Source organism: Glycine max, chromosome 7 (assembly GCF_000004515.6).
Source record: "Glycine max cultivar Williams 82 chromosome 7, Glycine_max_v4.0, whole genome shotgun sequence".
Taxonomy (NCBI): domain Eukaryota; kingdom Viridiplantae; phylum Streptophyta; class Magnoliopsida; order Fabales; family Fabaceae; genus Glycine; species Glycine max.
Window position 1 is genome coordinate 9,789,849 of NC_038243.2, and position 72,089 is coordinate 9,861,937.

Below are 72,089 nucleotides of genomic sequence, written 5' to 3' on the forward strand. Positions count from 1 at the left end.
TTCTATCTTAATGCTCAATTTTTATGGATGTTCAAGTATATGATTATAAATTTTATCTATTTTTATTTGTAATAATTATGTAAATAATTTGTAATTTTTTTATGTAATTGATCATTTTTTCAAGTTTGTATTTATATTACAACTTAATATGGTATTACATATCAAAGATATACATTAAAATTTATTTTGGTTCTCCCAAAATTTTAGTTCAAGCTCCGGCTGATTATTGGGGTTGCTAACATACAAATGTGAAAGCATGAAACCACAGTTATATATTGTCCACTTGGCATGATAAGAGACATTTGTAAGTTGTAACTCTAGTTTAGCTAGACGTCCCTTTGCTTCGACCTTGATTTTTTGACTTCTCATTCATTAGCAAGGAAACGTTTTTGTTGCTCTTTCTTAATTTGGCACACAATTAAACAAGGTTTTAAACTAAACATCACTGTCCACCATTTAATAGTTAAATAGAAATATTATTAGTAACTCATTCAAGTACTTATACAGTCAAGAAAAAAGAAAAAAAAAGAAGTATATGATATAAATAATGCAATTAATTTAATGTGACATAATTAATAGATATATAATTTTATTTCTTAAACATGTAATTATGAGTATGAAAAATATGTGTTGAGATTCCACTAGAAATACTTTGATTAAAAAAATACAATGAAAAAGAGATAAATAACATAACTCTTTGATGTAAAATTAATTTTATTGGACGTAGCTGTTTATATCTAGAGCTATCGAAGTTTGAATTCAATCCGTTTCCTGTTTTGATTGTCAATGAAAATCATTTGATTGTTGACTACATATGAAATTTATACGCAATGGGATTTATCTAAAACTTTATACTTGAGTGATTAGCTTTACTCATCCTTTTACTTTATTTTATTTTATTTTTAATGAGCACTTGATTTTGGCATCAAATTGTCAATTAGATTATATTGCCTTAGTAGTGAAATAAAATATTTCAATTTTAATTTTCCAAAAGATGGCTTTCACTGATAAACATATTTTTTTCCTTTTGGGAAAAAAATGTGCATTCTGACTTCAGAATTAAAACGAGCAATGAAAAAACATTGCAACAGAACAACTAAATTAAGTATTACTAACATCAAACCCATGTGAAATGTACATTGCAAAAGGTACTGAACATCATGATTACATTTACAGCCTGCCATAGTGCAATACAGAGAAGGGGTTGGGATGGGGGGAAGCTGATAAAAAACTTCTTTTAAAATGAAGGCAATTCAAATCTTTTCTATAATTTATTCATATATACAAAAAGATCAAATAATCATATCTAAATATTATAACACAATTATAAACATATTTATATAACTTGATCCATTGTTGAATGATTAAATCTTGGCATCTTGGTTAAATATAATTCTTCCAAATTATTTTAATATACATTATATATTTTGAGAGTTGTAATAACAAATGTAGACTGTGAATCACTTAAACAAAAATAATAATAATTAGGATCAAATTTCTTGGAAATTTAAGGTATGTTTGGATTAGGTTTGAACCTATATATATATGCCGACCTTCAATTAAACATCATAAATCCAGTTATTCGTGTAATTTTTTTTTAGAAGGCGGCAACATCGTTATTGGATAAATCTGTCGATTAGTAACAAAATAGTGCACAAGGGATTCTTGAATTGCAGCTCTTACGAGTCTTACGAAATACTAAAATTTTAAAGACTAATTTCATTGGAGGTTTGACAAAGAGAGTGGGGTTTATGATGATATCAATGCATTAACAAATACAAATCAAATGAAATATAAGTTGAAATAGTATGAACATTATATTTAAAGTATTTTTTATTTCTCTAATTATTGGTACAATTTTAAATAATGTTAACTTATGCAACTTGACTTTTAACAATAAAAAATTGACAACCAAATTTTATATTCGAGAGTCAAATCCATATATCGCTGAGAAACAGAAACTATTGGTTTCGAGGTGGTTGAATTATTAAAGCGATTTGAATTTTTTTGGGATTCGAATTATTAAAGCGATTTCCAATTTCAACTAGAACAAAGATGAAACAATTGAAATCCCACTGCAAAATATCTTTACATTGGATTGCTTAAAGATTGATAAAAAAGTAATCGTGGAGAAAATATCTGAACGTGATCTTATAGTTGGGAATTGGACTGACCATAAATAAGTTTTGGGGGCACAGCTTAATCATAAGCTGTTATTTTTATGTGATCAACAACTGAGAAGTCTCTTTATATCTACAAACGACAAAGGAGGGGGGAAAAACGAAAGTACCTTAGCAGAACCACCATTACTTGTGCTAAACAAATTTGCTAATTGTGAAGTTTCCTAATGATTGCAAGAAATGACAAAGTTATATAGCTTTTGAGCGAATAAATAAAAAGGGTTAAGGGCTTTAAATCATTTTGTCTAATCTCAACTTAGGTGGAGAATTTTGCATTAGGACCTGTTCGACAGTGTTTTGCCAGCTAAGCATTTTCTGCTTTGATGAGTTATTCATGTTAGAGCTAGTGGTTCCATTTGTTTAGCTTGATTAACAAGACATTTATTGATGGAGATTTAAGACTCGTGTGTGCATTGGCCAATAAATTGTTCCAGATTATCTAATTATTGGTGCTATATTGTTAAATGCAGAGGGGTACTAGAATACTAACCAGTTTTGCGTGGAGAGGTTCAGATAAAGCTTATATTCAAGGAAAGCTAAATAGGACATGCCAAATCATTACTGACATAATAAGGAGTTGTGTACCGCACCTTGTAGACCCAAGGCCAACATATATGTGCCAGATTGTAAAGAAACCTGGGTTAGGCCAGAGTTATTAGGGCAATCCTGATTACTCTATCTGCATAATAGATTATATATTTTATTTTAGATTTTATTCAAGTATTGACCCAACCAAAATTTGTTTGACTATATTTAGTGTGTTTTGATTATGTTTGATTTTCCAAAATCATGATAAAATACTTTGAAATCATAAACTTTTTTTTAGTGTGTAATGACGATAATGAAGATCAAACCTCTACCTAAGTCTTCATGCATCTATCTCAAACCCTCTAAACCATTAGGCTGACTAGACATCACAAACAAACTTGTATTTGCATGTACCGTCCCGTCTACACCCAAACTTTGACGGATAATTCTTGCTTTAGTTAGACATGGGTACAAGTATGGATAATACCTGATTTTTTTAAACAGGAATGGGGATGGAGACATGTATGAATACATACCTACCCCCATACTTATTCCCATATTCAACACAAATAATTATTGAAATATTCTTATTCTATTCAATTTTTTTATAGCTTTGTTCATTTTTTAAAAATTTAATTTTAGTTTTGTTCAATTTTTAATTTTTTTAAAACTTGACTTCTTGAATAAATAATATATTTAGCTTTGTTCAATTTTTTTAAAATTTATTTCTTTATGTATTTTTTTTTTGCAAAAAAATATTTTCTTAATTATAGGACAAATACAAATATACCAATTATAGGACAAATACAAATATACCAGATACCCAATGGGAATAGGGATGAAAAAAAATTTCTATACCCATCAAAGGTAAGAATGGATACGGAAATGATTTTGAGAAAGCACCCATATGTCGGTTCCCATTGTCATGTCTAAGATCGATCCTGCTAGGTTAGTCAACATAATTTTAATTAAATATTTACATGTTTAATCTCATATTCAAAAATAAGTGAAAAATTGATTGAGTTAAAACAACTTAGGAAGCTTTTGCAATGAACAAAAACAAAATTATATTGAATTTTACTAATAACTTACTTTTAAACTAAACATTTCTAAATATAAATTACTTTTGATTCAAAATAAAATTTACAGACATTCCCCAAAACACACTAAACCATTAGTATGAATTCCCGAGAATACAAATTTCCTGAATCTTCATTGATATTTTAATAAAGCTAAAAACAGAACCAACAATGTTATATATATATATTGTCGTATGTTGCTAACGGGAACAAACAGATTAAAAACTTAACAACAAATTACCCCATCCAACTACAATTTAGAACCACGTTAACCAACCACATAAGCTTCGATCCTTTCTCTTCACTTTCTTAGTTTCTTTAATAAGTTTGGTAATGTTAAGGATTCACACGGCATGCCAACTTGAAGGGAAATTTTCAACGTAACTTCACTGCTTAATTAGAAGACATGACTATGTTTTAGCATAAGCCCCCAAAGATGGTTACAGGTTACAATTTAAGTCTCAACATAACGGGAGCAAAGAGCTGAATTCGATAACTTAACCGTGCCATGGTTACTACAGGATGGGGGCATAAAAGTTGAGTTCAACCACTAATCTTATTAGCTCAAACAGAATGTTTTAGGGGTGTAGTAGAACTAAAAATAAATAGGAGAGAATTTTGGAAGAAATTACTAACACATGCTTTGTATAACAGTGGTGTGGGTGTTTAGTGTAGTGGAACTCATTCTTACTCTACTCTCTCAATTGTGATCTCTCATAGATTAAAAAAAAGCTGAAACTAATTTTTTACCCACTTCCCACTAATACATCTTTCTACCAAGCACCAAGGCCTGAAAAATCAAAACCATTCCACTCCCCTTCCTATTTTTTATTTTCCTAACCAAGCATACCCTTATTTTATTTTTTTCCACTCTGTTCTATTAAAGGACCCGGATCTTTTCTGAAGTATCTAATGCTTAGACTTTGCTATAGAGGCAAAAATCCAAGTTATAATGAAAACAACAAAAAAGTAATCAGGGACAGGATTTTGGTGGCCAGATCTCCATAAGAATACTTTCGTATCCATGCTGATTGAGGCAAACCTTTCTTCAGACTGTCCTCCCCTGTACATCAGGAAATTGTTAAGAGTCTTATCTATAGTATTCGTGACGGATTTCTGCTAGGAAGTTGGAAGATTAGTTAGTTAAGAGTTTCAAGAATCTTCATTTGTCTAATTCTGAATGATGGTGTAGCTTTCTTATTGTGTTCAAGACAAATTAAAAAGTTCAATTTTTTACATTCATGTGAAATGATTCATGATAGTTTATATTCCATCAGAACTGGCACATAACTGAGCTATACCTTAAGAAGTTCTTGATTGATCCCCATAGAGAGCCAACATTTTTTATTCCCTTCCTTGAAGCGTCACCTTTTGGATCCCTTTTTATGAATTCATTGAATTTTCCTTTGGGTATCCCTGGAAAGCACAGTTGCAAAAAAATCCTGAATAATTTTTCTTGTTCATGCATGTTCAGCATAATTCTATCCTATTATACTTTTTAATTTCAAAAGTATGAGTAAAAGCCTAGAGGGAACTATTACCATTGTCATTAGAAGACAGTGAATCCCTTTTGCTAGATGCTCTTAGTGAAGCTAACTGCTCAACAAGTACACGTTCGGTGCCACTAGAACAAGCAGGGTTTGAGGATAAAAAAAATCACAAATATAAGAAACTTTAGATAAGTACAATTATACAAGTGACAAAAGTATTCATTTATGAGGAAGGCATCATGTGTACTGTAGACACTAAACTGTGAAGTAATATGTTCTGAAGACAATTATACTTTATTTACTTATCAATTAACTGTGAAGTCATAGAAAGGGCAATAAAGGTTCTGTCTTTTAATTGAAAAGCAAATAAAATATTTACTGAAAATTGCTGCTCTTCGGAACCACAATCAAAGTACAAAAACTCAGACTTTTAGTACATGCAAAACATTAAACAAAACAATCGATGATGAACTCTTTCTTTAGGGATATAAGAAAAGATGGTAAGAAAAATACAGACCTGATATCCTTGGGAATAAGAACATTCACAATGAAATAATGATCGCCTCGAACAGATGGTTTATTTATGTCTGGAACTCCCAAACATGACAACTTCACTGAATCTCCAGGTTGAATCCCTGAAGGAATTTGAAGATCCCGTAAACCTTCAACAGTGTCTACCTGAAGTCACCTCAGTTTGAAGTTAAAACAGCCTTCAAAGTTCAAAGACAGAAACCACAGGATATTCCTTAAAGCTATGAATGATTTAAGTACTGCACTATGCTTGAAAAGGTATTCAGAATGATTAAACTTGTATATCTGCTCTGCCATTAAGTACATAAAAAATGAATCAATTAATATTACCTCCAAATACAAAAGGCACAGGATATTCCTTAATTTATCAATGATTTATAAACTAAACTATGCTTGAAAAGATGTACAGAATGATTCAACTTGTATATTAGCACATCTGAAAAATGGATAAAAATTAATATTATGGCCTTCTCTCCAAACATAAAATATTATGTATATACTTTGCATATTGTCAATATTAATATCCAAATTGTCAATAGTTGGGTTTTTGACTTAACCAAGTTAAATTTAATAAGATTGAAAAATAAGGAAAGATCCCAAAAGATGATAAAATCCCTAAATAACAAACCAATGTGATTCTATGTTTTGCACACACAATGTTACTGTTTTTTATTGATGAGGGGAGAGGAGGTAACTGGTATGACCTTTTTAACTGACCCCAGTATTGCATCCGTGAAGTCAATGCTAATCTTTGAGTACAAATGAAGACCCTCTCTCCAAATTCCCTGCTTTTCATCTACATGCAGGACAACATAAAGATCCCCAGTAATTTGCCTGAAATAAAATGGGACAAATTAATAGTACTAAGATGAGTTGAATTCATAGTATTCTGACCATATTTCTGCTTCAGGTTGCAAATCAATAATAGACCTATGAAAACGATATCTGATTTATTTTTAAGTTATCTTGTGTCTCAGATTAAGTAATATCATTTTCTATTATTACACAGATAAACCGGAATAGTGTGGTAATCTGTCATCAATAAATAATCACAGTATTAAGTGCAGCTTGTTAATTTAGTATAAATTGATAATTAAGAATAAAGGAATGAAATGGGGCAGTTCCTCAACTGTGAATATGGTCTGAATATCTACTCATTTAATGTTGTCAAGTTGACCATCCAGAAGTAGAAACAGTCTCACATTTACTTATTTAATGAACGATAATGTGAAGAAGCTCTACTTCAGACTTTATTACAAGTTAAATTTTCCTTTTATCAAACTGACAAACCCAACTAGAATTCATCCCACAGTTCACAGTATAATCAGGTCAAAACATTGTTGGAAGCAAAAATATTCACTGGAATCCTGCTAGTGCTAACCTCTTTTTATCAAAATTTCCTTGTCCTTGAATTTGCATTGTGTCTCCATCATTGACTCCAGGAGGAATTTCTACTTCCATTGTTTGTTTAGATTGCACCTGACCACTGCCATCACACCTTCGACATTGATCGGTGATTATTTTGCCAAGGCCACCACACTTAGAGCAGGTAGAAACCTGAATATTACATTGATACAAATATTGTATTGTTATAGTGTCTCAGGTAGTTTAAAAATCATTGGCAATACCCACTGATTAAATCTATTTTTAAATTACCTGAGACATCATTCCAAAGGGTGTTCTCTGAGTTTTCATTTCTCCCCCTCTGCCACCACAATTTGTGCATTGTTTAATGCAATTCTTTGATTTAGCTCCTGTACCATCACACATATTACATGTCTGAAAACAGGAAACTTCGATCTCCCTCTGTCCTCCAAATATTGATTCTTCAAAGCTCAAATGAAGGTCATATCTGCACCACAGTGAAATAAAGCTTATGCCAAATTTTACAGACATATTTGTTGGAATCAAATGAAGGTCTTATTTGTTGGAATATAACAGACAGGGACATGCATAATGTCTTCCAGTAGCATAGACACACTCTGGCTATCTTCTTTCTTATAAGTGATTTCTACTTAAAGTATAACATGTAAGGATTCTGATAATTTGCTAAGTATTCATTTATCAATCAAGTCCTAAATTCATGATACACTAGACTAAACATCCAGAGTCTTCCAATGATAATTTGTTACTTATAGATGATTATGATAATCTCTATTCAAGAATTGAATTGTGCATAAATAAAATAAAAGAAACATTCTGAATTCTTACAGTAAAAAGTAGTCAACTAGTGAGCCTTTATCAATGATTGTGTTCAGAATTCTTACAGTAAAAAGTAGTAAACTTTGTAGATTATAGTGCTTTCTTGGAAATTTATTGTCCAGCAGATAACTTTTATCTGCCTGCTTTTTGGTGCTTGACCCATGGTCTTTTATAAGTATCATTCGAAAAGATTTGAGGGCTTCATTGTTCTAGTTCTTCTTTATCCTTTTTTTTTTATTTTGTTTCTGTAAAACACCTCATCCTTCTGCTTGCAGTTCTTTTATCCTGTTAGATAAAATTCTTCTAATTACACACAAGGGGGAATCCCTTTGGGCAGAAGGCTAAATAAGAACAAATAAAATTTTTAAAACTCTCACTCATAAAGGACGTATCCAATAATCACCCAGTAATCCTTTGGGAAGTATCCAGAAATTAGTCATAGTATTCAGAAGATCGTTACCGAATATCATGAACATGGTTTCTCTTGTTTCTAAAATTGAAGTTGAAGCTCCCTTCATCACCAACTCCAAATACTCCATCAGAACGACCAAAGAATGTATCGAATAAATCAAAAGGATCAACCTGATCAATTCAGAAGGCATTAACAGTAAAATAAAATAAGTAATGAGGTGGGAGAAGAAAAAAGGGACAAATGGTACTTCTGTAGAAATATATCATCATATAAAAAGAGTCACAAGTTCATATTGAGATTGCAAAACGTGGAAGACGTGAATATGCACATACCCCTGGAGCACCAGTCGACCCTCCATTATCTCCTTGTAGACCTGACTCACCAAAGCGATCATATAAAGATCTTTTCTCATCATCTGATAGGACCTATATGCATGCTTTGTTACCACATGAATAAAAAGGGCAAATACAAATATAGTACAAATGCAGTTATCATCCATGAAGTAATACAATTATCTCTAAATTTTACTAATCAAGTCTTGTATCCCAGACAAAAAAAGATAACAATGCCAATGTTCAGATCATAAACAAAGAGAATAGGACAGAAAATATATAAAAAATAATGCAAAAGAATGTAAAAGAAACCCCTTAATGTATCCAAAAATATGTCCTGCTGCCTGAACAAGTAGTAACAATGAAAAAATAAAAAGCATCATTCTAGGGAAGGAATTACCTCATATGCAGCACTTATTTCCTTGAACTTATCCTCAGCCCCAGGGCTTTTGTTCATATCTGGATGGTACTGATTCCAAAAGACAAAAAGAAAAAATGGTCACGAAACAATTCTTCTGATTAACTTATTTGGTAAAGGAACAATAATAATTTTGCGTGTAACATGCCCCCAAATTCAAGAGCCCTTTGGACTTTAAAGCAGGTATAATGCACAGGTTCACCCTAGCATGTGCTGACATTTAGCTTTTATGAAGAAACACGGACAATAAGGATTGAATTCTAAACCACATGGTCATAGAAGCTCTAATAACATGTCATGAACCAATAATCCCCAAAGCTTAAGCTGTTGGATAAAGGCACATAATGGTTTTATGAGAAATGCTTGCAACATACTTTCAAACACTGTTTTAAACACTCTTTATTACTGACTGAAATGATTGAAAATCACAAAATTTTGTAGGTATCACTTCTTATTCAATGAACCTACCTTACAATTTTGCAGTTTCAAATTAAACTTATCCAATATTAAAGTGTGTGCGAGAAGGATTGCATTAGAGAGTGTGATGCCGGCCTTCCTCATGGTTTTATATCTAACAAATACAGCCTTATATGAACGCACCAAATTGCTTATCATACATTTTCATACAACTACTCAAACATCTCAAATTAGAAATATTAATATCAATAGAACATCTGAACATGCTGGGTTATGATATGAACTTCCCATAAACCTAACAACCCATATTCCAATTACCCTAATTCACTCCATTTCCCCCAAAACCAAACACGACCCATTAAAATTGGCACGAAAACACAGGAGAAAGTTGGAACCTTTCGCGCCAGTTTACGATAGGAGGCCTTGATTTCTTGCAGCGTGGCATTGGGGCCAACGTTCAAGGTGGAATAGTAATCGGTCCCTGCTTTGGCTCTGACCACTGCAGCGCGCGAGCGATTTCTGGCGGTGGAAAACCTAAAAATTGGGTTATGGATTTTGCGCAGAAAATTGGAACCGAATGTGGCAGCAGAGAGGGTGGAAGAAGATGATGATGGTGCATTGATAAGTGTGGAAATGGCATAGTGAAGCGGTGGAGTAGTGTGAATCAGTGGCATGGGTTCAACAAACAATGAATTTGATTCAGAATGGAGGAGGGATATATTAACGATAGTTACTCACAAGAGGCTTTTAGAAGGGTTAGCGAGTTGAAGGTGAAGGTGATTAATTTATTCATATCAAGATGAAATCTGATCATCCAAATATAACCGTGAGAATAGGTCAAGTCAACCGGGTTGAATTTAGTTTACAATGAATTTTTTGAGGCTGACTTTAGACTATAGTCTATCAAATATCTTTATTTTTACTTGGTCTTGTCTTAGTTTGAGCTATAACCTATCAAAAATTTATTTTGACTCAGCCTGATCTTTTTAAAAGATTAGTCTTATAAAAGTTTTCTTCACATTAAATTAAATTTTTAATATTCTTAAAAGTACACATGACTCACACCTAAATTGTAATTAAAGTCTTACTTATTTTAGGAATAAAAGTTATGGAAAAGTAATGTGTAATCAAAGTCTTCTAATTTCAAAAAAAAAATTAATTGTACCAAAAAATAATATAAGTATATATATATATATATATATATATATATATATATAGGCCGGCCTATGTAAGACTTTTTAATAAGCCTAAGCCTGGTCTATTTAATTTAATATGCTTTTATAAAAGCTAGAGCCTAACCTTTTAATTAAATAGGTCAGTTCAGGCCAGATTTTATGTAGCCAGGTCGTAGGCCCCTGTAGGCCGGTCTGGCCTATTCCCACCCCTATCCATATAATAATGCCTTTTTTTATAAAATATTTGATGGAATCTTTATTTGTTATTTATTTATTTAAAAGAAAGGATGCTAGAGCCCAATTTTTCCGCTTAAAAAACTTTAGGTTATATCAATCGTTTTTTGAATTTTTGCATTTAATAGGATTTTATTAATAATTTAAAATGTTACTGATTAGATTTATATAAAAAAATTTAATTTTGGTAGGTGGATTATATTGATAATGTTTGAATATTTTAAAAAAAGTATATAAAAAACTTATTTTCAATAGTTGGATTTTTAAAATTAATTATGACCGATAATCATGTCATCTAATTTTGAATCAGGTGCTTTATATTGTTACGAGTAAATTTAGAATTTTCAATCTGAGCTTCAGGTTAAATTTATGCGGAAGTGATTGCTCATTTTTTATTTGATTTAGATATGGTTGAAGGGATATATTTGTTCATTTATGCGAAAGGAAAGTTAAGAGGGATCATTTTTCATTTCTAAGCATAAAATCAAGGAAGAAAAGCCTCACATAGACCAATTATCTAGTATAAAATGTTTGAATAGTTAAAAAATGACATATTTTTGAAGAAATCGTGTTCAATTCCAAGATGATGGAATGATAAATGGTTCTTATAATACTATTTTTTTTTATCCATTTGTTTATTCTTTATTGCATATTTATGTTGTCTCAATTACATTTACAGTTTTGGAATATATTTTTACCTTAGATGTCATCAGTGATGTCATGAAGAAATAGGTCTAATATTCTTATTACATTTTACATCTTCATGCTTAAAGCTTGTTTTCATGTTATTGACTCTCATATGATTCAAATTGATATTAAAAATGAAATTTAACATCGGTTTACGAACAAACTAATGTTAAGTATATTAATATTATATTTCAACATCGGTTTGGATTAAAATCAATGTAGAAAGTAAGTACCCTTGTAACATTAATTTTAACTAAAATCGATGTTGTGTAGCTTCATTTCACAACATTTTTTTTACTAAAACTCATGTAAATTGTGTTTTTTTTTAAATATTCATTATTGTTTACGATAGTCCCAACCTTTAAATTGTATAAAAAATTATGGATAATAGTTTTAATTCATTTAATATTATATGAAAATTTAAAATAATCATAAATAAATAAAATAAAATTCATTAATAAAGTCGCAACTTAAATAATACAAGAAAAATATTTACAGACAAAGCACACACTCAATGAACCTAAAAAAAAATCAAATATTGGTCATGATCCTCTAGAACTTATGCGTATCACCAAGCTAAGTTGTTTAAATTACATCATCAAACGGGTTTTGTGCATGATTATCAAGTTGTTTTTGAAAAACTTTGTAAATGTGTGAATGGGCTATCTACTAAGATGCTTTTGAATTGTTTTATATCTGGCTTATTGCTGGAGATTTGTAGGGAATTGGCTATCCTTCATCCATACTCTATTGCACAAGCTATTGGTATGACAAAACTGGTGGAAGACAAAATTAAAGATGTTAGGCCTAAACAATTTCGCTCTTCTAATATGAACCCTAACCCTATCACCAACCCTGTTGCTACCCTAACCCTAGTTACTATTGCATCTCCCTCTTCCACCGCCTTCCCACTTAAACATTTTTCTGCTACATGCATGCATGAACACAGGACACAAGGTTTGTGTTATTATTGCAATGAGAAATTCATCATTGGTCAGAAATGCACCTCAGGTTGTTTTCTTCTTTTAGTAGATGATGATGATGACGACACTACTACTACATTGTAAGAAACCAAAGTCACATTCCATCTATGCTTATAATGGAAGGCTAATCCTCTTTGTTGGGAAGTTCTACTGAATAATCTTGATGTAATATTCTCACTATTAATTTATTGTTATTATTTTGTGTTCATTGCTTCTATCTATGCTTATTTTACATGCTTGTGGCTTGATCACCCATTTGTATGTGTAGTTAGGATTTTTAGTATTGGAAAATGCTTTAAAATCTTAGAACTTGATCGAGCAAACTAGAAATCTGTATGTCTAGGAATGGAGTGGAGTGATCTAGTCCATTTTATACTGTAGGCTTAGTGCAACTATTTTAGAACAAGTTTGTTGAGGGATCAAGGAGAAAGTCTTAGGCTCATTCATGTGAGGAATCATGGTTTGAGTATTTTTTTTCAGTATAAGAACACTAGGATAACGTTAGATAGAGAGAAAAAATATTTTATATATCAAGAGAAATTCAGTAGGACGTTCCCCAACGCTTTTAACTTGATAGTTTCCACCTTTTATAGTTTTAGATATTCTATTTATGTTCAATTAGATTTTATAGTATATAACTCAACATTTGCCTTATTTTAATCCTTATAAGTGTTTACATGCTTAATGTACATGGTCCAGGTGAAATAAATTCCTTGGGGATACGATACTCGGTCTTACCGTTTTATACTACTTGTGTGAATTTGTACACTTGCCGACCGATCCCAACACATACTAAGAAACTTGCAAAATTTATACATTGTTTCTCTATATCTTTGAACTTTTATGACAGTAGATGTAAGTGAATAAAACTCAACTGGAAATTTAAAATCCATTCTTCTAACTACAAAGAAATGTAGGATCAACAACTCCAACAAGAAGCACCCAAACATCAAATACATTTAAAACCAAAACCAAAAATCAAATTAAAATCCAAAACCAAATTTCTCGTTGTCTTTATCCAATTCGTCACACCATAATCCCAATCCAATAATAAATTTCCTAAAAAAAGCAAAAGAGGAATTTCATTTGATGAACCTTTAAAAGACTTGATCAAGAGGGGATTCTGTCAAGCCTTATGAAAGTGGAAATTGAACGAATTGGTGTGTGCATGTAGAAATTGATCAATGATTATTGCTTACTACATTGGGGGTGTAATTAAAACCTTAGTAAAATTGGGAGAAAATAAAACCAGAAATTGAATTGAAGGTTGTAGCAAGAGTGATGATAGATTCGAAAGCACATAATATTCCTAGACCGAAAAAGAGCGTAAAGGTAAGTGTGTTATGGGCGGCTGAAATTGGGGGTTTTGTGTTTGTTTTCAAGAAGGGTGTAGCCCCTTTTTGAACTTGTCATGAATTTCCAATTTCATAACAGATCACCATGAGTGCACTGACAACAATGTCGACATCGGAGTCATTGCAAATGGAGTGCTGATTAGACAATAGGGATGTAAATGCAAACAATGATGACTTGCAAAAGGAGTTGGATTATGAAATACTTTGTTATCCTTTTTATGTTATGGTGGATTGTTTATGGCTAGTTTAGGGGTAGTCACCACGTGGTTAGATTGTATGAAATGAGAATGTAAATTATCTGGTGTAGGATTGGTTTTAACCGTTAATTGTGGACTATTTTGGCAATAAGTTGTTACATTCAATGATGTAATCACATTAAGTAATATTATTTAGAAACTTAATTGTCAGTAATCATTGGATGCTATAAAAAAAATATCTACAATTCTCCAAATTAACAAATTAGTTCATCAAAATTTTAGTGATAAATTAGTCTCTCTACGTCAACAACAGACAACAAAATTTAAGATGACAAATAACTCCAACGATGTCACATAGAATTAGCAGTTTGGGTTAACGGAAAAAAATTATGGTGGGATGGATTTCTATTTAAAAATTTAAGGACAAAATTTTATTTTTATCATCTTTCCAAGACTCAAGCATCAACACCTTACAAATTCAAAGATGAAATTGAGTATTTATCCAAATTTGAAATTTTGTTATCTTGATGCTTTGTATCTTTGAATGTATATCAAAACAATTATATGCACATTCCTCTCAATATATATAACTGATGTATTGCATATTAGAAATTGGAATGAAGGACATCTTTTGAAATCTCTATACTTCTCCTTAGTCTAGTCCTATCAATCAGTCATCACACCATGTGTAGCAAGAGCAATTGCATCAACAGCATCTGCTGCATATGTTCACCCTTATTTTTACGGTCATATCCTTCATGTTCTCCATCTTTTTAATCATGATCGATCCCATAGGTATCAAGTTCCATGTAATTGATGCCTCACCCACACAATTCAACAATTATCACTAGCAACAACACCTTGTATTACAACTTCAAGGCCAACATCACAACGAACCCCAACAACAAAGTCATAGTGCACTATGCGAAGATTGAAGCTATAGCTTCGTGCAAAGGTAGTGATTTTGGTTTAGTGAGCTTGGCACCCTTTGATCAGCAAGGCCACAATAAGAACACAACCTTCCCTCAAGTAGTGTTTGAATGGCACAGTGTTAGGAATTTTATAATTCCTAATTAATTAATATGGGTTATATATTATATTATAACATTTATATTAATTATTTACATTTAGATGGGTTAAATATAAAGTGATCTAATTCAATGAGCCCATTAGACTGCCAACAAAAAATTGATATGAGTTTAATGAGCAGAAACCAGTTTGGCCCATTAAGGGATAATGGAAATCCTAATAGGTTTAAAACCTAAGGCATGGTTATGGTCCCCAAGACAACAAACCAAGAAACAGTTTCTCCTCTCCCCATCTAAAGAGAAAACGAAGGTCCCACAAGGAAGAAGGTGATTTGGTTGAGGAAGGTCATTAAACAAATTGTTTGTGACTGCTGTAAGATTCCGATGCGTGTTGATCAAGCTCTATGGATCCCGGTATTCCTGAAAACCTCTTGATAATCTGGCGTAATGTGTTTTGATACTCATTTGGTATTTTATAAGGTCAATTAAAATTCCAACAAGTGGTATCAGAGTCACCATTACTGTTAGATTATTGGGATTTAAAGTTGTTTGATATGTATTATATTTGGATCGTTTTAGTTATACGAATCCTAGTTTTATTTTTGGGAGAAACTATTTCGATCAATAAAATTGTAAAACCCGCAAATTTATGTGTTATGGTCATAAAGTTTTTTTTCCAATTGAATAAAAAGCCTATGCATTTGATGTATGGGTTTGTACACAATTTTTGTTTGTGTTGCGTGTGCTTACATATTATTCTATTTGGGGTAAAGGTTCTACGTATCCAGCGTTGGTTTTCTTGAACAATATATATATTTCGTGAGCAAGAAAGTTTTTTTTTTTGTTTTATACATATAAGGTTTTCAAGAACTCTTTACATCGACTACAAAGCCATATAGACTTATATTTTTATATCAGGTCATTGTGCGTGATTTGTGAATCTATATGTATGTCATTATCATGATGTTTTGTACGTGGCACAATTTCATATATATATATATATATATATATATATATATATATATATATTGTTTATATGAATCAGTAATAAGACAATGGTCTTTTGTCTTATATGAATAATTTATGGTTTTTTTCCAATTGCTTTTTCTTCATGAATCGGTAATAGGCTGATAGTTTATGATATTCTTGTGTTTGGTATAAATTTGTGATAGTATTGTGGTATGTTCATTTCGGATGTGTAATTAGTTTACCATGACGTTGTTTTCAAATATTTACTGCTATCATAATTGGGTGCAAATTTAACCATTACGAATCCTTTCCATTTATTTGCATGTCTAGTAATTTTTATTAAATTGATTGGACCATTATGTTGCCAAAGTAACCTCTATTGTGTAAATTGATTTAATTAAATTGCATGGATGCTAGCATGAAATTATTTATGCGGATTGTGCTCGGCCCAAAGTGTAAATCACGAAGATTTTGATGATGTCAAGAAGAATTAAGAATTTGCTTGAGAAAGGGGGAGAATGTAAATCATGCAAGCTTTGATGGTGTTGAGAAGAAATCACATGTTTGTCATCATAAAAAAGGGGGAGAATGTGAATGTATGTATACATGATTTTGATGATGTCAAAAGAAGAATCAAACAAGGCTCATTTTGCTTCAAGATTGATACAAGATTGTTTCAACAAACAAAACCTTGATTCAAGATTTCTTCATGATCAAGCCTTGCCTCACAATGAAAGGTTTCAAGTCATTCAAGGCACATGTAATCGATTACCAATGGTTTGAAAGTGTGTAATCGATTACACATCATATGTAATCGATTACCAGAGACTCTGAATGTTGGGAATTCAAATTTTAAATGAAGGGTCACAATTGTTCAAGAAAAACAACTGTGTAATCGATTACACTAATTCTGTAATCGATTACCAGAGAGGATTTTCAAGGAATATAGCCAACAGTCACATCTTATCATTTGAATTTTGACTGGCCATCAAAGGCCTATATATAAATAGGTGACTTGGGACGAAATTAAAAAGAGAGTTTTGCTTGGCAAAAATGTCTTATCCTCTCAAAAGACAATGAGAGAGATTCCAAAAGAACTTCATTGTCAAATGCTCTCTCAAAAGAAATCCTTGGCCAAACACTTGCAAAATCTATAAGGATTCCTACATGATCTTTATTGTAATATTCTTCTCTTGAAGAGAGAATTCTTCTTCCATTCTTCTTACTCAATAAGATTAGTTAAGAGACTGTGAGTCTCTTGTTGTAAAGGATTCCTGAACACAAGGGATGGGTTGTCCCTGTGTGGTTCAAACTTTGTAATGGATTTTACAAAGATAGTGGAAATCTCAAGTGGGTTGCTTGAGTACTGGACGTAGGCACAGGTTATGGCCGAACCAGTATAAAACTGTGTTTGCATTCTCTCTTCCCTTATTTCATTTATGTTATTGCAATCAATTTTTCCTTTCATGTTTAAAGAAAATTATTAAATTGATTGTTGTTGCTTCTTCTGCATTCTAAGCCTATCCCTCTTAAGTTATTGAAGCCACAAGGTCCAACACAAAGGAAGACACAATTTTGCCCAACAATAACATACCTGCAATAATAAATATGTGACAATTATAAAGTTTTTTTTTTCATGAGAATAATAGTCATTCCAAAGAAAGACTATTATTTGACAGAACTTATTGTCAATATTTGATTATAGCGTTGAAACTACCAATTACAAATTAATTTCTCTATCCAAAGACTAGAATTAATGTTGTGTTGGGTATCTTGTGATGGATTTGTTATGAGAAATATTTGCATGTCTTGTTATATATACTTTATATGACGTGTTTGATTATTTGTGAACATATTATTAATTTTTGTTCTCTCTTTAGTTAATATTGTCAGTGCTGCAAATGTTACCGCCCAAGTGAATTTTATCCCAATGCTAAATAGGACAAATTTTAAGGTCTAGAGGGAAATCGTAGAAATTGTTCTTGGCTGTTTGGATTTGGACTTGGCATTGAGGACGAAATGAACCATTTCCACTCTAGAAACCTCTAATGAGGTAAAAATTGAGAAGTGGGATCGGTCCAACTGAATGTGCCTTATGATCATGAAGTGTTCTATTCTAGAGGTGTTTTGGGGCTTTATTTCTGAGGGTCAAAGTGCAAAGAAATTCCTTGAGGAAATTGAGCAATACTTTGCCAAAAATGAAAAGGCGAAAACAAGTAACCTTTTGGCTAAACTCATCTCCATGAAGTATAAAGGCAAAGGAAACATAAGGGACTACATTATTGAGATGTTCAATCTCGCATCAAAACTCAAGTCACTTAAGTTAGAGCTTGGTAAAGACCTACTCGTGCACTTGGTTTTGATCTCGCTTCCTGCTCACTTAAAAGGACAAATGGTCCCTCAATGAGCTTATATCTCACTGTGTGCAAGAGAAGGAGAGGCTGCAAAGAGATAGGACTAAAAGTGCTCACTTGACTTCGACCTCTCAGAGTAAGATGAGGAAGAAGACTAAGGGTGTTGGGGAAATGACTTCTTAGCAAAAGAAACAAAAAAAGGATGAGAAATTTACCTGTTACTTCTACAAGAAGTCAGGACACATGAAGAAAGAGTGCCCCAAGTATGTCGCGTGAAGAATTCAGAGACTTGTGCTGGATGAAATTCTTGACCCTTTGGATTTATCGGACTTTGAGGTCTGTGTGAATGCCTAAAGGGAAAACGAACAAACATAAGGAAATTAGGTGCCGAAAGAGCTAAAGACGTATTAGAACTAGTGCATACAAACATTTGTGGTCCTTTTCCTACAACTTCTTGGAATGGACAACAATATTTTATTACTTTCATAGATGACTACTCTAGATACGATTACCTATATTTGATACATGAGAAGTCTTAATCCCTAGAAGTTTTTTAAGACTTTCAAGGTTGAGGTTGAACTTCAACTTGGAAAGAAAATTAAGGCTATCAAATCTGATAGTGGTGGTGAGTACTATGGAAGATATGATGGATCAAGAGAACAACGTCTATGACCTTTTGCATTTTTCCTCAAAAAGTGTGGAATTGTTCCACAATACACTATGCCGGGCAAACCTAGCATGAATGGTGTAACAGAACAAAGAAACTGAACTCTTAAGGATATGGTGAGAAGTATGATTAGTCATTCTTCTTTGCCAGAGTCACTTTGGGGAAAAGCCTTTAAAGACCGTAGTTTACATCCTTAATAGGGTGCCAAGTAAAGCAGTTAACAAAACCCCTTATGAACTTTGAACTGGTAAAAGGCCAGGCATTAAGCATCTACACATTTGGGGTTGTCCGGATGAGGCACGACCTTATAGGCCACATGAGAGAAAGCTGAACTCAAGAACAATTAGCTGCTATTTTGTTGGTTATGTTGAACGCTCTCGGGGCTATAAATTTTACAATCCCACCTTAAGATTCTTTTTCGAGACGGGAAATGCAAGATTTCTTTAGGAAGTGGAGTTTGGGAAGGAAGAGAACATAATGAGTGTTGTCTTTGAGGAAAAACTTGTTATTTATAGTGATCAAGTCCTCGTACCTATTACTATTCAAAACACAACTCCAGTAATAGAAGACAATGTTCAAACTATTGACATTGTTCCAGAACAAGACAACAATGAAGTTCTCCCTCAAATACCTTTAGAGCAACCTCAACAACTTCAAGAAGTGTCATTAAGGAGATCCATTAAAGAGAGGAGAAGTGCAATCTCAGATGATTATATTATATTTCTCCAAGAACATGAGGATGTTGTTGGTTTAATAGAGGATGATCCAATCAACTTCTGTCAAGCTATGAGCAATTCTAACTCTAAAAAATGGATTGACGCCATGAAGGATAAGATGAAGTCTATGAAAGACAATGAAGTTTGGGATCTAGTCGAATTGCATGAAGGTGTGACACCTATTGGTTGTAAATGGGTATTTAAAACCAAGAAGGATTCAAAGGGTAATATCGAGAGAAATAAGGCTCGTCTAGTTCTAAAGGCTTTACTCAAAAGGAAGACATTGACTATAAAGAAACCTTTTCTCCAATATCTTCAAAGGATTATTTTAGAACTATAATGGCACTGGTGGCTCATTTTGACTTAGAGCTACATTAGATGGATGTCAAGACTACGTTTCTAAATGGTGACATTGAAGAAACGATTTATATGATGCAACTAGAAAAATTTGTGTTAGGTGACTCAATGTCTATGGTATGCAAACTAAGAAATCCATCTATGGTCTCAAATAGGCTTCCTGTCAATGGTATTACAAGTTCCATCAAGCCATTACCTCATATGGTTTCGAGGCAAATGTAGTTGATGATTGTGTATATCATAAGTTCAGTGGGAGTAAATACATATTCTTGGTATTATATGTCAATGATATAATGCTTGATAGCAGAGATATAGGCTTCTTACAGGAGATCAAGAGTTTTCTAACGAAAAATTTCGAATTGAAAGATCTTGGGCAAGATTCTTTTGTGTTAGGTATTAAGATACTACGAGATTGCTCTCAAGGTATCATAAGGTTGTCACAAGAGAGCTATATCGATAAATTACTTGATAGATTTGGCATGAAAGATAGTAAACCAAGATATACCCCAATAGCTAAAGGAGACAAATTCAGTCTCAAACAATGCCCCAATAATGACCTTGAAAGAACTGAAATGCAGAAGATTTCCTATGCGTCAGCAATAGGAAGTCTGATGTATGCTCAAGTTTGTACTCATCCCGACATAGCATTTGTCGTAGGAGTTCTAGGAAGATACTTGAGTAATCCTGGATTGTAGCATTGTAAGGCAGTGAAACATGTAATGCATTACTTGAAGAGAACAAAAGGCTACATGCTCACTTATCAGAAGTCTGACAATTTGGAGATAATTGGGTACTCAGACTCTGATTTTGCTGGATGTCAAGACAGCATACGCTCCACTTCTGGGTACATATATATGTCGGTCGAAGGAACTATCTCTTGGAAGTCTGCCAAACAGACTCTTGTAGCTTCTTCAACCATGGTTGTGGAGTTCATTGCTTGTTTTTAGGCATCTAATCACGAGATATGGCTGCGAAACTTTGTCACTAGTTTGAGTGTGGTCGATGGCATTAATACCATTGAAAATTTATCATGACAATAACTCTGCAGTTCTTTACTCCAACAACAATAAGAGAACAACCAAGTCAAAATTCATTGACATCAAGTTTCTGGTTGTGAAGGAAATAGTTCAGAATAGGCAAATTTTCATAGAATATATAGGGACTGATTCCATGCTAGCTGACCCACTTACTAAAGGTTTGGTATCTAGAGTTTTTCATGAGCACACTGCTCATATGGGTGTAGTTCCTAACAATATCTTAGTTTAGTGGGAGTCCCATTTATGTTTTATATCTTATGTTTTCCATATATTTGTATTGTTTGGATTTTCTGCAGAAATAAAGTTGATGTTTATCATTTTATTCTGAGCTTGTTTTGTGTGCAATATTTGTATTGCACTTTGGATTGATCTCTATAAAGAATAAAGTTCGGACTAGTAGGAAATAAATATGATTAAGATCACATTGTATGTAATTTTCATGCCGTTTATCCATATTTGATCTATCCATCGAGTATGAGTAATAGTGATGATCATTGTAGCTTAATCACACTGAATTGTGATGAAAACTACAGTGGTTTCCTATTGCTATATGAGATGGACCAGATTGGATAAAAGGAGTGTGAAAGTAAATAACATACAGTTGCGCGCCTAAAGAATTTTGTGATATAAATGTCTGAGGTTAATATGAAGCCCAAGTGAGAGATTGTTAGGTATTTTATAATTCTAATTAATTAATATGGACTACATATTATATTATAATATTTTTATTAGTTATTTACATTTAGATGAGTTCGATATAAAGTGATCTAATTCGATGAGTCCATCAAACTGCTAACAAAAATTGATATGAGCTTAATGAGCAGAAACCAGTTTGGCCCATTAGGGGATAATGAAAACTCTAATAGATTTAGAACCTAAGACATGGTTATGCTCCCCAAGACACCAAATCAAGAAACAGTTTCTCCTATAAGGAAGGTCTCATAAGGAAAAAGGTGATTTGGTTGAGGAAGATCATTAAACCAATTGTTTGTGACCGCTGTAAGATTCCGTTACATGTTGATCAAGTTCTATGAATTCAGGTATTCCTTAAAACCTCTTGATAATCTGACGTAATATATTTTAGTGTTCATTTAATATTTTATAAGTTCAATTAAAATTCCAACATGCAGTGTATGTGATTAGCCTCCAACCTGAACAAATTGCTGATAAAGAGGAGACAAGAGGTGGGATTTACAATGACTTGGCTGTGAGATTTGAACTTAAAGTCAGAGCCAAGTTTTATATGGAAATGACGGGCTTCATAGTACTCAATCTATGTTCTGTGTCCCCGCTTTAGGGTTCCTTTGATTTCTAATGGTAAAACAGTACCTCCTTTTAGTGTCACTAATGAATGTGAGGTTGTTAAGTAATGCTTGAGACTGCTGATGATGTGAAACCTCTAAACCCTATGAATATCTGAGTTGACAATGTTAGTTAATTTGTACACAATTTTAATTTCCATTATCTCATTTTGCATCATTGTGTAAAAATAATCGTGTGTAATATATATATATATATATATATATATATATATATATATATATATATATATATATATATTACTTTGATCGGTTTGCTTATTTTATGCATTATTTCAGTTCGTTATTCACTAGTCGTAGTCCCAAGCTATACACTGCAGTATGTGTTCAATCTTAATTAATTTCAAAAAGTAGATAGGATCAACTGAGCATGCATTGCACTTGGTAAATGAGACTTGGCACACACGCCGACTAGATCAAATTTGACATAGATTTTAACCTAAGTTGGAGTTAGGTTTTGACCACAAATAGCATCTTTGACCGTTGGAGGCAGGTTGGTATATATATATATGTTAAATACGTTTTATATTTTTAATACATTAAATTCACTTATCCTTTTTCAATTAGTGTTTTCTTTTTAAAATAATAAAAAAAATATTGTAAGAAGATATAGCAATATATTCTTATTAAAAATTCTTTATATCTTAACCAATTAGACCTTGCTTCATTTTATATGTATGGTTTTTCTTTCATCTCGTCTATATAATTTGGGAAAAACAAAACTTAGAAGAATGGATGCAAATTGCACAATCGTAAACCAATTCATCTCATTTAAATCCAAACAATAAAAAAAAAATACCTTTTTCTCTTAATTTCTTTTAATACTATCAATTCAAACAAAAAGTTATAAATGAGGTAACAAACAACAAGCATTTTAAAAATACGTAACTAAATTGAGACACATCTTGTATCTATAAATTGAGGCACATCTTGTGCTTTAATTGTTTATTAGTAAAATACTTTTTGCCTATAAAAAAATCATAGAAACTAACATCATTAAACCTAATTTTAATTTTGGCAACTTCTAATCGTGTTCCTCAATTTCTATAGTTGTTTTTTTTTTTCAATAACACTTTCTCTATTTTTTCAATGTACCCAAAAAGAAAACAATGTTGTACCGAAAAAATTTCTAATTTTTCAAATTCCTGAGATCATTTTCAGGATTTAGTATAAATAATCTTTTTAATTAAGTCCATCGAATGTTGGGCATCAAAATTTGAAGAACAAACCTAATTCTCGGGAATGGATCCAAAAAGCTATTATATATATATATATATATATATAATAGGCCACAATGTCGGTTTGAAAATTATTGAGGGATATTTTTTATAGCCACATGGATCATAGATAGCCATGAAGACTTCATATTAAAAAAAATAAAAAATAAAAACTATGGTACCCATGTTTTAATAGACAACCCAACCTTACCCCTTGTTTGGTAGGGAAGAAAGGAGGAGGTTAGGAATGATGGAAATTATTTGGAATGTTTGGAGCAATTGAATTAAAATGAAAATTATTTTTAAGTAGTGAAGTCCATTATATATACTATTTCTCAAAAAAAAAATCTCATTAAAATGATTCTTAGACACTTAAAATGTATAAGTACCTTGAGAGAAATAGTTAGGAAGAGAGGAAAATAAGTGACCCATAAGATTGTTGATATAATGTGATAAAAAATTAATTAATTTTCATTTTTAGTTTTTTTGAGTTTTTAACTATTTTTTTAAATAATTTTATTAAACATAGTGGGTTAATCGGACTAACTTGCAAAATATAATGCAACCCATATACCTAATTTTTACATATCTGTATTTTAATTAATTGATTTCTATATTTAATACTTTTTATGTCTTATATATTTTAAATAACAACCTGTTGGTAAATATTTGTATTTTAATTTAAAATTTATAAATATATATTAATTATATTAATTCTATTTTATAAAATAAAATATTTATTTTAGATTTTTTTAAGATTTTATTTTAATGAGTCAACTAGTTTATTACGTTTGGTGCGACAACTGTAGGTTGGTTTTTCAACGATCAGAGAGGAGCACAATCAAATTTTTTTTACTAGTGTAGTGAGGACGTTTTCTATCTAAAGATAACGTTTGCGTGCTTCAACCCAGACTAAATATTTTTTTTCCCTAATTTATTTTTTCCTTGTTCTTATTGTATGATATAGTGTATTGTTGATTTATGTGGTGTCAATTCAAATTATTTTGCTAATGTTACTTTGTTATTTAATTCCAAGACTGTGCATCTTCTTCTTATTTATTTCTTTCATTTTTAATTTATTTTTCTAACAATCTTAGAGAGAAAAATTTATCTATTTTTTTTCTAGCATAGTCTTTTCTGCAGTAGCATTTTATTTTACCAAAATATCTGTCATGAATATAATTGACTCCCCTTTATAGTAAGTCTGAAAAATTATTGGATAAAGACACAATGTATTATGCTTTATTAAAAATGTTTCATTATATTATTTCATCTCCTTAAATTTTAAATTAGTGATAGATTGTTGAAAAATATTTTCTTATAATTTGAAATTTAAAATATATTTTCTTTATAAATGATGGTTTTGAAGAGAAAATGCTTTTAGAATTAGTTTATGTGAAAAACTAAAAGCATACTTCTAATTTCATTCCTATATGTTAGAAAACTATCTTTTACTTGGTCAGATTCTCCTTTGAACGCTACATGTCTTTAAAATTAGGATGTTTGTTGTTTGTTTTTTTTTAGTTATTGTTATTGTTGCAAGTATCTTGTTGTTACATGTTAGTGACTGGTTGCCTCTATGTATGTATCTTCTTGTTATAATAATAATAAACATGTGAGAATATAACACACAAAGCAATAAAATGAACACTTAGTGAAAGTTTATATTTTGTATGTCATTTTCTTGATATGGTATCTTATAATTTAAAAAAAAAAATTATGAGCTATGGAGAAAAAGAGAACCAAATTTGAAATATCTTAAAGTGTGAGGGTGTCTAGTAAAGGTTAACATCTCTGTTAATAAGAAAAGGAAAATTGAAAAAAAAATGTTAATTGTATTTTGTTGGATATTTTTTTACATAATACTACTTATAGATTTTTAGTTGTTAATTCAAAAGTGACTGAAATTTCTAATGTTACTATTATGTAATCTAGAGATATCACTTTCTTTGAAAATCTTTTTCCTTAAAAAATAAATCATTAAATCTTTATATGGTTTGAAACAAGCTCCTAAGCAATGACACAAAAGTTTGATTAAGTTATTCTTTTATATGATTTTCAAATTAATGATAGTGATAAATGTGTGTAAGTGAAACAATTTGATGATAATTGATGTGTCATTTTATGTTTGTATCTAGATGATATATTGATATTTGGTAGTAATATGCATTTCATAAATGATGTGAAGTCCTTATTGTTTAGAAACTTTGACATAAAACACCTTGATCAAGTAGATGTGATTTTGAGAATTAAGCTTATAAAGAAAAATGATGGCATGACTTTTACCCAATCTTATTATGCTGAAAAATTATTGAAGAAGTTTAATTATTTTGATGCGAAACATGCTTTTACTCCTTGACTCATCCATCAAGTTAAAGAAAAATTTGAGTAAAGAAATTTCTTCACATAAATATTCTCAAAGTATCGGTTCTTTATTGCATTTGACAAACTTCTCTAGGCCTGTCTGATATTGCATATGCAGTTGGTAGATTGGAAAGTAATTGAAGGATTTAGTGATACAAAATTGAAGTTCTGATTATGATGAAATAAAATTGACAAGTGGTTATGTCTTTGCTTTAGCTGGTTGTGCAATATTATGAAAATCTATTAGACAAATTATTATTTCACATGAAAACAAAAATTATTGCTTTAAATACTGGTACTAGTGAGGCTAAATTTCTTAAAAATGTATTATGTGATTAGTCATTGTTGAATAAGCGTATACCTCCAATTCCAATGTATTGTGATAGTCAAACTGTTATATCTAAAGTGACTAGCAAAATTTTAATGAAAAAAGAAGACACTTAAGAGTGAGACATAAGTCTATAAGAAATTTGATTTCTCATGGTGTCATTTCTCTTAACTTTGTCAGGTCAAAAAATAATATTATGGATCCGCTTACAAAAGGGTTGACGCGTCAACAAGTACTTGAGTCGTAGAGGAAAATGAGACTAAAGCTCATTATTTAGTTACAACAATGGACATCATCTCCATGTGATCGATGATCCCATGGATGAAATTCAACGGGTAACAACGAAATTGTTTGTTGACTAAAGTACACCAAAATGAAATTTGGCGGAGCTGATCCGTTTCTCATTCCTATGACAAGGTGTATTATAAATTGTGGCAATATTAAGGTTGAGGTATTTATATGTGTATTTTTGGTATAAAAAAATACCTCTTAATGAATCCGATGATAATTATTGTAGGGGAGGGGGTCATAACCCACTCTTTGAGGATTCACCTAGTGAGTGTGGTGGTGGGGCTGCCACTGTGAGATATGAGCTAATCTCTAAGTGACACTCACGAAACAAGATACAAGCGCAAGGTCGTGTAACGCGCTATCACTGATTAGAACCTAATTGAACGCCAATATTGTAGGGGTTATGTACTAAAGTTCGGTTAAAGAATATGTAATTCAAGACAATTAAGTCACTACATTTTTCTCGGGTGGAAGTTCATAAACACTAGGTATAAGGCTCAAACCCGAAAGGTTCCTTATACTGAAATACAATATCACATGCTCTTTCTCTTATGTTTCTATACAAATTATCTTTTAGAAAATATATTTTAAAATTTTAAATTATGTGGGGGAATGCTGGTAAATATTTTTGTTTTAATTTAAGATTTATAAATATATATTAATTATATTAATTCTATTTTATAAAATAAAATATTTATTTTAGATTTTCTTAAGATTTTGTTTTAATGAGTCAACTAGTTTGTTACATTTATTGTGACAACCGTATGTTGATTTCCAACGGTCATATTTTATTTTTGCATAAATACAATCTAGTTTGATTCTCCTAAAAAAAAAATTCTCTTCATTTTCCTATAAAAAACTTATTTTTTGAGAGCAAGAGAGTTGATGTTCAGAAGGTTTGGAGATCATTTCACTGCACACGATCGGAACCAACAGGTTGTCGTATTTTGGGAGAGAAGCGCAATCAAATTTTCCTACTGCAGTGGGAGCGTTTTCTCTCTAAGGATAATGTTTGCGCGCTCCAACCCAGGTTAAATATTTTTTCCCTAATTTATTTTTTCCTTGTTTTTATTGCATGATATAGTGTATTGTTGATTTATATAGTGTCAATTCAAATTATTTTACTACTATTATTTTGTTATTTAATTCAAGATTGTACATCATCTTCTTATTTATTTCTTTCATTTTTATTTTATTTTTTTAACACAACCTAGTCAACCCAACTTAAAAATGTAACATCATTATGTTTATATTTACATAAAGAAAAATGATTTATTTTTTACTGTGTAATTTTTTTTTAATTAATAATAAGTCGCCAACAATAAGTAAAATTAATCTATGGTTCAGATAATTAAGAAAAAAACATGCGTGTGCAAAAAAAATAAAAATAAAAAACAAAAAAAGAAACAACCCAGTCGCATCCTTATTTCTTCACATAATATTTTTATATATACGTCTAACTCGTCGACCAAATTGTGGTTTCCTTGTTACTTGTGAATCAAACAATCGAACAGTTCTTTCTTACTCGGCGTTCAATATTAAAAAGCCAATGACATTCTATGCACTTGTACTGTATTTTACAAGGAAATCTCTCAGAAAACCTCAATCAAACAAACCACAAGCCCAAATCATCAATACTAAACCCCTTCAAATACCCATATATAGGTGGGAAAAAATGACATACCATCTTTCATCATTCACCTAAACCTTCTTTTCCTACCAATCAATCACATGTGTTGCAGAAACCGCTTCATCGCCTGCACCTGCTGCATAATCATCACCCTCTTCTTCATGTTCATAATTTCCATCATCGTCTGCATCTCACCCTCAAGTGTCAAGTTCCATGTAACCGATGCCTCCCTAACACAATTCAACCTCACAAGCAACAACACTTTGTATTACAACTTGAAGGTCAACGTCACAGTGAGAAACCCCAACAAGCACACCATAGTGTACTATAGGAGGATCACAGTAATTTCTTGGTACAAAGATAATGCTTTTGGTTGGGTGAGCTTAACACCCTTTGACCAAGGCCACAAGAACACAACCTTCCTTCAAGCAGTGTTTGAAGGGCAGAGGGTGATTAAGCTCAAATCTAAACAACTTGGTGAGTATAAAGATGAGACAAGTGTTGGGATTTACAAGGACCTTGCTGTGGATTTTGATCTTAGAATCAGAGCCAAGTATGGAAAGTTCAAGAGTAGTCGTTTCAATACACCCATTGTTCAGTGTCGCCGATTGAGGGTTCCTTTGATTTCTAATGGTAAATCAGTACCTCCTTTTAGTGTCACCAGATGCAAAAGTGCTTCTTTCTTCTCAGATCGTGATGCGCCTGATGTTGATGGATAGGAGCTGCAGGCTGATATGAAACCTCTATAATCAGTTGACCATGTCAGTTAATCTGTACACAATTTTTCCATTAAAAATAATCTGCAGAGAGATGTGTAAAGGTGTTACATGGATATATATACACCATAACATATAAAAACACTCTCATGTATGTTGTATACAAAAAATAAAGGAAAATACTCAATTTATGTATCATTTTGATTTTCTTATGTTATATGATATTTCAGCTGGTTGTTGTTCATTTCTTTGTAGTCCCCATGATTGTGATTGATGATATACTGTAATGTTTACTTTTAATTTCCAAAAGTAGATACATACGTGGAGAGAGGTGGAAACTTGAGAATTGCATCTTTTGGTAAACGAGAATTCACACACGCCAATTATATAGAATTTGTCATGGATATATCATTCCCATCAACGTAAACTTCACCAGCCAATTTTCCTCTAAAGCATCAACATCAACTGGTCTTGTATGACATTTTTTTTATTCATAAATGGCAATAATAGTAGGAACATTTTAATAGCGACATGTTGTCTGTGTTTAAAAAGTAAAAAAAAATGGAATAATTAATTTCTTCACAACTGGGAATTTTATATGAAACTTGTCGTTTGGAAATGGTTTTAATTGACCTATTTACACATCTTTTTATTTTCACAAATGAATTTATTTCAATATTCTATTTAAATATTTAATTATCGTTCATCCATCTTCCATGTTGGTCAATAACCCCTCTACATGATAAGGATTAACCTCATGCATTTGATTAAACATTAACCTCATGTTAGTTCTTAATTATTTTATAAATTAATCCGAAGACAGCCGTCCTTATCCAAAATTACCTTCTTTCATATAAAAATCTCTTATAAAAATATTTCTGATTTAACTATAAGAAAAAATAGTTAATTTTGCACTAATTAAAAAATTCAATTTATTATTTACTTGTAGTAATCTCAATTAAAAAATAATTTTAACTTAAATGTACTTTCAATTCATATGATCATTTTTTTTCTAATGGATCCATGCGGTTATAAAAATTCCTAAAAATAGCTGGCGTGACAAATAATTGCTGGCATTAGAAAGTAGTTGTCAACAAAAAATATCATATTATGAGTGTCACGTAAGTAAGGAAAAAAGACAAAATTATTGGGGTTAAAAACCTAAATGGGAAAATTTAAATTTTAAATTAAATACTAATATAAAATAAATACTTAAGTAAACCTAACTAAACTTTAATCTAACTTAGCTCAGATTTACAAAACTTGAGTTTGTTTTATTTTATTGTAGATTCATTTTTAAGACTTAGTTTGTCCTATTTGAAAGTCTAACATATATTTTTAAAGATTTTAGATAAACCGACAAACATGAACCAAGGCACATTTTAGTTTTATAGAACCACAATCTTGTGTCACAGTTGCAACTTAAGTATTTATCCTATCCATTTGTGAATATTTTTGGAATATCTGCAGGGTTCGAATACACTTTTTCATCCTTAAAAATTACCAATTTAGCATAATAATTACACTTTAAAGGCCAAAATAAAAAAATGAAACTTAAAAGACCACAATATAATAAAAATATATAAATAAGAAATCAAAATTATATTTAACCAAAAATAATAATAAAAGAACTCAAAATGATCCTAATAAAATATAAAGTTAACTTATTTTTTAAAGTTTGAACCTAAAATATTGTGCGAGCTACTCAAATTCCCAAATCCCTACATACATGGCTAGGGATGACAATAGGTGGGTTTTGGATAGGATCTTATAGTGTTGATTCTCATACCTGTGTTTTAAAAAAATCTTCATACCCGGTCTCATAGCTTGACAGATAGTAACTTTAACCCTCATCTTGTTTCTATTAGATACTTATATACTCATAATCACACTTGCAACTCACACTAATGTATAAAGTTAATAAATCAAGTCAAGTTAATACATAATCCTGAGTTGTCTAAACTCAAGTCAATACACAAAAATTACAAAAATAATAATTTAACATTATGATTCCTAAAGTTAATATTCTAATCGCTTAATAAAAACTCTAATTAAACTTGAATATCATGGATAATTTATGTGTGTGTATATGTGACATGTACATAACAAGAGGAGTGAGTATTATAATATTCATACCTGCACTCATATCTATGTAAATTTACATATAAATATTCGTTTTCCATACCTAATCTCAATATGTAGATAATTATTCTTTTGACTTGTAAATAATTTTATAGATACCCGTAAGATCAGGTGGACTTTTTTGTCCCTATTGTACCATAGTGAATTTTTCTTTTGAGATGCATGTATCTATCAATTGACACATGCATGATAAGTAGTGAAAAATAACAAATTATTAAAGAAAGTATTTAATAGGTTTTTTTTACGAAAGTATTTATTAGGTTAAAAGTTAAAAAATTAATCAATGCTTTTTTTATAATTTAAAACACTTAATATGATATATTAAATATTTTTTTACCAGATGTCTTAATACAGACACAATTTCTTCATCACATTTTATATTGTGTACTCTCATCTCCACGTTTCCTAGTTGTTAATCAAACTATATATTGAAGAATTTTTCTTTACTCGGCTTCAAAAGTCAATGCCTCGGTGCACTTGTATTATATTTTGCAGGGAAATCTCCCAGAAAAGATCAATCAACAAACCACACGCCTAAACCATCAACGTCTATACCCTTCAAATACCCTTAGACAAGTGTTGGGATTTACAATGACTTGACTGTGGATTTTGATCTTAGAATCCGGGCCAAGTTTGGAAGGTTGTTCAAGAGTAATCGTTTCCATCCACCAGTCGTGCAGTGTCGCCGTTTGAAGGTTCCTTTGATTTTTAATGATAAAACAGCACCTCCTTTTAGTGTCACCAGATGCAGTGCTGCTTATTTCTTTTCAGATCGTGATGCTAAAGTCCAAGCAGATGGAAATGCATTTAGTTACATTACCATTAACCAGGAAAAGTCACGGTGTCTTTTCTTCACCTTATTTCATTAAATCAATTTGATAGCTCGAATTTTGTGGCAAAAAGGTTTATAGGCTTTAATTGAAAAATAAAATAAAAAATTAAACTTAATAATTTAATGTGACAAAATAAGTCTTATGACATTATATGACTAGATCACTTTTTTTTTTTTTTTACTTTGAAATTAATATGGTTTTTATATTTAGTTGTATTCTAGCAGTTTTATATCATCACAAAAATTTCTTTTACAACAGGTGACAGATGTGTAAACAGTAAGATTGATCTAATGGCCTAAAATGAGAGAAAACTACTTAACTTTTACCCCTTAAAATCACTGAATCCATAACCAGAGCTTCCTGTTATGAAACCTCTTTAACCCCTGGATATATGGATATTTGAGCTGTTGCTGTCAGTTAATTTGTGCACAATTTTTCCATTACCTCAATCTGCAGTGCTATGTAAAAGTGTTACATGCATATATATACATAAGTATATATATATATATATATATATATATATATATATATATATATATATATATATATATATATATAAGTATACAAAAATAAAGAAAAATTCTCATGTTATGTATGACTTCGATTTTCCAGACTGCTGTTTATATGTTATTTCAGTTTTAATTGGTAAATTAGAATTCACACACACGCAGATTATATAGAATTTTACATGGGATGTCACTTGACCAACCAATGTTCCTCTAAGTCTCACGACTAGCCTTGTATGAAATTATATATATTAATGAATGATTTTCAAAGCAGTAGGAATATTTAGATGCGACATGTTATCGATTGAGTTTAAAAAGTCAAAAAAATGAAATAATTAATTTCTTCACAATTGGGAATTTTATGCAAGTTTGTTGGGAAATGGTATCAATCGACCTATATTTACACATCATTTTTATTCTCATTCTTCAAATGAATTCATTTCAATTTGAATATTTAATTATTGTTCCATCTTCCATCTTTGTCAATTATAACCCTCTACATGATAAGGATTAAGCTCATGCATTTGATTAAACATTAAAGCATAGGAGCTAAATGACTGTATGATTATGACTATGTGCTAGTTCTTAATCATTCCAAAAATATATATATTCTCTATCATATAATAAAGTACTCAAGTTGTTTTTTTTTTTTTCATCTTTTTCAAGAACACCGAATGACGTAATGCTAATTAATAAGTATTTCATTGTGAAGATTCTGAATTGCTACTTTCCTGGGAAACCACGTAGGCAATGATTCATGACCCAATTGGATATTTCGAATATAAGCACCACACTAGCATGTTATTGTCAACAGTAAGAAATCGTTCACTGTGACAGTGTCTGTTCTCTTGCATCTAAAACTACAAGAGACTGATATAGGTACAACACGGGTTACATATAAATAGAGTGTTTTTTCTTACAAAGAAAAAAAATGTGACACTAGAAGTCTAAGGAGTGCCACTAGAAAACGTTGCAAAAGCAAATGAGTGACACTACAAGTCTAACTTCGCTCTTGGATGTTAACAAAGTAAGTTCTACTAAGTTAGAAAATAACTGTTGATTACATCTAGTCTAGATCTTACATTTTCCAAAGTTTTTAAGTTCTTCCATTAGTAGATCTGCCACTGATTAAAGAAAACGTACCACACTCAGTACAAAGATATTAACATTGAAGAAATTAATATGCTATTCCAGTTGGAGGCATCTTTCGTTCCTCAGGCATATTGAACTACATAAAAAGGAGACAACATCTTGAATCAGATCAAAATAAATTCTCTACGTATTTAATAGTTCTACCTCTATATTCTCTACATCTTGTAGTTTAATGTGTCCTCTATATTCTCTACATCTTGTAGTTTAATGTGTCTTAACTCTTAAGGAATTCTGCCCACTATTATATTTACACAATCAAAACCCAAATAATTAAGTAGGAGGTAAAGTTTAATGGCTCTACCTGTTACATATCCAGTGAGGGTTTATTCCTTTTGCTTCTATGCAATGAGGGCACATCCATCCCTTGTTCTTTCTCACTTCCTCTATTTCTAAAACAGAACAATAGTGAACAATTTCAGACTACCAACATGAGTAATTTTTAATAAGTCTTGTTATATTTTAGAATATCTCACTATTGAGTTCAAAGCATAACTTACAACTTTATGATGAAACAAATTTTATAACATAAGATAGTTTTTATGTCAAAAAGAATGAAAAATAAGCAATAACTTTATAACATATAACCTCTAGATGCAGGTATGAGGGTGGGACAACTAAAACTATTTCAATTAAATATATTATACTACTATATATCAAACAAATATAAAACCAAGCTCTTAAGATTGGCCAAGGGTGGACTTAATATTAGTTAACAAAAGCTAAGTCATGAATACCCTTACTGTACAACCAAAGTTAATGTGAAACCAAGGATTTTTCTTAATGCAATTTTAATTTGTTTGCCTTGTTTAGCTGCCCCTTATCGTTGGCTGAACTATTTTTTCTCACCTTCACCATATCAAATCTTGAGACAGGCTCTACAAAAAACACCAGTGCTAGAGTGACAGACAGAACAATCAGTCTTTCCTGTTAGGAAATCATTGTCAAACTGTTAAAACATTGTGGAACTAAAGCAAAAAAAGAACTCAAAATAAGACTTTTTAAATCTGACCTAGGCATGGTTCTTTCACATCAAAATTGCCACATCTCTTGCAGTCTTCTTCGCCACACAATTTCTTTTGCCTGCATTTGTGTTTTAGTGTTACATCGCAATGTCATCAACTCATCATCATCATCATCAGCTATACCAAATACTATTACACTTGTTTATATATATAGCTCCACATTAAACCCATTACCTATTAGGAAATTTCTCTACATTGACCAGATTGGATATATGTCAAATTGTTGGCAATGACCAAACAGTATCATCATTTTGTATTAGCTTCTAATATAAAGCATATACCACAAGAACCTTATACCCCAAATAACAAACTAATATAAGCTTATACTATAAAGCATATACTACCAAACTGTGAACCTTATACCCCAATTCTAATATAAAGCATATACCACCAAACCGTGAACCTTATACCCCAAATAACAAACTAATATTATCTTCTAATATAAAGCATATACCACCAAACTTTGAGCCTTATATCCCAATAACAAACTATGTAAATTTGTGACTAAGGATTAGTAAAACATTAAATTAATCTCCAGTTGTTAACAAACAAAAGGGAGTGAGAAAATGGACCTGCAAAAATGGCAGCATATCCCCAAAATTGGATTGTAGACACTACCTCTGTCCTTGCTATCACACCGCCGAGCAGAATTCTCTGCTGAAAGCTGAAGATCTACATTGCTTAGGTTTATGAAAGGAACATTGGCAGGCCTCTGCTCCTCTTTTTTCACTTCACACAAAGTTACCTTCTTCTCTGTCACAATTCACAGAAAAAGTTACCAAAACAAGCAGTGGTTGAAGAAAGAGTAAATAGCAATCATGGTCTTCCAAATATATACGCCTAGTGGTCACATGCTACTTCACTTATAAAATACATGATACATACTAGTCTTTCAAAAATAGAGAATGATGCAAAATGATTCCTTATGAAGGAGGAAAAAACTAATGGCATTAATTTTCAAATGAAGAACCAATATTGTTGCAGAAATGTCATGTGACATGTATGTTTTGGAGGATCAAAATAATTGTACCTTTAATTTGATCCTACAAAGATTAGAGTGTCACTAAATTAGTCCTTCAAACATTAAAAAAATTCACTATATTAGTCTTCCAAAGGTACAAATTATTCTTCCTTGCATTTGAAGGATTGAAGTGGTGATGCAAAATACTAGTCCTTTAAGAGGGGAAAGGTGTGTGTGATATTTAGGAGGTTGTTCCAGAAAAGAGAGACAAGAAGAGTAAAGAAAAAAGCTTAAACCTTGTTTGATGGGTGTGGAATGCTGAGACTAAGAAGGTGGCGGCGTAAGGTTGTTGCTGATTCGCTGAGAGTAGCGCAAAGGGGTGAGACCGTACAGTTTTTTTTGGTAAGTACGAGGTTGTTGTTGTTGTTGTTTCTTGGCTTGTTGTCGGAGCTGAGAAACGGTATTCACAACACCCAAAGACTCCAACTGAAGCCTGATTCTCTAACATGCGAGCCTTTCTGAGAGCTTCATACTCGCATTTTGCTTTCTCTCTCACTCTCCCAATTCTCTTCTTCTGAGACTTCACTCGTAATAATGTAACATTACACTTTTCACTTTCTGTTAGAAATGATAGTAATTCTGACTTTGTTGGTTAAGTCTTTCTAATATAGGAAGTTAGTTGGTTAGTTAATAATGATGCAATCAAGTTGTTAGTGAGGGGCCAAAATGCAAAATACAATTCAGTCTCTGTCCCTCTTATAAATACTGTTTTCATTGTTCTTTCAATAATAATTTTTTCAGATTCTTTCATTTTCCTTATTTGTTAGTTTTGCTTCTCTCTAAACCTCTCTCACTTTTCTCCTTCCTCAAGTTACCTCTTTGTGCGTGTGTGTGCGCAAGAACAGGAAGTTCTAACAGTGGTATTTCAGAGCTAGGTTCGAAAAAGAGACCAATTCTCCAATCATGGCTTCGAATGGTCCTTTTCCCTTAAATCTTCCAATTCTAACCGGCAAGAACTTCAACAGATGGAGTGTGCAAATGAAAGTCTTGCTTGGATTTCAAGACTTGACCGGTGTGATTGAGAATGGAATAGAAATTCCTAAAGAGGGAGCCTCAGATTTGCAGAAGACTGAATTCAAGGATCTGAAGAAGAAAGACTGCAAAGCCTTGGTGATCTTGCATCAATGTGTCGATGATTCTCACTTTGAGAAAATCGAAAATGCTAAATCCGCAAAGGAAGCATGGGACATTCTGAACAAGGCTTATGCAGGAGCTGATAAGATCAAGAAGGTGAGACTTCAGACTCTTCGAAGGCAATTTGAATTGCTGCAGATGGAAGAGACCGAGAGCATTGGAGATTACTTTGGAAGATTGCAGGTTCTTGCAAATTCAATCACTAGTTGTGGTGATACAATTACTAATCTGACGTTAGTTGAGAAAGTTCTGAGGACCCTGAATCCAAGATTCAATCACATTGTGGTTGCAATTGAGGAATCAAAGGACTTGGAATCATTATCTGTTGATGAATTACAAAGATCACTTGAGGCACATGAACAAAGATTGCAAGAAAGAGCAAATGATAAGGCTACAGAACAAGCACTGCAAGCACACCATCAATCAAGAAATGGTGGTTCTGATAATCGCAGAGGCAAGAAAGGAAGAGGGAGATTCCAGAACACGAGAGGTAGAGGAGGTTACTCCAAAGATAAAGGTAAACCTCAACCTGATCAAAGAAGTGGAGATAACTGCAGTAAAAGAAGTGGTGGTTCTGGTACTCGTGGAAGAGGAGGCAAAAAGAAATGGGATAAAAGAAATGTTGAATGCTTCAATTGTGGAAAAAGAGGTCATTATGCAGAAGAATGCTGGTATAAGGAGAAAAATGCTGATGATGAAGCACAATTAGCCACAGGAGCTGTTTCTGACACTGAACCAGTGTTGTTGATGGTCATAACAAAGACTGGAGCTGATGCAAAAGATCAATGGTACTTGGACACAGGATGTTCAACACATATGACTGGTCACAAGGACTGGTTTGTTAGCCTTGATGAGTCAGTAAATCACAAGGTCAGATTTGCAGATGACAGCACTATTAGAGTTGAAGGTCATGGCAAGGTTGTGATTAAAAGAAGGGATGGTACAGTGTCATACATTGAGGATGTGCTCTATGTTCCAAACATGAGATGCAATCTTCTAAGTCTTGGCCAACTACTTGATAAGAAATACAGAATGGTGATGGAGGACAAAGAAATGAAGATCTATGACAAGGACAAAAGGTTGATCATCAAAGCTCCATTCAACAGGAATAGAACTTTTAAGGTTGGTATTCAAGTCATGAAACACAATTGCTTGCAGGCTGAGACATGTAGAGAGGAATGGTTGTGGCAATACAGATTTGGACCCTTGAATTTCAAGGATTTGAGTCAACTGCACAGAATGGCTCAAGGAATACCTCACTTGAGACAGATGACAGATAACTGCAGAGAATGCCTAGAGTGCAAGCAACCAAGGAATGCATTTCAGAAATTTGTACCAGTAAAGTCAACACATAAATTGGAGGTGATCTATTCAAATGTTTGTGGTCCTCTTCAGGTTGAATCCCTAGGAGGAAACAAGTACTTTGTAACATTCATAGATGACTTGACTAGAATGACTTGGATTTATATAATCAAGAAGAAAAATGAGGTTCCTATAATTTTCAAAAAATATAAAGCCTCAGTAGAAAAATGTAGTGGCCACTGTATAAAAACATTAAGAACTAACGGAGGTGGTGAATACACCTCCAAGGAATTTGCTGAGTTTTGTGATGAGGCAGGTATCACTCATGAGTTCACTCCACCTTATACACCACAACACAATGGTGTTGCTGAAAGAAGAAATATGACTATCCTGAATATGGTGAGGAGCATGTTGAAGACTAAGAAGCTACCTCATTTCCTATGGAGTGAAGCAGCTGCAACAACAGTCTATATACTTAACAAATGCCCTACCAAGAGACTGAAAGGAGTGACACCTGAAGAAGCTTGGACTGGTACTAAACCAAAAGTGAATCAACTCAGAATTTTTGGTTCACTTTGTTATAAGCATGTCCCTGAGCAGTTGAGGCAGAAACTGGATGAAAAAGGTGAACAAATGATCCTTATAGGCTATCATGCAACTGGAGGTTACAAGCTACTTGATCCAAGGTCAAAGCAGGTCTCTGTGAGCAGAGGTGTGATATTTGATGAACTAAAGGAATATGAGTGGAAGGAGGACCCTATAAACAATACAACCAAGATTCTGGTAGATTCAATCATTCCAAAAGAATTGAGTGACACTACTGATGAACTGCCTACAAGGAACACTGAAGGAGGAACCAGGAGGTCTTAAAGGGTTATGCAACCCTCACAAATGTTGAAAGATTATGAAGTCATGAAAGACAGCCAAATCACAGATGAAGGTGATATTGTACACTTTTCCCTATATGCAGATGCTGAACCTGTGAGTTTCGAAGAAGCCTTGAAGAATGACAAGTGAGTCAATGCTATGAAAGAGGAGCTGAAATCAATTGAGACAAATCATACCTGGCAGCTAATGGCAAGTGCATATCTGAACATGGAGTATATGTAAAAGGAGAATATGAGTCAGACTTAGTAATATTGTGCCTCTATGTTGATGATTTACTCATCACAGGAAACAACAAGGTAGAGATTGACAAGATTAAGCAACTGCTGAAGAATCAATTTGAAATGACTGACTTAGGATCTCTCTCATACTTCCTTGGAATTGAGTTCAAGGAAACTGAAGCTGGAATTGTGATGCATCAAAGCAAATATGCTACAGACCTGTTGAAGAAGTTTCGAATGACTAACTGTAATGCAGCAGCCACCCCAGCTGAAACAGGATTGGCATTGAGTTTGAGAGATGAAGGAGAACCTGTTGATGAAACTCAGTACAGACAGATTGTGGGTTCATTAAGGTACTTGTGCAATACAAGACCTGATTTGGCATTCAGTGTTGGACTGATCAGTAGGCTTATGCAAACTCCAAAAACTCCTCACATGATGGCAACAAAGAGAATTTTGAGGTATATTAGAGGCACAATTAACTATGGTATTCTACTGCCAAATACCATCACGAGTTCAAACATGGAACTGCTTGGCTATACTGACTCAAACTGGATAAGAGATAATGATGATAGAAAGAGCACTGCTGGATATATTTTCCTACTTGGAGATGCACTGGTGTCATGGAGTTCAAAAAAGCAAGATCTTATTGCCTTATCAACTTGTGAAGTTGAATACATAGCAGCATCAATGTGCTTGTGTCAAGGCTTATGGCTAAGAAAACTGTTGAAAGAAATGAAGATCCAGAAGAATGAAGCTATAAACATACTGGTGAACAACAAATCTGCAATCAGCCTTGCAAAAAATCCAATTGATCATGGTCGAAGCAAACACATAGAAACAAGGTACCATTTTATTCGGGACAAGGTGAGCAAAGGGAAGGAAAAACTGCTATACTGCAAGTCAGAAGATGATCTTGCAGACTTACTGACTAAACCTTTGAAGAAGAACAGATTTGAAGACTTGAGAAACAAGATGATGATCATGATTGAATGAGAGTCAGAATTATGGGGGAGTGTCAGAAATGATAGTAATTCTGACTTTGTTTGTTAAGCCTTTCTAATATAGGAAGTTAGTTGGTTAGTTAATAATGTTGTAATCAAGTTGTTAGTGAGGGACCAAAATGCAAAATACAATTCAGTCTCTGTCCCTCTTATAAATACTGTTTTCATTGTTCTTTCAATAATAATTTTTTCATTCTCCTTATTTGTTAGTTTTGCTTCTCTCTAAACCTCTCTCACTTTTCTCCTTCCTCAAGTTACCTCTTTGTGCGTGTGTGTGCGCAAGAACAACAAGTTCTAACACTTTCCAGCAACATTTTTTTTTTCTGAAATACTTTCCAGCAGCATCGTGCTTAACGGTTGAATTTCTGACCACATTTACCGCTTCTATCTATAGTTACACATGTCTTTCTGCTCCCCTCCCACCCTAAAAAAAATTGTAAAAAAGGAAAAAGACATCGATTAAATAAGAAATTTGATTAAAAAAGGTAACAGTACTGATTAAAAAAACTGGAAAAAAAATATTTAGTATGAGAATTATAAGAAATTATAAAAATATTATAGGCAACTTAATTTTTTACTTTTTAATAAAAATATATATAACTCAATTTGTACACTATTATTCAATATATAACTCAATTTGTACACTATTATGTAACTCTGCAGATTGAGTTATATATTGAATAATAGTGTACAAATTGACATTGTCAACATAGATTTCATTCATAAGCATCCTGATCTTGGAAAAAATTAATTACCAGTGTTGCGAATTCAGATTGGCTTTAGCAAGTGCATATCTGAACATGGAGTATATGTAAAAGGAGAATATGAGTCAGACTTAGTAATATTGTGCCTCTATGTTGATGATTTACTCATCACAGGAAACAACAAGGTAGAGATTGACAAGATTAAGCAACTGCTGAAGAATCAATTTGAAATGACTGACTTAGGATCTCTCTCATACTTCCTTGGAATTGAGTTCAAGGAAACTGAAGCTGCAATTGTGATGCATCAAAGCAAATATGCTACAGACTTGTTGAAGAAGTTTCGAATGACTAACTGTAATGCAGCAGCCACCCCAGCTGAAACAGGATTGGCATTGAGTTTGAGAGATGAAGGAGAACCTGTTGATGAAACTCAGTATAGACAGATTGTGGGTTCATTAAGGTACTTGTGCAATACAAGACCTGATTTGGCATTCAGTGTTGGACTGATCAGTAGGTTTATGCAAACTCCAAAAACTCCTCACATGATGGCAACAAAGAAGAATTTTGAGGTATATTAGAGGCACAATTAACTATGGTATTCTACTGCCAAATACCATCACGAGTTCAAACATGGAACTGCTTGGCTATACTGACTCAAACTGGATAAGAGATAATGATGATAGAAAGAGCACTGCTGGATATATTTTCCTACTTGGAGATGCACTGGTGTCATGGAGTTCAAAAAAGCAAGATCTTATTGCCTTATCAACTTGTGAAGTTGAATACATAGCAGCATCAATGTGCTCGTGTCAAGGCTTATGGCTAAGAAAACTGTTGAAAGAAATGAAGATCCAGAAGATGAAGCTATAAACATACTGGTGAACAATAAATCTGCAATCAGCCTTGCAAAAAATCCAATTGATCATGGTCGAAGCAAACACATAGAAACAAGGTACCATTTTATTCGGACAAGTGAGCAAAGGGAAGGAAAAACTGCTATACTGCAAGTCAGAAGATGATCTTGCAGACTTACTGACTAAACCTTTGAAGAAGAACAGATTTGAAGACTTGAGAAACAGATGATGATCATGATTGAATGAAAGTCAAAATTATGGGGGAGTGTTAGAAATGATAGTAATTCTGACTTTGTTTGTTAAGCCTTTCTAATATAGGAAGTTAGTTGGTTAGTTAATAATGATGTAATCAAGTTGTTAGTGAGGGACCAAAATGCAAAATACAATTCAGTCTCTGTCCCTCTTATAAATACTGTTTTCATTGTTCTTTCAATAATAATTTTTCATTCTCCTTATTTGTTAGTTTTGCTTCTCTCTAAACCTCTCTCACTTTTCTCCTTCCTCAAGTTACCTCTTTGTGCGTGTGTGTGCGCAAGAACAACAAGTTCTAACACTTTCCAGCAACATTTTTTTTTTCTGAAATACTTTCCAGCAGCATCGTGCTTAACGGTTGAATTTCTGACCACATTTACCGCTTCTATCTATAGTTACACATGTCTTTCTGCTCCCCTCCCACCCTAAAAAAAATTGTTAAAAAGGGAAAGACATCGATTAAATAAGAAATTTGATTAAAAAAGGTAACAGTACTGATTAAAAAAACTGGAAAAAAATATTTAGTATGAGAATTATAAGAAATTATAAAAAATATTATAGGCAACTTAATTTTTACTTTTTAATAAAAATATATATAACTCAATTTGTACACTATTATTCAATATATAACTCAATTTGTACACTATTATGTAACTCTGCAGATTGAGTTATATATTGAATAATAGTGTACAAATTGACATTGTCAACATAGATTTCATTCATAAGCATCCTGATCTTGGAAAAAATTAATTACCAGTGTTGCGAATTCAGATTGGCTTTAGCAAGTGCATATCTGAACATGGAGTATATGTAAAAGGAGAATATGAGTCAGACTTAGTAATATTGTGCCTCTATGTTGATGATTTACTCATCACAGGAAACAACAAGGTAGAGATTGACAAGATTAAGCAACTGCTGAAGAATCAATTTGAAATGACTGACTTAGGATCTCTCTCATACTTCCTTGGAATTGAGTTCAAGGAAACTGAAGCTGCAATTGTGATGCATCAAAGCAAATATGCTACAGACCTGTTGAAGAAGTTTCGAATGACTAACTGTAATGCAGCAGCCACCCCAGCTGAAACAGGATTAGCATTGAGTTTGAGAGATGAAGGAGAACCTGTTGATGAAACTCAGTACAGACAGATTGTGGGTTCATTAAGGTACTTGTGCAATACAAGACCTGATTTAGCATTCAGTGTTGGACTGATCAGTAGGTTTATGCAAACTCCAAAAACTTAATATTTTTTCCTATACGTCTAACTTAATATGAACTTGCTAAATATTTTTTTCCCTAATTTATTTTTTCCTTGTTTTTATTGCATGATATAGTGTATTGTTGATTTATATAGTGTGAATTCAAATTATTTTACTACTATTATTTTGTTATTTAGTTCAAGTTATTTATTTCTTTCATTTTTATTTTATTTTTTTAACACAACCTAGTCAACCCAACTTAAAAATGTAACATCGTACTGTATGTTTATATTTACATAAAGAAAAATGATTTATTTTTTACTGTGTAATTTTTTTTTTAATTAATAATAAGTCGCCCACAATAAGTAAAATTAATCTATGATTCAGATAATTAAGAAAAAAACATGCGTGTGCAAAAAAAAACAAAAAAAGAAACAACCCAGTCGCATCCTTATTTCTTCACATAATATTTTTATATATACGTCTAACTCGTCGACCAAATTGTGGTTTCCTTGTTACTTGTGAATCAAACAATTGAACAGTTCTTTCTTACTCGGCGTTCAATATTAAAAAGCCAATGACATTCTATGCACTTGTACTGTATTTTACAAGGAAATCTCTCAGAAAACCTCAATCAAACAAACCACAAGCCCAAATCATCAATACTAAACCCCTTCAAATACCCATATATAGGTGGGAAAAAATGACATACCATCTTTCATCATTCACCTAAACCTTCTTTTCCTACCAATCAATCACATGTGTTGCAGAAACCGCTTCATCGCCTGCACCTGCTGCATAATCATCACCCTCTTCTTCATGTTCATAATTTCCATCATCCTCTTTTGGATAATCATATCCCCATCAAATGTCAAGTTCCATGTAACCGATGCCTCCCTAACAGAATTCAACCTCACAAGCAACAATACCTTGTATTACAACCTAAAGGTCAACGTCACAGTGAGAAACCCCAACAACAAAATCGTAGTGTACTATAGGAGGATCAAAGCAATAGCTTGGTACAAAGATAATGATTTTGGTTGGGTGAGCTTAACACCCTTTGACCAAGGCCACAAGAATACCACTTTCCTTCAAGCAGTGTTTGAAGGGCAAAGAGTGATTAAGCTCAAACCTAAACAACTTGGTGAGTACAAAGATGAGACAAGTGTTGGGATTTACGAGGACTTGGCTGTGGATTTTGATCTTAGAATCAAAGCAAACTTTGGAAGGTTCAAGAGTAGTCGTTTCGATCCACCCGTTGTTCAGTGTCGCCGTTTGAAGGTTCCTTTGATTTCTAATGGTAAAACTGCACCTCCTTTTAGTGTCACCAAATGTAAAATTGATGGTTCTTTCTTTGCAGATCGTGATTCTCAAGCAGAAGCTAGATAGATGATATATATATATATATATATATATATATATATATATATATATATATATATATATATATATATATATATATATATATATATATATATATCTTAGAAGAAAAGGTCAATTAATTTGTGCAAATTTTCCATTACCTCAATCTGCAAAATTATGTAAATTAAAGTGTTACATGAATTATATATGTGTACATGCTATTATATAAGAAAAACAAACGCGCTCTTGTCGTATGCCAAAAATCTAATAAAGAAAAATCCTCATGTTATGTCAATTTGCTTGTTATATATTATTTCAGTTCGCTGTTCACCTTCTTGTAGTCCCAAGAGTGTGCTTGGCTATACTGCGGGTCTAATTTTAATTTCCATATGCGCATAGAGTGTGCTTGCGCATTATATTGAATTTGACATGGATGTCATGTCACTTAGCCATAAACTAAATTAACTTGACAAATCAATCTTTCTCTAAAGTCTCAACGAGGACAAGCTTTGTATTTCGTTAATGAATGGTTTCCAAAGCAGTTGGAACATTTGAAAATTACACGATCTAATCTAATCTGCGTTGTTATTGGTTCTAAGTAATATTACATTTATAATCAATTGATATGATAGATAGGAGTGTTTAGGGGTATGGGTTACTTGCAAATCCAGCTTGATTCGGACAGCTTGAGTTGGATCATTCATGTATTTAAATCAAAACCAAATCAAATTGATCAAAATCATTCATATACAATTTGGATCATGAGTTTAAATTTATAAATAAGTTGACCCGACCCGTGAACCTGTAATTAAAATATATATATATATATATATATAATGAATTTAGAATGATGTTCAAGATGAACACTCTGAATTTAACATTTTGAATTAGTAGAAATTGAAAGCAATCAAATATTATATTCTTTCTTGTATGACTAGAGATATATTGATCATTCTTGTATCTATTGTATCTCATTGAGTCTAAGTTGAGTACAAAGTTTAGAATTCTAGATTTATTTGTAATGGCTTAAGTCCCACTACATTTGAAGGTTTCATTTGTGTCCAAAATTGGCTTAGATATACTAAGATAATGTTAATGACTTGAAATTTGAAATAAATGAAGCGAAAAATATTGGATCAGGTGTGTACTCTTATTTTATTTTTTTATATTTGTATAAAATGTCAATTAATGTTTGTGCTAATGGATTGTGTTTAAATTTTTTGAATTATTTGATTTGACTTTAAATACTATTAATATTGAAACTCCAAGTGTTGGAATTGCAACGGTTGAGACTACTGGTGTTCAAACTTTTAATTTATTACTTTAAAGTACATTAATATTTATTTTACCTTTTTTTCATATTGATTTTTTCTTGTCATGTTTATAATATCAATGGATTATATTTTGTTCATTTATTTCGACAAACTTAATTGCAACAAACCTGGTTGTAGCTAATTAGCTGGTTGCAACAATTATTACAATACATGAGTTTGTAGGAAATAGGTGTGACTTAGACTATCATAGTAAATTTTGTTGAAGAATATTTTATTTTAATTTGTATTAGTCTATTTTAGAATATTATATTAATGATATTAAATCAATCAATTTTATTATTTTTAGACATTTGATAATAGTGTTAATTGTATTGAATATATGGATAAATCATGGTATAATATAATAGTTTTAAGAAAGAAAATGATCAAACCATTCATGAGTGGGTTGAATTTAAAAAACAAATTATGAAAATCAAACTGAAGTAAACCGATTAAATTTGATAAAATTGGGTCCTAAATTTAACTAAAATTGATCCAAATCCACATGCAAACTCATAGGTAAAGTACCATTTTTTTTGGTGATTGAGTTGAAGAAGTCAAAAGATGGAATAATGAGCTTCTTTAGGATTTTTATAAGAAACGTGTTGTTCGGAAATGACATTGGCCCCCTTACGCATCATTCTTAGCTTTTAAATGAATTTAATTTAATTTTATAATCAGTATATATTTAATTCCATTTTTGTCAATAAGATAAGAGAACCCTCTACCTGGTAAAGATCAGCATCATCATACGTTGCGTGTGACTAAACATTAAAGCATCGGAGATAAATTATGACTATATTAATTCTTAATTATTTTAAAAATTAACCTGAATTGCCGAGTCCTTAATTTTATATATCAAATTTTAGCAAATAACCAAAGTTACCAAACAAAATATCATCATTTTGGAATAGCATTTCTAAAATATTAAATTATAATTTCCAGTTGTTGACAAAAGAGAGTGACCAAATGATGGCAGCATATCCTCAAAACTGGACTGTAGATACAAAATATGATTTATTAAATATTTTTACACCAGATGACTTAAATCTTAACAGCAATCCTTTCTTATTTCTTTCACATATAATATTTTGTACCCTCATCTCCACGTCTCCTTGTTACTTGTTAATCAAATAATTGAAGAATTTCCTCTTTATCTGGCCTCAAGAGTCAACGCTTCCCTTTGCACTTGTAGTTTCCAAGGAAATCTCTAGGAAAATTAAAGATCATCAACCAACAAACCACACGCTGAAACTATCAATGGCAACCCCTACAAATACGCATAAGAAAAAATGTTACACCATCTTTCATCAAACACTTAGACCTACCAACCAATCATCACACCATGTGTTTCAGATCGCGTTGCAGCTTCTGCTATATCTTCTTCACAATCTACACCCTTATGCTCATGTTCATTCTTTCCATCATCCTCTTCTGGATAATCATCTCACCCTCAAGTGTCAAGTTCCATGTAACCGATGCCTCACTAACACAATTCAACCTCACAAGCAACAACACATTGTACTACAACTTCAAAGTCAACGTCACAATGAGAAACCCCAACAACAACATCATAGTGTACTACAGGAGGATCACAGCAATTTCTTGGTACAAAGATAATGCTTTTGGTTGGGTGAGCTTAACACCCTTTGACCAAGGCCACAAGAACACAACCTTCCTTCAAGCAGTGTTTGAAGGGCAGAGGGTGATTAAGCTCAAATCTAAACAACTTGGTGAGTATAAAGATGAGACAAGTGTTGGGATTTACAAGGACCTTGCTGTGGATTTTGATCTTAGAATCAGAGCCAAGTATGCAAAGTTCAAGAGTAGTCGTTTCAATACACCCATTGTTCAGTGTCGCCGATTGAGGGTTCCTTTGATTTCTAATGGTAAATCAGTACCTCCTTTTAGTGTCACCAGATGCAAAAGTGCTTATTTCTTCTCAGATCGTGATGCTGCTGATGGATAGGAGCTGCAGGCTGATATGAAACCTCTATAATCAGTTGACCATGTCAGTTAATCTGTACACAATTTTTCCATTAAAAATAATCTGCAGAGAGATGTGTAAAGGTGTTACATGGATATATATACACCATAACATATAAAAACACTCTCATGTATGTTGTATACAAAAAATAAAGGAAAATACTCAATTTATGTATCATTTTGATTTTCTTATGTTATATGATATTTCAGCTAGTTGTTGTTCATTTCTTTGTAGTCCCCATGATTGTGATTGATGATATACTGTAATGTTTACTTTTAATTTCCAAAAGTAGATACATACGTGGAGAGAGGTGGAAACTTGAGAATTGCATCTTTTGGTAAACGAGAATTCACACACGCCAATTATATAGAATTTGTCATGGATATATCATTCCCATCAACGTAAACTTCACCAGCCAATTTTCCTCTAAAGCATCAACATCGACTGGTCTTGTATGACATTTTTTTTATTCATAAATGGCAATAATAGTAGGAACATTTTAATAGCGACATGTTGTCTGTGTTTAAAAAGTAAAAAAAAATGGAATAATTAATTTCTTCACAACTGGGAATTTTATATGAAACTTGTCGTTTGGAAATGGTTTTAATTGACCTATTTACACATCTTTTTATTTTCACAAATGAATTTATTTCAATATTCTATTTAAATATTTAATTATCGTTCATCCATCTTCCATGTTGGTCAATAACCCCTCTACATGATAAGGATTAACCTCATGCATTTGATTAAACATTAACCTCATGTTAGTTCTTAATTATTTTATAAATTAATCCGAAGACAGCCGTCCTTATCCAAAATTACCTTCTTTCATATAAAAATCTCTTATAAAAATATTTCTGATTTAACTATAAGAAAAAATAGTTAATTTTGCACTAATTAAAAAATTCAATTTATTATTTACTTGTAGTAATCTCAATTAAAAAATAATTTTAACTTAAATGTACTTTCAATTCATATGATCATTTTTTTTCTAATGGATCCATGCGGTTATAAAAATTCCTAAAAATAGCTGGCGTGACAAATAATTGCTGGCATTAGAAAGTAGTTGTCAACAAAAAATATCATATTATGAGTGTCACGTAAGTAAGGAAAAAAGACAAAATTATTGGGGTTAAAAACCTAAATGGGAAAATTTAAATTTTAAATTAAATACTAATATAAAATAAATACTTAAGTAAACCTAACTAAACTTTAATCTAACTTAGCTCAGATTTACAAAACTTGAGTTTGTTTTATTTTATTGTAGATTCATTTTTAAGACTTAGTTTGTCCTATTTGAAAGTCTAACATATATTTTTAAAGATTTTAGATAAACCGACAAACATGAACCAAGGCACATTTTAGTTTTATAGAACCACAATCTTGTGTCACAGTTGCAACTTAAGTATTTATCCTATTGTGAATATTTTTGGAATATCTGCAGGGTTCGAATACACTTTTTCATCCTTAAAAATTACCAATTTAGCATAATAATTACACTTTAAAGGCCAAAATAAAAAAAAATGAAACTTAAAAGACCACAATATAATAAAAATATATAAATAAGAAATCAAAATTATATTTAACCAAAAATAATAATAAAAGAACTAAAAATGATCCTAATAAAATATAAAGCTAACTTATTTCTTAAAGTTTGAACCTAAAATATTGTGCGAGCTACTCAAATTCCCAAATCCCTACATACATGGTTAGGGATGATAATAGGTGGGTTTTGAATAGGATCTTATAGTGCTGATTCTCATACCTGTGTTTTAAAAAAATCTTCATACCCGGTCTCAGCTTGGCAGATAGTAACTTTAACCCTCATCTTGTTTCTATTAGATACTTATATACTCATAATCACACTTGCAACTCACACTAATATATAAAGTTAATAAATCAAGTCAAGTTAATACATAATCCTGAGTTGTCTAAACTCAAGTCAATACAAAAAATTACAAAGATAATAATTCAACATTATGATTCCTAAAATTAATATTCTAATCGTTTAATAAAAATTCTAATTAAACTTGAATATCATGGATAATTTATATGTGTGTATATGTGACATGTACATAATAGGAGGAGTGAGTATTATAATATTCATACCTGCACTCATATCTATGTAAATTTACATATAAATATTCATTTTTCATACCTAATCTCAATATGTAGATAATTATTCTTTTGACTTGTAGATATTTTTATAGATACCCGTAAGATCAGGTGGACTTTCTTGTCCCTATTGTACCATAGTGAATTTTTCTTTTGAGATGCATGTATCTATCAATTGACACATGCATGATAAGTAGTGAAAAATAACAAATTATTAAAGAAAGTATTTAATAGGTTTTTTTTTACGAAAGTATTTATTAGATTAAAAGTTAAAAAATTAATCAATGCTTTTTTTATAATTTAAAACACTTAATATGATATATTAAATATTTTTTTACCAGATGTCTTAATACAGACACAATTTCTTCATCACATTTTATATTGTGTACTCTCATCTCCACGTTTCCTAGTTGTTAATCAAACTATATATTGAAGAATTTTTCTTTACTCGGCTTCAAAAGTCAATGCCTCGGTGCACTTGTATTATATTTTGCAGGGAAATCTCCCAGAAAAGATCAATCAACAAACCACACGCCTAAACCATCAACGTCTATACCCTTCAAATACCCTTAGAATTAAATGTTACATCATATAATTTCATCAATCACCTAAACCTTCTTCTCCTACCAATCAATCACAAGTCACAACACCATGTGTTGCAGAAACCGCAGCATGGCCTGCACATGCTACACAATCATCACCCTCTTATTCTTGTTCATAATTTCTATGATCCTCTTCTGGATAATCATCTCCCCATCAAACTTCAAGTTCCATGTAACCGATGCCTCCCTAACACAATTAGTTACATTACCATTAACCAGGAAAAGTCACGGTGTCTTTTCTTCAAGTCTTATCACATAAAGCTGGTGTGACTTATTTTATTAAGTCACACCTAAATAACCACCTTAATCAGGAAAAGTCACCGTTACTTTTCTTCATCTGTGTCCATTAAATCAATTTGATAGCTTAAATTTTTGTCGTTTGTTTTGGTAGTTTTTTTTTTTTTTTACTTTGAAATTAATATGGTTTTTATATTTAGTTGTATTCTAGCAGTTTTATATCATCACAAAAATTTCTTTTACAACAGGTGACAGATGTGTAAACAGTAAGATTGATCTAATGGCCTAAAATGAGAGAAAACTACTTAACTTTCACCCCTTAAAATCACTGAATCCATAACCAGAGCTTCCTGTTATGAAACCTCTTTAACCCCTGGATATATGGATATTTGAGCTGTTGATGTCAGTTAATTTGTGCACAATTTTTCCATTACCTCAATCTGCAGTATATGTTACAAGTATATTTGAGCTGTGTAAAAGTGTTACATGCATATATATACATAAGTATACAAATATATATATATATATATATATAAGTATACAAAAATAAAGAAAAATTCTCATGTTATGTATGACTTCGATTTTCCAGACTGCTGTTTATATGTTATTTCAGTTTTAATTGGTAAATTAGAATTCACACACACGCAGATTATATAGAATTTTACATGGGATGTCACTTGACCAACCAATGTTCCTCTAAGTCTCACGACTAGCCTTGTATGAAATTATATATATTAATGAATGATTTTCAAAGCAGTAGGAATATTTAGATGCGACATGTTATCGATTGAGTTTAAAAAGTCAAAAAATGAAATAATTAATTTCTTCACAATTGGGAATTTTATACAAGCTTGTTGGGAAATGGTATCAATCGACCTATATTTACACATCATTTTTATTCTTATTTTTCAAATGAATTCATTTCAATTTGAATATTTAATTATTGTTCCATCTTCCATCTTTGTCAATTATAACCCTCTACATGATAAGGATTAAGCTCATGCATTTGATTAAACATTAAAGCATAGGAGCTAAATGACTGTATGATTATGACTATGTGCTAGTTCTTAATCATTCCAAAAATATATATATTCTCTATCATATAATAAAGTACTCTAGTTGTTTTTTTTTTCATCTTTTTCAAGAACACCGAATGACGTAATGCTAATTAATAAGTATTTCATTGTGAAGATTCTGAATTGCTACTTTCCTGGGAAACCACGTAGGCAATGATTCATGACCCAATTGGATATTTCGAATATAAACACCACACTAGCATGTTATTGTCAACAGTAAGAAATCGTTCACTGTGACAGTGTCTGTTCTCTTGCATCTAAAACTACAAGAGACTGATATAGGTACAACACGGGTTACATATAAATAGAGTGTTGTTTCTTACAAAGAAAAAAAATGTGAAACTAGAAGTCTAAGGAGTGCCACTAGAAAACGTTGCAAAAGCAAATGAGTGACACTAGAAGTCTAACTTCGCTCTTGGATGTCAACAAAGTAAGTTCTACCAAGTTAGAAAATAACTGTTGATTACATCTAGTCTAGATCTTACATCTTCCAAGTTTTTAAGTTCTTCCATTAGTAGATCTGCCACTGATTAAAGAAAACGTACCACACTCAGTACAAAAATATTAACATTGAAGAAATTAATACCAATAACAACAATAAAAGATGAAGTGACAATAGAAAGACTAACCTCTGTATACTGCTATTCCAGTTGGAGGCATCTTTCGTTCCTCAGGCATATTGAACTGCATAAAAAGGAGACAACATCTTGAATCAGATCAAAATCAATTCTCTACGTATTTAATAGTTCTACCTCTATATTCTCTACATCTTGTAGTTTAATGTGTCTTAACTCTTAAGGAATTCTGCCCACTATTATATTTACACAATCAAAACCCAAATAATTAAGTAGGAGGTAAAGTTTAATGGCTCTACCTGTTACATATCCAGTGAGGGTTTATTTATTTTGCTTCTATGCAATGAGGGCACATCCATCCCTTGTTCTTTCTCACTTGCTCTATTTCTAAGACAGAACAATAGTGAACAATTTCAGACTACCAACATGAGTAATTTTTAATGAGTCTTGTTATATTTTAGAATATCTCACTATTGAGTTCAAAGCATAACTTATAACTTTATGATGAAACAAATTTTATAACATAAGATAGTTTTTATGTCAAAAAGAATGAAAAATAAGCAATAACTTTATAACATATAACCTCTAGATGCAGGTATGAGGGTGGGACAACTAAAACTATTTCAATTAAATATATTATACTACTATATATCAAACAAATATAAAACCAAGCTCTTAAGATTGGCCAGGGGTGGACTTAATATTAGTTAACAAAAGCTAAGTCATGAATACCCTTACTGTACAACCAAAGTTAATGTGAAACCAAGGATTTTTCTTAATGCAATTTTAATTTGTTTGCCTTGTTTAGCTGCCCCTTATCGTTGGCTGAACTATTTTTTCTCACCTTCACCATATCGAATCTTGAGACAGGCTCTACAAAAAACACCAGTGCTAGAGTGACAGACAGAACAATCAGTCTTTCCTGTTGGAAATCATTGTCAAACTGTTAAAACATTGTGGAACTAAAGCAAAAAAAGAACTCAAAATAAGACTTTTTAAATCTGACCTAGGCATGGTTCTTTCACATCAAAATTGCCACATCTCTTGCAGTCTTCTTCGCCACACAATTTCTTTTGCCTGCATTTGTGTTTTAGTGTTACATCGCAATGTCATCAACTCATCATCATCATCATCAGCTATACCAAATACTATTACACTTGTTTATATATATAGCTCCACATTAAACCCTTTACCTATTAGGAAATTTCTGTACATTGACCAGATTGGATATATGTCAAATTGTTGGCAATGACCAAACAGTATCATCATTTTGTATTAGCTTCTAATATAAAGCATATACCACAAGAACCTTATACCCCAAATAACAAACTAATATAAGCTTATACTATAAAGCATATACTACCAAACTGTGAACCTTATACCCCAATTCTAATATAAAGCATATACCACCAAACCGTGAACCTTATACCCCAAATAACAAACTAATATTATCTTCTAATATAAAGCATATACCACCAAACTTTGAGCCTTATATCCCAATAACAAACTATGTAAATTTGTGACTAAGGATTAGTAAAACATTAAATTAATCTCCAGTTGTTAACAAACAAAAGGGAGTGAGAAAATGGACCTGCAAAAATGGCAGCATATCCCCAAAATTGGATTGTAGACACTACCTCTGTCCTTGCTATCACACCGCCGAGCAGAATTCTCTGCTGAAAGCTGAAGATCTACATTGCTTAGGTTTATGAAAGGAACATTGGCAGGCCTCTACATTGTTTCCAAAAATCGGTCTAATTCAATGGTGAACGAATCTGTAGTTGCAATCTGAAAAATATTCTCTAGTGTGTGTGCGAAAATCATAATAATTTTTTCTCTGATTTCTCTCTCAATATTTTGTAACTATTTACACTCACAAATGAGTCTCTCTCACCCTAATTTAACTTCTTTTCACTTAAATAAGTAAGACAAAATGAGTCTTCTTATTTAAACTTTTACTATAAGAGTCCAAAAAACCCAACAGAAAATACAAGCACATTTTGTTTGCATAATCTGAGTTGTATTAGCTGTTAAAGTTACTGGTATTTTCCTGGAGATCATCGTGGCATAATTAATTGGAGCTTTTTCAGTGACAAGTTTTTTCGGTGGTAATATTTAAGGAATGTGAGTTCGAGTGCAAAAAGAGATATAATGAATGAGATTCTTTAAAAGGTTCATTTTATTTTATAGTTACTTATTTGTAGTATTAGCTAGTTTTCTAGAGTTGTAGAGGCCTATTCTAACTTCACGAAATGATTCTAACTCTTAATTTCAGAAGTAGATAAGATGCTTTCTAGTTTATACAAAATCGTATTACTTCTCAGACAATAACTGGTTATGTACCATATTTATAGATGTTCATTTTTATTCACGTGTAAACAAAGTATGTTGCATGCAAATAGGCCCCTCTCAGTTTCTAAGAAGATCCTTTTACTAATAAGGCTCTTTATTGCAGATGCCTTTTGTATTTAATCCTTTAGATTTATTCAATGCATTCTTTGGTGATTTGAATGAATTATAAGGAGATGGACATTAACTTGATTTTGTGAAAAACAATATAAACAATGGTCTTGATTCTCGGTAACTTTCTTCTCACGATCAATTTGGTTATGTCTTGATGTTCATAGATATGTAGTGACAATGGTCTTGATTCTGTCTCAAATCCGAGGAGTACATTGTACATACATATGTAGTGAAACATAAAGCTCATAGCTCTCTCCACATAAGTAGGAAATCAAAATTGAATCCCGCAAATGGTGATATGAAAGAAAAATTGTTTACTAATTGACATTGTCAACTTAGATTTAGTTGGTTTTAATTTGAGAAAAAAAATGTAAGAGAGAAAGAAAAATATCATAGAAGAAGTGAGTTTTATTTGGAACAGTTGGCATATTTTTTTTTATTAAATAAGTTTCATATTTAAATACATTTAAATAATTGAATAAAGATATCATGCTCTAATATTTTAGAAACTATTATTGTTTGCCGATAATTCAACAATAGAATCAGAAACTAATTTAAAATTTGAAATTGACTTATATAGCATCTAAGGCACATTCAAGAACACTCCTTATTGTCTTGAAGATTGTAAAGTCCTATCTTTTTCATAAATTTAACCCGTTGATTTACACCGAAAAACTATTACTTCCTTCACATGTTATTGAGCTTTGGCATTTTGAGCTTTTAGTCAGGGACTTGCTTCTCATTTTGCTCAATTCTTTCATCTTTCTCCCTCTAAGTGTATCTTCTTCTTTGCATGCTCTTGTGCAATAGTTATAAATTTTTCTTTAGTTGAACTACTTTGGGACTTAGGGGCTATTATTTTAGAATTTGTTTATTTTTCTTCTGCTTTCTATCTTTTGTGAGACACTTCAGTGAAATTTTCTTTACTTGAATAAACAATTTATTCATCCTCCAATGGATTTAAAGCAAAACTTTTTCCTCTCATTTTTTACTTTGAGAATATCCTTGTCTTCTGCATTTTTAATCAAACAAATTTTGTTTATGAACAACACTTTAGAACCTTCTCAACTAGTTGTCCAACACTCAACAAATTTTAATCAATTTCAAGAACATACAACACATCAGAAATGAGTTTTGTACCTATATTGGTTGAGATTGCTATAGTTACATTTGCATTCACAGCGATGAACTTGTCATCTCCAACTAGAACCATCAATGTGCTTATATTGCTCAGTTCCTTGAATAAATCCTTGTTGTTAGTCATGTGGTTAGTACAACTATTGTCAATAAGCCAATTTTGACTTGATTTAATACTAGAGAAACATGTAGCAACAAACGAGTACTCCTCCTCCGCTTCAGCAGCCTTTGCAGCTTCATTATGTGGTTGATTCCAATTTATGCAAATAACAACTTCATGCCCCATTTAATTACACTCACTACACTTAGCATTAGGTTTCACTGCTAAAAAAATGAGTTTTAACATCGTCCTATTAACATCGGTTATTTGAAAATCGATGTTGTTAAGCACTAACAACATCGGTTTTCAAATAACCGATGTTAATATAAACTCTTTTCCTTTAATTATTTATATATTTTTTAAAAAATCATATATTGAGTTATTAATTAAATTTTAATTAAAAAAATATAATAATTAATAAACAATAACAAATTCCAAAGGTGAGCATTTAAAAATTAAACTAAATTTTTAAAATAAATTTTGTAATTTTAATTTTATTATTTTATGATTATCATTTAAATTTAACACATATTTATATAAATTATTGCATATTAGTTCATTTGAAAATAAAAAAAATATTTTTAATAATAGAGTTTAACTTTTATATAATTTTTATAAAATGTTGGTAAAAACAATTATATCGTAAAAAAATTAAAATTTATTATTAATATATTTTATTTAATTATTATAAAAATAAAAATAAAATAGTTTTTTTCTTCTTAAAAAGGTCATAGTTTTCAATACATTTAGTTTCTTTGGTTTTTCTGAGTTCTCGACTTTGGAATTAATATATAAATTTAATTTTCTTTCAAAAAATTTAAATTAAATTTAATTATTTATTCCTTTTAAATTATAAATCTCAATACATTACATAAAATTAAAAATTAAAAATACTTTATAATTTTATTTAAATATAACAATTTGTAGAGTGCCTAAAAATTTATGCTAGTGTGCCTATAATTGGTCTTAATATATTAGTATTTTATTGTCCCATTAACCATGAAAAGAGGAAAAATCTTATACTAAAGTTAACCATTAAATGTAACAAATCATGTCTAGTATATATAGATAAATGTTTAAAATTAAATAAATAAATTCAAACTTAAAATTAATTCCATACCAGGCATGTTACATGTTTAATTAAATAAATAAATTCAAATTTAAAATTAATTATTTAAACAAGTCAAACTGTCAAACCCAACATTTATAAGTTAAAATTCGTTTTTATATGTAGATCCTACTATATGTTTGTATGAAATTCTTTGACAGAATTTGTATGAAATTAGACACTATTAGTATGAAATTAGACACTATTAAGTTAATATTTATTGAAAATAATTTGAATAAAGTACTGATTAATTTTAAAAGTTTATAGAGTAATTTAATCATTTCATGAAAATTTCTCATTTGGTGATTAGAGAAATATAAATCTATCTTTCCATTCTTTCGTTTGTTCTATTTTTAAAAGTTAGTATGTTACCATCTAATTTCAATTTTATTATTCTGCCACCTACATATCTTATTGTTTTTTTCTTTTTAGGTTAAGTGGCATAATGATAATATTCTATAATATGTTCTGCCACTTAATTAGCAACCAAAAATTATTTTTTAATAAAATATTTACACAATCTTTTCAAATCATATTTTATATGTGTGTATGTCATTTACACATCTACACTTTAATTCTGAAACACATTTTATTTTACTTGAGAGGATCTAAAGTTGCAGTAAAAAAAAAGGATCTAAAGCTGAAATGAGCGAAAGTGATCAATGACTAATTGATAAGTAAAATTTTCCGTAATTATATTAAATTGAACTAAATTAATTATGACATTTGACGGTTTAAGCACGACATGATTCAAAATTCGAATTTGTTTTATATATATTTAAGCACGCCACGTTTAAGCTACATATTTGGGTCAAAATATTCTCCAGCCCAATTCCCTCAACACTGGATGCAAAATATTTATTTATCTGTGAAAATAGATAATGTAGAGAGGAAAGAAAGACGGTAGCAGATAAACCTAAATACATTTTGGGACTCGCTGGAAACTCGCAAATTCCCTCAACACTGAACTCGCTGGAAAATTCATTCTAGGACTCAGGTTACGTTTCTGCCTTCCTCAATATTCCATTTTTCTCATATTCTAACAAGGCACTGCATAATCTCAGGTTACGTTTCTCCCTTCCTCAATATTCCATTTTTCTCATTGTGACCTATATCCAGATTGGGGGTTTGCTTCTGCTGCCAATCAAGGATTCTTCTACGCATTCCTTCCTGAAAACAACGCACCTCCCTTCCCAATTCCCTTCCCTGGTACTAACCCCCCCTCTCTCTCTCTCTTAGAACATTTTCTTTTTGAATTGCACTGATTTTTTTTTAAAATAGTTTAAAACAAGAACAGAGTTCCTTGCCCACAACACATTAATATTAGTAAAATTCTATTAAAAATATTGTCCAAATAATTAAAAGTATTATGAAAATGATGAAGAATAAATTAATGAATAATATCCACGGTATTTGATTTTAAATGATCTTTATTTTTATTAATAAAATCTGAGCAAAGCACGACTATAACATGAGTTATATTTTAGTATTGTGTACACTAATTTGTATTCAATGTTGAATATCTAAATTTCATAATCTATTTAGTGTAATAGAAAAAAAGAATTACATCATGCACGGGATGTTAACTATAATCTTAGGAAATTTCAAGAATAATTGGGAAATGGTAATTTTTAATTCACCAAATTTCAATTTGGTATGATTGCTAATATATTATTAACTTATGTTTTATTATATTATGCAGTATTTCACTGATGCTAGACCGTTGGAACCAGAAAGATTGAAGGCATTTCACATTCAGTTGGCAAAGTACTATTTGAAAGTTAAAAATGAAATTTATGATGTTTAGACAATTTTGTAATTGTAGTTTATATTTACTTTATATTTTTTACAATTCATGTCTCAACATTAAATATGCTTTAAATTTATAGTAATTAGGAAATTTCTCATGGAATTTCTGATAAAAATTGTTTCAAAACAAAATGAAAATTATATGTTGTGTGGTCTGGTTTAAAAATTTGCAGGTTAATTTTGAATTTATTGAAAAAACAGAGAACATGTTAAAAAAAAGTTCTAAAACATCGGATTTTAAAAAAACTGATGTTCTTAGTGACATTTAACATCGATTTTTTTTAAAATCGATGTTTGATTATGTAGATTTATAACTTTTTTTTCATAATTCTTATCATATAACATCGGCCATTTAAATAATCAATGTTGTATTTATTAGTTAACATCGGTTTTGAAAAATCGATGTTAACGATACTACTTTCCATATTGGTACTTTCAACATTGGTTAATAATCGATGTTGAAAGTCTTAAATAATCAATGTAAAAACCTTATTTTTTAGTAGTGTTTTTTCCAACATCTGAATGGAGAATGTCCTTTCTTTATGCAATGTTGGTGTTGGACGATTGACAAGTGTATCGATTCGCACAAGTATTATATAAAACAGTAAGACCGAGTGTCAAGTCCATAAGGAATTTGTTTCACCTAGACTATGTATATTAAGTATGTAAACACTTCTAAAGCTTGAAATAAAACAAATATTGAGTGTGAATTGAGTTTCTGCACTAGTCAACTATTTGAACAAAAACAAAGTATTCAAAGCTATAAAATGTGACAACTATCAAGTTAAAAGCGTTGGAGAGTTTCCTACTTAAATGTCTCTTGTTGTATAAAATGTTTTTCTATATTTAACGTTATCATAGTGTTCTTACACTGAGAAAATACTCAAACCATGATTCTTCACATGAATGAGCCTAACTCTCATACAGTGTAAAATATACTAGATCACTGCACTTCATTCCTATACATACAGTTTTCTAACTTGCTCTATCAAGTTCTAAGGTTTTAAAGCATTTTCCAATACTAAAAAGTCTAACTACATATACAAATTGGTGATCAAGTCATAAGCATATAAAATAATCATATATAGAAGCAAAGAACACAAATAAATAACATTAAATAGATAGTAAGAGTATTACATCAAGAGTTTCAGTAATGACTCCTCAACAAAGAGGCTCTAGCCTTCCATTACCAGCAAAGCTTCAAAATATAAGAAAGAAACTATTTTTTGTAAAAGAAAATGGAAGAAAATGATGGAGAATGTCTTCTCCAACCTCTCAACCCTAAATCTCTTTGTTTTTCACGAAGCTAGGCTCCCCTTGTTGCTCTTGACCGGTTGTGTCTTTTCATTTTCGTCAACCTCAGTGTTTTAAAGGCTCTTGAACTTCTGAGCTTCTAAAGGCTCACTCAGCGAGCATATCTCGCCGAGTGAGAGTTAGTGGAATTTCGCTTAGCGAGATTGGGTGAGTTGAGCGCGAGAAGAGACAACGTTCTCACTGGGCGTGCAGATCTCTGACTTATCCTTTTCTAGGGTTTCTCATCCGCTAAGTGAGCTGGATGCCTCGCTAAGCGAATGAGGCTCGCTGAGCCAATCTTCCTTGCTAAGCAAGTCATCAGTAGTTTTTACCTTCTTTTCTTTGGCCTGCAAATTGAGTTGGATTCAACATTAGGTCACAAAAAATGGAGTTTCTACTCTATAAAATCACACAATAAATAAAATATGTACAATTTCTACAAAAAGAATCATAAATTGGAGGCACATTGTCATTTCCTTGCAAATTTTCAATACCAAACTAACTCATGAATAACAATTAACAATTGGCAAAATGGATAAGATTTCTTCCAATTTCCTATTGCAATGGTTGATGTTGAACTTGATCTCGTTCCATCAAATTTCTTATATTTCTTATATTTGGTTGCATTTTGGTGCTTGGCTGGTAAAGCTCCTTCAACTATTGATTCTTCCCTCATCAATCTTCTTTGATCCTAGGCTTGCAAGACATGTATCACCTCTGTCAAAGAGATCTTAGACAAATCTTTTGTAATCTTCAAAGGGGTTATTAATGCTTCATATCTCTCCGTCAATGTAACTAGAATCTTTTTCAACAATTCTAGAATTTGCAAATGTAGTGCTTGGCAATGTAACTTTGTTAGCAATGTCAAGCAATCTATCTGAGTACCATTTAATTGTCTTGGATTCCTTCATCTTTTGCATCTCAAATTCTTTCATCAAGTTTGGCACTTGCATGCCACAAACGTGCTTATCCCCTTCATACTCTTCCTTTAAATAATCTCTAGTTTATTTGGATGAATTGAAAGTCGTGATCCTGGTGAAGATCTTTTGAGAAACATCAGCATATAGGCATGTCTTTGCCTTCACCTTCTTGGTTTTTTTCTCATTGTGGTACTTTATTTGGGCCATGGTGGAATGTTTAGGCAACGAAGGCATTTTATAATTCTCTTTCACAGCATCCCACAAATCAAAAGACTTCATGTAGGACTTCATGTTTACCTTCCAAAGGTCATATCTCTCCTCATCAAAGACACGATGAGCAATTTGTGAGAAACTAGATTCAACATCAATTTCATAGGTCCCTCAAGAAGAGAACTCTAGATACCAATTGTTGTTTTAATTTGAGAAAAAAACATAGGAGAGAAGAAAAAATAATAGAGAAGAACATGAGTTTTAGTTGAAACAGCTGATACACTTCTTTTATTGAATAAACCTTATATTTAAATACATTTAAATAACTGACTAAAAGGATCATGCTTCATTATTTTATAAACTACTACTACCTACTAGTAATTCAAAAATAGAATAAGAAACTAGTTTAAAATTTAAAACTGACTTATTTACTAACATCATTATAACTAATTTAAATTAAGAATCAAAATTGTCTTGATAACATCTAAAGCACGTTCAACAACATATTTGATGTAGAGGATTCTAATAATAAACACTTGAAGAAATAATAAGTGCTACAACACCAATAAAGTTGGGTCCAGCTGAAGGAAATTGTCTCCCATAATAAAATGAATCATGTTTCGAATCTTTGTGAAAAGAAGTGTCCACATTCAATAATATCTCGATTAGGATGGCCTCCTCCAAAAAAGGATACCTAAACCAAAAAAAGACCCAGTGTTGCATTTGGTGACACCAAAAGGAGGTGTTGATTTACCATTAAAAATAAAAGGAACACGCAAACCGCAACACTGAACAATGGGTGAATTGAAACTACTGCTCCCATACTTTCCATAGTTGGCTCTGATTCTAAGATCAAAATCCACAACCAAGTCATTCTAAATTCCAACACTTGTCTCATCTTTATACTCACCAAGTTCTTTTGATTTGTGCTTAATCACACTTTTCCCTTCAAACACTGCTTGAAGGAAGGTGGTATTCTTGCGGCATTGGCCAAAGGGTGTTAAGCTCACCCAACTGAAATCATTATCTTTGTACCAAGCTATTGATGTGATCCTACCATAGTACACTATGATGTTGTTGTTGGGGTTTCTCACTGTGATGCTGACCTTCAAGTTGTAGTCCAAGGTGTTGTTGCTTCTGAGGTTGAATTGTGTGAGGGAGGCATCAGTTACATGGAACTTGCAACTTGAGGGGAAGATGATTAACCAGAAGAGGATTGAGGGAAGCATGATATACAACATTTTATTTTATGGGTTATAATTTTATAATAGGGTGTTAGCATTGTCCTATTTGATGGATTTGGCTTATGTTTTGTTGCTTGAGCTTTCCTAGGGAGATTTAGCGGACTCAATAAAGAACTCCAAAATGGTATAAGAAACAATTATCTTCATCACAACTATGTTTTCTATCTTGTTTCACCATTTGTTGATTTGAATGTCTTGATTAAAGATTATCATTTGCTAATCTAAACGAAGAAAAACCAGAATGAAAAGGTAGGAAAAAAATATTATATTTATATTTATATATATATATATATATATATATATATATATATATATATATATATATATATATATATATATATATCAGTTGATCTATTCTTTAATCAAATTTCTTTTTTTCATGATTTATCCAAAAAAAAATCTTTTTCCATGTGGCTTCATTTCCATCATTTTTTATTTATTATGGATATTACAACGTTAAAAACACACTGTCCATATCAATCATTATTAATAACTGAAATCCATAGGTATTAATTACTAAATAATGTGTTTCCTTATTCAGTGAGATCTGCTTCTTATTTATAAGACAAAGATTTTGTGGGACAATAAAAATCAAAAAGTAGTATGTGAGAGTGTCCCATTAGCATTACTTCCCAACATGTATTTATTTTCTATTGCTCTTAATTATCATTATTTTCATCTAATCATGAACGAAAACCCCGGGAAAGAGAAGTTCAGGGAGATAATTATTAAGTGCTGCATATATATGAGGTCATTCTTCTAACCCCCTTCTTCTATTCTCAGCATCATATGCTCAATCAAGACAGAACACATTTGTGAATCGTTTAAGGGGCTTCTTCTACGTTTATTGGCATTTGGCACCATGTATGCACATTTTCGAAACAGATTGCAAGGCTTTGGTTGATCAGTTATGTAGAGAGCACACTAATATTACAGAGCGTGGTGTCCTCCTGAATCAGATTAGGCAAATGCTAGTTTCTGATGCTGATTTTAAAGTTCAGTTTGTTGGTAGAAAGGCAAAAAAAAAGTGGCCCACTCTTTAGTAAGATTGTATATAGAGGATCATATGATTAATACTTTTCATGTATTCAAAGCATTATAGCAATGGAAATGCACTGATTCGCTTCTGTCAAACAAAAAAAAAACAAGATGTATATACAAAGCTCCTATAACTAATTTTCATAAAAGTGAATTTTGTCCAATCGATTTTTTTTTATTTAGCTCTTATTTTGTTTATTCAAACTATTACTGAGTATTAGATGATTAATCTTCAATGGATATTTTATATATAAATTTATTTACTCTTATATAATAAATTTTGTGAGAATATTTTTAGAAATGATTAAATGTGAGTTTTTCAGTTATTTTTGAAAAAGATAGAGTAAATCTTAAATGTTTTACTAATCAATTAATAATTAAAAATTTGAATATTGTAGTGTTACGTGAACAATTTAGCCGTTCTGAAATTAACTATTGAATCAAAATCCTAAATTTTGAAAAATAAGATAATGAAATGTCTTCTATTTTATAGGGTAGTTAAAATTACGGATTAAATAATAAGTAATATAAGGATAACTAAAATACATTGTGGCCTAAATTTTTTAAAATAAGCCTAATTTATTTTTTCTAAAGTCTTGTAATTAATGAATAAAAAAAAGTCTCTTATAATTTATGAGGTGAAAACCCCACTGCAACACCAGAGCATTGAGAACCCCGTCTTCTTCTCATTCTTGAACCTCTTTCAATCCTCGCAAGGTCACACTGTGCCATATTTTAGCGGAACAACAATGATAATGTCGATGTTAAGGTTAAGGTATGCTCTTTCCATTCCTAGGTTTCCCCGTTTTCTTGTTCCGCAACCCTACACTCTCAGCCTCTACTCTTTCACAATCCTGATGATGTCATTGTCTCATTCAATCGCATGCTCCGTGAGCGTCCTACACCACCCATCTTTCAATTTAATAAGATTTTAGGATCCCTTGTGAAGAACAAACACTATCAAATCAACTTGGCTTTTTCTGTATTAGCCGGCATTCTCAAAATTGGTTATCACCCCGACACCATAACCTTCAACACACCCTTAGTGGCGAGATTAAGAAAACATTGCACTTTCATGACAAAGTGGCAGCTCAAGGATTTAAGCTGGACCAAGTTAGTTATGGGACTTTGATCAATGGATTGTATAAAATAGGACAAACAAGAGTTGAGAAGGATTGAAGGGCGGTTGATCAAGCCCGATGAGGTAACTTACAGTATAATCATTAACAGCCTATGCAATGACAAACTTGCAAGTGATGCCTGTGATCTATATTCTGAAATGGTTGTAAGGGAATTTCTCCCAATGTTGTCACCTACAATGTTTTAATATATGTTGTCACTAAAGCAGCTAGGGCCAGACACCATGCCTCACAGGGGAGTGAGTCCCAATGTAAATGTCTCGCACATCTATTGTCCCTGATATGGTGAAATGATTCCTAGAGGCTTATCGTAAGAGTTAAACTGGGTGAGATATGTTCTAGTTTCACATTAATTTGTTTTGAAATTTGATGATGACAAGCTGATATTTTTTTCTTTTGATAGCTGAACATAAAAAAAGATGGACTATGTTATTGGCTCATTGCCATAATATTGATGGGTTGTTGAGAATTTATATAATTATCCTTTTTCTTCCCAATTTACCATTGATCTGTTTCATCTATTTTTTATGATTTTTCAGTCACTGCTTACTGTTTGTGTTTCATATCACACATCATATTGAAACTAACATAATTATTTGGGATTCTTTATCTCTTATAGTTGATTCTGTTTACCCCATGGTATTGAGCGTAGATCTGCTTTGTTTGTTTTTCCTGTGTATTTTCTTGGCTTTTACAAAAATGGACAAGTTGAAAACAAATAAAGTTGCTGATACTTTCCTGGTGAGTCATTGTGGCATAACTAGTTGGAGCTTTTTGAAGGACTATGATATATTTTGGTGGTAATTTTTAAGGAATGCATATTCTAGTCAAGAAAAGAGATATGAGGACTTAGATTCTTTAGAAGGCTCACATTTTAACAGTTTACTTATTTGTGGTACTAGTTAGCTTTCTAGAGTTGTAGTGCTTATCAGGTTTGTACATTAAGCTGTATTTATTTTGGATGGAAGCAAATGTAGGTTCTCATGTTGTCTTAGATTTACTTGACAAATTGCTTTAGCATTATTCTTAAACTAAATATAACCAATTTATCCTCCTATTGATTGTATCACCCTTTTCACTAACCTCTTTTCTATGGTATTTTCAAATCTATTTTGAGGTTGACTTGTTAACAGTCAAAGCTTGTGGTATCTTTATCAGTGTTAGGAAAATTATTAAGAAGCAGTTTTTCATACAGCTTTATTTTGATTGAAGAGTTTGAGAAGTTATTGAAACCATGAAAGTAAAATATGGTGGGATGCAAGAAATATCTGCTATTAGGTTTCTGGTAGATAATGGTTTCTTACCTATATTTTTTCATCTGCTTATATTTCTTTCTGCCTTTTAACTAATGTTACCAAAATAACAAACTGATTGGGCCATTTAAGCTATTTGTTTCAGAAGCCGGCAAAATGCAATAGTTAATCAATTTTCTGCAATTAAGAAGGCATGATATTTTTGTGGACTCAGTTTTGCATAGAAGAATTTCAGAAAAATAAAATATTGAAGGCAAGTTGAACATTTTACATTTGTACTAGATTGGAACTGGAGAATTATGGAAATGTTTTATTAGTTGACCTTCATTGTAAACAAAGCCTTTAATAGTAGGTCTTACAATTCAAAGACATGTACTGTTATGATCAATGGGTTTCATAACGGGTGCTTGTTTGGTGAAGCTTTAGCCATGCTTTCAAAAATGGAAGACAGTAGTTTCATCCCTAATGGTTTCACTTATGAAATAGTTGTCTGCTAATGAGAATGACATGACAAAGAAACTTCATGAAATGATTCGGGAAGCCTATTTTGATTTACTCGTGCTGTTTAATCCTGTTGATTTATGCAATGCATTCTTTGGTGGTGTGAATGGACTATTTGGAGATTGACATTAACTTCATTTGGTGAAAAACAATTTAAACTGTGGTCTTGATTCTCGGTACCTTCTTCCCAATTTGATTTTGTCTTCATGCTCATAGAGAAATGCAGTTTACTGAAATTTCAGTTATGCTTATTACCATGGCAAATCTCTTTGAGAAATAACCTAGTGATTAATTGATTATAGGATACTGTCTTTATGAGTGAGGGTTTTGAAGATCTAATTTCATTTTATTTGTTTGTTTTGTATTTTCATGTCCACAGGGATTTTTTTCCTTGTGTGTAAAAATATGAAATTTATCCAAGATAAAAGAACTGCAAGGACAATCCTTCAAAACATAAATAAAAAAGGGTAAAAATAACTAAAACAACAGAGCCATTCAATGTGTCTAAGCTTATAAAAAGACCATGAACTGAACACAAAAACTTAGCCTAATGAAGTTATCTGTCCTACAATAAATTTGCCTAAAAGCACTCAAGGTATTTATCATGTTATACTCCAAATCTCTATAACAGTGATCTGTCATCTGTGGGATGTAGCAATCTGCAAGTGCCCATTGGTCTTGAGCTTACGGTGTACCATTGGTCAAATGAATTTTGTATCCTTTCTTCAAAAGAATTGATCTAGAATGTGACTTAATCCCGGATAACTATTTCCAAAAAACTCTACATCATAGTATAAGTGCTTGAAGTCGGCCACTAGATATTGATCACCTTTATTATTGGTAAAACATCATATGTAATTTGATCTTTGAAGAACTGCTTAATGCTCACTATTCTATTGTACATGCCATTTCCAATTAAGATAATAGCTAAATCACTCTGAGTTCTGCCTGTGCCCATTCATTTGCATCTAAAACTATGAGCGTTCTGAAAAGGTTGATGTATTGAGAGTGATATACATCTAACTTTGGTTACACACATATTAATAAAAGTTGATCCTCGGAATTAAAAATAACAATAATGGTAAAGACAATTGTAAATTAAAGGTATTAGCCTATTAGGTGTATGAATGCCCCTGGCAGTCTTATTTTGGTATTGAATATTTGTAAGACAAATTCTAGCAGGTTTAACGAAGATCACTAAAGCTTGAGGGTATGAATTGGTTCAAACTTTGTTAATATTTTAAACTCAATTCCAATGCTCAATTTGAAGTGTCAAATAACTTCGTCCATTTCTTCCTATAATCTCACATAATTGTACGTCTCAAATAGTAGTGGATTGCGTCTTCTCTCTACTCTCTCCTTACACGTATCTACCAAGATAAATTTCCAAAAGCTCTCATACCCATCAATATTCATTGACTGACATACTGGTCGTCTCAAAACAGAACAAATATACTTAGTGTTATTCCTGATGCTGATGGGTAGGTGTTTTCCTTCTCAAAGGCAGCTTGTGGAAATTTGTTAAGAGATGACACTAGGAAAATTCTAAAAGGTTTTGCATGCAACATAGGCAGAATTCTACCCAACAGTCCAAGATGCACTTTGGGGGTGTGATGTGGGGATTACGTATGGTGCTACCAGTTGGGGTAATCAAGGATCATGGTGGAGATGGACTTCCAAAGTGGCTTGGAACCAGCCCATTCTTACCTTGATAATATGTGGGTTATAAGATCTCATATGCAAGGTGCTTCCCATATCAATTTTCATTACATATATTTGGAAGGTAATAGATGGGTGTATTAGCCAATAATGGTCATGATGTAGACAAAAGTTTAAATTTGCAGAATCATTTACTCCTTTCCCCATTCCTTATATCCTCTTTTATTAAGGGATTTCCTATTTGGGGTAGTTATTCTCAAGTTTTTAGCTGATTTCTGTTTTTTCTTTTTCTTTTTCTTTTTTCTGAGTTTTCTGTTGGGTCTTTAGTGACCATAATTACAAAAAATGTAATTAACATTTTTATTTTTCTAAAATAATAAATAAATTAAATTAATTTCTTATAGAATATATTTGAAATTTTAGAACAAAGGGTATGTTTGAAGCATTTAATTTAATGCACTGTCAATATAAAAAAAATTACATTTTCAACCAATTCAAAATTACCTTAAATGTGACTTATTAAGTAATTATTAAAAATCGATTATTTTCAATTATATGACAATACAATATATTTCTAATTAGTTATAAATAGTAGGTTTTATCTTTTAGTTGCGTAAAGAATTATATTTCTAATTAGAATTATGAATTCTATTTCAACTTTATTGAGGAGAGGTGGTGATAATGCCAAGGATAGTTAAGGAGTGTCAACTGTAAAGTTAATGACTACGATAAAAAGAACAACTGTAAAGTTATAGAATGAAGTTGTAGGAGTATATCAAGGTGAAGAATTAATCTTTTTTAAAGTGCTAATTAGGAATTTGAAATTCTGCAGTAAGAAAAAATTAGGAATTTGAAATTCGATCACGAAGTTAATTATTATAATTTTATGTTATAGTCATGAATTTATGATTTTAGTTCTAAAAAATATTATATATATATATATATATATATATATATATATATATTCAGTCAAAAAAATTAAAAATATTCAAATGTAAAAGATCATATTTAAATATAAATTTTTATTCTTTTTTATTTAGTGTTGCCTAAGGCATGACTCAATCAACAGTTAGATATTAATCTTCTCTAAAACAGAGAAACTATTTTTCTTTATTTTTTAATATATACTATTTACTAATTGCACCTCATTTTATTAAAATTCTAAACTTGAATTCTATGGTTTATTTTTAAGTACCAAAGTAGCATCCATTGGATTTCAAGAAATTGGTTTAGTGAAGTTAGGGTCTTGCATTCTACGTAGATTTGAGTCTTCATTCTTCTCCCCGGAATAAAATGTAAGTATTTGTTTAATCTAAAGTTTTTTCATGTCTTGGACTACATCGTCATTCCCTTCCTCTAAATTTCAATAAATCCAAAAAAAAAAATTTACAATAAGTAGTATTCATTTATTTTATTTGTAGATAGATTACATGTATCTCTCACTAGAAGCAAATTTGCTCAAACTAACTAAGATGACTATAAGTGATGAAGTTATCCTTTTAACTATTTAACACAATTAAGATCACTTATAATTAAGTTAAAACAATTTCACATAAGTGTTCAAAAATTAAATAAGATCCCTTTTTTTCTTCGTCTAATTCATATATAATTAAAAGGGATTATATTTTGACAACCAAAAATTTCAAACATCGGATCAATATTTTTTTTCTTTTATTATTACACTACATTATCAATCATTTATTTATCTATTCTTTCTTTTTCTCTCGAGCTTATGAACTCAAGCTTGTCAAAGAAATATTTTTTTACAATTAAATGATTAATTATATGTCTCAAACAACAGTTGACTCCGTCTTCCCCTTTACTCTCTCCTTACACGCTACTCCGTTAAATTTCCAAAAGCTCATACTCATCAACATCCATTGACCAACAAACTCATCGTCTCAAAACAAAACAAGTATGTAAACAAAGTGTGGCTGATGTTTTTCCATGGACGGTTTTACCCAAGAGATTCGTCTTGTTATGTGTAGTGGAAAACTTGCAAAATTGTAAACTCACTTGTTGGCCACGTTTGATGTGGGATCATAGCATAATTGATGTTTTCCAGATCATTGGAAAGGTACTTGCCAATATGAAAATGGTGATAGCAACATCATTGGCGTGAAACCCCGGGCCATCCACAGAGTGAGAGAGATAAATACAATATTAGACATCTCCATCGACTTTTTTGGTTACCCAATCAGAATCATGTAATAATGTTACCTTATCATCTCACTGATTGACCTAGTATTATTATGCCTTTGTCTTTTGTTCTGCATGCTGTTTTCATCTCTTATTACAAAGAATAAATGGTATAATTAATTAGAGAATAAAGTTATGTATATATATAAAATAAATATATATATATATATAGTGTAATTAAAGTTGTATTAGTATAAAGTGATGTATAGTTATGTACATATAAACAACATTATTTAATATGAAGATGGTAAATATCAAATATTAATGTAAAATATGTTAACTAATATGAAAAGGTAAGATAATCTTAAAATATCCTTGAAAAGAAATATTTCCATATAAATGTTGTGTGGGTGGTGTGGTTGAGACTTTAAGATATCGTTTTTGTTTTTAAAAAAATGAGCCGTCCACAAATGAGTTGTATTAATAAATCATCAGCTTTTTGTTAAAAATAAATTTTATAATTAATAGTTAGCCGGGGCGGGCGGGCCGGCCTAAGTTAAAAGTCTTATTTTTTTTGTCTAATGATTTTATAATTTTAGTGATTTGTTTTAGTTTTTTAAAATAAATATTATCTTCATCTTAAAATAAGTGTCATTTTAACTTATTTTACACATATAAAAAAACTAATAAATAATAAAAGAGAGTTATAATTTTATAAAATTAATCTTAAAATTAATATTACATTGAAAAACTAAAATAATATTTATTAAAAATATTAGTGAAAAAATAAATTAACATTACATTAAAAACTAACATAACACTTAATTTTGAATAATTTTTTATCAAATGCATACTTATTTTAGGACGAAAAGAATAAATTTCTCTTGTTAAATTTTTTATATATTCTCTCACTTTAAACTTTGAATATATGATCGATAGATGTTCAAATATTTGCAAAATTTCAGTCAAAAACTCTAATTATAGTCATAAAAAAACCTTTATACAAATAAATAATTGTTTTATTATTTATAAGTAGTTAAATTATTTTTTTAATACTCTATTTGTCTAGGGATATAAAAGGATGTTTATATTTTTTTTCAGATAAAATCACAGTTTCGTAAATATGTTTCCTCATTAAAGAAATTTGTAGCAAAGCCGTTGTCATAGAAACGGGTTCTAAATTTTGCAGCATTAAAAAAATTGTATTTTTTGCGGGATAAATTTTGTAATTAATTGTGCTTAACTATGTATGCACCCCTAATTCAATTGATTGGGATGATAACTTTATTTTATTAAAAAAAATATTTGAAAGTAATGAGACAAAACAAAATTAAATGCATCTTATTTGAGGGGAAATGATTAAATAA

General features: G+C 31.3%; 5 protein-coding genes, 1 long non-coding RNA gene and 1 pseudogene across 7 annotated transcripts; 4 read left to right on the forward strand and 3 right to left on the reverse strand.

Moving 5' to 3' along the window:
• Positions 1–4,324: 4,324 nt before the first annotated feature.
• Positions 4,325–10,382, reverse strand: LOC100782135 (chaperone protein DnaJ). Its single transcript, XM_003530017.5, has 11 exons — positions 9,985–10,382; positions 9,155–9,223; positions 8,755–8,847; positions 8,471–8,592; positions 7,465–7,660; positions 7,190–7,365; positions 6,513–6,642; positions 5,795–5,955; positions 5,329–5,411; positions 5,089–5,203; positions 4,325–4,850 (listed from the first exon to the last, which is right to left on the reverse strand). Exons 1-11 carry the CDS (start codon positions 10,261–10,263, stop codon positions 4,697–4,699), a joined length of 1,578 nt encoding a protein of 525 aa, XP_003530065.1. The 5' UTR covers positions 10,264–10,382; the 3' UTR covers positions 4,325–4,696.
• Positions 10,383–28,347: 17,965 nt separating this feature from the next.
• On the forward strand, positions 28,348–29,417 carry LOC100780503 (NDR1/HIN1-like protein 10). Its single transcript, XM_014777910.2, has one exon. The coding sequence runs from the start codon at positions 28,599–28,601 to the stop codon at positions 29,214–29,216; it is 618 nt and encodes a 205-aa protein (XP_014633396.1). The 5' UTR covers positions 28,348–28,598; the 3' UTR covers positions 29,217–29,417.
• A 4,454-nt stretch (positions 29,418–33,871) lies between these two features.
• LOC106799340 (cell division cycle-associated protein 7-like) lies at positions 33,872–36,368 on the reverse strand (annotated as a pseudogene).
• A 7,586-nt stretch (positions 36,369–43,954) lies between these two features.
• LOC100783747 (NDR1/HIN1-like protein 10) lies at positions 43,955–45,099 on the forward strand. The gene has a single exon (XM_006583406.4). The coding sequence runs from the start codon at positions 44,202–44,204 to the stop codon at positions 44,829–44,831; it is 630 nt and encodes a 209-aa protein (XP_006583469.1). The 5' UTR covers positions 43,955–44,201; the 3' UTR covers positions 44,832–45,099.
• Positions 45,100–47,203: 2,104 nt separating this feature from the next.
• On the forward strand, positions 47,204–48,287 carry LOC100784278 (NDR1/HIN1-like protein 10). Its single transcript, XM_003530019.5, has one exon. The coding sequence runs from the start codon at positions 47,463–47,465 to the stop codon at positions 48,084–48,086; it is 624 nt and encodes a 207-aa protein (XP_003530067.1). The 5' UTR covers positions 47,204–47,462; the 3' UTR covers positions 48,087–48,287.
• A 10,029-nt stretch (positions 48,288–58,316) lies between these two features.
• Positions 58,317–59,366, forward strand: LOC106799341 (uncharacterized). Of its 2 annotated transcripts, XR_005892159.1 has the most exons (3): positions 58,338–58,514; positions 58,582–58,726; positions 59,220–59,366. It is a non-coding gene; the product is annotated as an uncharacterized lncRNA (long non-coding RNA). The 2 variants fall into 2 exon arrangements; XR_001389025.3 differs by having other exon boundaries at positions 58,317–58,726.
• Positions 59,367–62,624: 3,258 nt separating this feature from the next.
• Positions 62,625–62,978, reverse strand: LOC100785879 (NDR1/HIN1-like protein 10). The gene has a single exon (XM_041017484.1). It carries the CDS (start codon positions 62,976–62,978, stop codon positions 62,625–62,627), a length of 354 nt encoding a protein of 117 aa, XP_040873418.1.
• Positions 62,979–72,089: the final 9,111 nt, after the last annotated feature.

Coding starts and splice junctions, on each gene's coding strand:
- LOC100782135 (XM_003530017.5), bottom strand. CDS start 10,263: ATGCCACTGATTCACACTACTCCACCGCTTCACTATGCCATTTCCACA. Junction 7,366..7,464: donor CCTTTGGAATGATGTCTCAG/GTAATTTAAAAA, acceptor TGTAATATTCAG/GTTTCTACCTGCTCTAAGTG. Junction 6,643..7,189: donor GGAAATTTTGATAAAAAGAG/GTTAGCACTAGC, acceptor ATTTTATTTCAG/GCAAATTACTGGGGATCTTT.
- LOC100780503 (XM_014777910.2), top strand. CDS start 28,599: ATGTGTTGCAGAAACCGCTTCATCGCCTGCACCTGCTGCATAATCATC.
- LOC100783747 (XM_006583406.4), top strand. CDS start 44,202: ATGTGTTGCAGAAACCGCTTCATCGCCTGCACCTGCTGCATAATCATC.
- LOC100784278 (XM_003530019.5), top strand. CDS start 47,463: ATGTGTTTCAGATCGCGTTGCAGCTTCTGCTATATCTTCTTCACAATC.
- LOC100785879 (XM_041017484.1), bottom strand. CDS start 62,978: ATGCTTCCCTCAATCCTCTTCTGGTTAATCATCTTCCCCTCAAGTTGC.